Raw genomic sequence first — 72,089 nt, 5'->3', positions numbered from 1 at the left:
CAGAGAAAGGCAGGGAGGTTAACCAGAGGTAGTTCCGGTTGGCTACCCCGCGCAGGGGGAAGGGTTAAGGGGGATAAAAAGAGAAACATAGATAAGGAAGAGACGTTTAGAGCATTAGAGGGGAAAGAAAGCAGGAAAGACGTTAACAGGAAAGACGTTATATGGTACCACCGCTACCGTTACATGCATAGGTAACGGTACAAGGTAGACGCAGAAGTTTTGATGAAGAGAAAGAAAAGCTCAAGGAGATGCAGGCAAAATACTCGACTGAAAATCATGTATATCATACCGGATTAATTCAAGAAGGCTAGGTGAATAGTTGTCACCGCCCCGTATCAAAGTGGATGTCAATAAACCATCATTATCGTAATATCGCGGATGAAGACAACACCTTCTGAGCGAGTGGATACAGTGTGGAAACCATCGGACATATTTTGCTGGCGTGTCGCAGTATCGATCCAGAGCTCAATGAGGACGTAGTGACAATGCACGAGGTACTGGAATTTTAGGAATAGTAAAGGCAAGTTTAATGAATAGGTGGTCGAGAATAGTAAAAGAAAACCGGAGTATTGGTAGCACAAAAGGGAGAGAACATATGCAATAAATTTCGGAGGAATGGAATCTTTTTACGATGAATGATTTGTTAACATGAACCGTGGGTCCCAGCGACTGGAAATGGGCGCAGAAAAAAGACAACAGTGACAAGCTCGTTGGCATCCATGACCACACCACTTGAACGGGGACGCTCATAGTATCCGCCCATCCATAAGATCGCTCGCGGGTCTCAAATCCAAGGAAGTGAAATTTGTATTTCGACTTCTCCCGCAGCAGTCGAAGTGATTGCCGCAACGGAATATAAATAAATATTTTGAAACAACTTAGCTGCCTATGCTGGTTCCCCGTTGCGGTTTAATGCGAAGTTGCGTGTAGTTCTGTTGGAAGTGAGCATGTTGTGGACAACGTAGCGAACGCAATAATTCACAATTTGTCCATTGGAATAGCAGAATGGGCGCAATCGGAAAGAAATACGTAGCCTAGTGAAGTCGCAGATTATTGGAATGTTCATATTTGTGAGTTAGCAGGCATATAATAACGGCGGCTGATGACAGAGGCTTTTAGCTATGACACGCAGTAGAAGAGTTTTCTGCCAGTGACATTTGTGTCTGCATCGACATAAGGCGTCTGCTGCTGTCGATGTTGAAAAAAATTCATATGAGCGTCTGCTGCATTCTTCTGGTCAGGCTTATCGATGCCACGAGCTCGGCTATTTGCGATAACAAGCGCCCTAAGATAAGCGACAGTAGTTGTGGTCATTGTTTTTAGTTGATGCTTCAGCTGGTGATGATAATAATGAGGCAGAGAAGGAAGATTAGGAGGTGGACGGAAAGTTTACCAGGAGGGCGATAATGACGATGACGTCTGTGTCTTCTTCCGTCTGTCAGGAATTGGGGGGAATTTGGGAGGAGTGTTCGCGAACTATGCTTAGATTTCAGAACATCGGCCGTGGCCAGATATTTAGGGAGGATTAACTTTAAAGGGAAGCAGGCGATTATTCTGGCTCATTACTTTATAGGCGTAGTAGGGGGAACAAAAAATCAAAGCCCCTTCCTCAAAGAGAGATGGTGGAACGAGAAGCTTTCCCCAATGCAAACTGAATCAAAGCCCAAATCCAATGACCACGCAACGGGCCTAAGAAATGCTGAGCGACCCGGTGCTCTGCATATGCGATTTGATTGCTTGTTTAGGATTGCATTCTTTGAAAGTTGAAGTTGAATGGAGACACATTTCGTCAAGTTTCATAGCCTTCATTTTACATAGTGTAACCGTTCATTACACGCACAACTTACACATTCACGGGTGACTCTACACTTGCGTTCGCGTACGGCATCCTCTTCTGCCGTGCGCTGCCCCCTTGGCCTACCCGTGGTGACGGCCCAGAATGCATTGCGTGACGAGCGTAATGCAATGCAGATATATACAGTTGGTCCGGGTAGGGGGGCGTTCAACCGTTTTTCTTTAAGAAAGGGGCTTTGATTTCCTTTTAACGCGACAGCGTTAAGGAGCTCGTGTCGCAGAAAAGCCGGTGTCGTCGGCGTTGGTGTCGGCGTCCGCGGCGTTGGCCGTGAGCGATAAATCCCGGCAGGCACTTCATGAATAAAAAACAACTTGCAAGATGGGCTGGGTGGGAATCGAACCAGGGTCTCCGGAGTGTGAGACCGAGGCGCTACCACTCAGCCACGAGTTCGATGCTTTTTTCTTCCAGATGCTAAAACGAGCCCGTGTCCACGCGCACTCGCCGTCTCCGATACGCGGGTAAGCTCGCGAGAGTGGTGGTGTCATGCCTAGGAGACGCAACTTGCGCTTGCAGTGAACTTCGTGCGCATGCGCTATACTCTTGCTGAGGTCATCACTCCCCGCCATTGTCAGGCCCTGACCGGCCGGCCAGTCGACGCTGGCGCGGTATACTGCGGACGTGTCAAGCTGTCATGAGTGAAGCTGTTTAGGCCAGCTTTTTATGCGTTGCATATTGCAATCACTCATCTCAGCCCTTGGACGCGGCCGGGCAGCCACCATTGAGGGTATGAGCCATTGTTCATTGCTGCGCGTCTCATATGTGGGTCTATTCACTTTTAAGTTTGCTATGTTTGTTATTAAGTTGCTTGTATTTTTATGCGTTGCATATTGCAATCACTCAGTTCAGCCCTTGGGCGCGGCCGGGCAGCCACCATTGACCTTCAGCGCTACCACGTGACGTGACGTCACGACAGCCGGAGGAAAAGCTGGGCCCCAACTCGCGCAATATGCAACGCATTCTTGGCTTAACCAAGCTAAGCCTGGCTATTTTTTTTTCTGCAGCTCCGCGGTCTGTATTTCTTGAGGCAGAAATAAAATTATTCCTATTATAAACTGTAGTGTTCTATGCAGATGTATAAGTTGGCTTTCCTATACCCCGCAGTGGTTGCTCAGCGGCTATGGTGTTAGGCTGCTGAGCACGAGGTCGCGGGATCGAATCCCGGCCACGGCGGCCGCCTTTCGATGGGGGCGAAATGCGAAAACACCCATGTACTTAGGTTTAGGTGCACGTTAAAGAATCCCAGGTGGTCGAAATTTGCGGAGTCCCTCACTACGGCGTGCCTCATAATCAGAAAGTGGTTTTGGCACGTAAAACCCCATAATTTAAAGTTGGCTGTCCTGTAGTGCGTTTCCGGTGCCCCCGGACGAGTCAGTGAGACATGGAAAGCTTCGCTTTAAAACGAGTGCACTTCCGAGAGAAGAGCGGGAAAAACAGTTCAAGCGTTACTCGGGAATTAAACGCCAACTTCCATTTGACATTAACGTTCCCGTGCAGGCCATTATAAGCTGAACTCTCGAAGAAGGAGACAAGACCGCAGAGACAGCAATTGCAAATGACTTTCTTCCGGATGGGAAGGAGTAGAAGCCTAGTAGTAGAGGAACGGTAGGACAAGAGAACATTACTGTAATTTATTTCTTATTACGCCTAAAGCCTGCTCGACTAGTGAGCGTTCGAGTAGGCAGCAACGAAGAACAGAATACATCTGACGTGAAGAACAGAATACGTCTCTTTTCAGAAAGACATGTCCTTCTTATTTCGGCTTCCAGTCGAGACACCTATCGTTCCCTTCCAGTTGTAATTGACGACATCCTCGTTGTGCTCTAATGGTTCAGAAGCGCAGTTCAGTGTGCCGTCGACGGCAGTGACAAGCCCGAATTGAAAATTGATGGTACCAAGCGAGCCCATGTCTAACCGAACCTCGGCCGTTTATTTCGAAGGTCCACCGCAGGCTGCTATTGGAAACAATGTGCACGTTTCCTGTAAGAATGGCATCGGTGTCCCGCTGGAATTGTGCCAAGAGGGCACAGTGCTACTGTTACAGCGTATTCCTAAACCTTTTGAATTGGCTCCAAGCACTTGAACTGGCTTTCATTCCAGATGATCCTTCCGCGATACCGAAGGTGTGCTGTTGGATGGTTCCGGAATATCTTTTTTTTTATATATATCTGCTGTATCTGATTTGCCGTCATGCGGAGTCACGGTCGTGTGTCGAAACGATGAGGTACACATCCTGGTTAATTGTTTCTGAGCTTAGAATTACGTCTAGAAAACACTATCCGTGGTTCAACTTTACCAGAAGCGATAAACGGCGGCCATATTAAAGTAAAAGAAAAACGCACACACTCACTCACGCTGGATTTTACATATAAATGTACGTGAAAGCAAAAAGTAAGCCGAGCTATATCATACGAAGCTACTCTTCTGCAATACCTAAAAATCCACTCTTACCGTACAGAGTTTCAGTAGGGGAGGACAACGGCATTGACGAATAATGGATGGCGCCGCCAGTCTGAAGTTTCCACACCTGTGATCATGTGACTTTTAGACTACATCTTATTCAAGGGGAAGAAAAGACTGGAATTCCCACTTTCCTGTTCGGGAGTCCGCAATAGCCCATATACGAGAAAATAAGTTGAAATTCCTGGCGTCTTACTAACGTACGTGCCGGTGCAGAATTTGCGGTATGAAAAAAAAAAAACTTTAACTTTGACCTTCTTTCGCTATTGTACTACTCAAAGCTCTCGCCCCAAAATTAATGAAATGGTTTTTCGAAAGAACACTCCATCAATGCAAGCATATTTACCGTTTCTCTTCAGCGTCCTTTGGTGGGAATCCATTTGAGAGCATGCGAAAAGCGAGAGGAAAAATTTAGTTCAAGGTGATGGTGACAGGGAGTCAGAGGCATTGTGACTTCGAAAGTCGCGCTATGGCATAAAGAGCTGGACTGCCCAACCGAGCCATAGGTTGTCGCAGTGCATCCCGCGCATTTCAACTCGACCGCGGTGAAGGATTGCGGGATCGCTCGTGATACTGCCATAAGCAGGGGGCACAACTATCTGAAACGATGCCTTGGTTGGGCGCAATGCGTTTAAAGCAATGATAGCATGGACAGCTGAAGGCAAAGGGTGGTGCGCGCTGAGGGCTTCATTTACATATAGCGAAGGCAGTTCCCCCCTTCCTTTCTCGTCGCGCGGGAATCTCGAACACGCCCACACTGTTCTTAAGAAGAGATGGCGCCGGGTTATCTCTACGATTCCGTGCTCACGTCTTAAGAAGAACTCGCGATTCTCCAAGGTGGAGGAACGATCTGCTATTTCGGCGTGGTGCAAGCGAAGCGTTCCTCTGATGATCCCGAAATAGCAAACAAATAAACAAACAATAAAGTCCGGCAGCTGTAGCGAAGACATCAATCAGTTCACACAGCGTTGCAGTCAGGAGGAAACACACAAATACACAAACGCACACACGCACTCACGAACACAAGACATGACGCACGTTGCCTGGACGACGCTGGTGACGGTGACGCTAATGATAGTGTGATAATGACAGTCTCCGCTTGCATCCATTCTAGCTGATTCACTTAGGAGATAGAGAGCAAATGATCAATGAAAGGCAGGGAGGTTAACCAGGACTGAGCCCGGTTGGCTACCCTGTGCTGGGGAAATAAAAACTGAGAGGGAAAGATTGCGGAAACGTTAGCCAGGAATGGTGCACTCAGGAGTGCAATGCGCTGCAATGACCGCTGCCCGTGCGGAATTTTATTCCAATTAAGAGAGTACTTACAGGCCGCAGTCAGAATGGAGTAGTCGTACTCTGTTTGGGGTGTGCAACAACCATCGAAAACGCGCTCACCTACGAATCACGCACTTAACTCCGGCAGAGGACTCCCTCTGCGATCACGCGTACCCATAACTACTTGTCGTCCCGCACTCGTAAATCGCATTTAGCGCCGACAACGTTATCTTCGACTGATACTCGCTTACCGCGGGGAAAGACGAGTAGATTTCCCTGCGGGAGCTCCCCCCCCTCTCCCAACTCCTCCTTCGATAAGGCGAAGTTATCGTGCATTCATTCGGCCACGGTGCTGGAGTATTCCCATACTAGCGATGTGCCTGTCCGTTCAATTTTCGTTAGCGGTGTCGCTGCCGAGATCGGCAGAGATACGTCGCTCGTATCCGGTCCTCCGCTCTGCCCGACAAGTTAGGGAAACTAACCCATCCTTCAGAGCTGGCGCTTCCTTGTCCACCTTCGGATTGGGTACAAGCCACCTTGAAAAAAAAAAACTATTTTTTTATCCCTGTCTCTCTTTGCTCAACGTGCACGTGTATTCATACGTCTATATCGCGCCGAACTTCGCGCTGCTGCCTACCCCTATTAATACATCTGGGAGCCATGCCTGTCAAGACGAGCCTCAGGCGGCTGACTGCGTTCCCTTGCTTCTCTGCTTCCGGGCGCTCCCGAGGCAGGGCGCATAATTTACGCGTCTCGCGCGTCCACTGAGTGCTGCCGAGAACTCAGGCCGTTGAGGAAGGGGAAAATCGCGATATAGGGAGTAAAGGAAAGGGGGGGGGGCTTTCGCTAACGGGAAACAGGAAATGACGTTTATCGTCGTCGACACTGCCACTGACTGCCAGCGCTTGTACCACTGCTCGCGGACGTTCCTCCTCCACCCAACCCCCCTCCTCCCCTTTTCCCCTAGAGATTCCCCCACCTCCCTCGCACTCTCCGGAATGTTTAGGTTATCGACCTGTCTCGCCTCGGCTTCTCGAGCACCCCGGCCTCTTTGCGGCTTGCCCATTCTTGCTCTTCCCGTTTTCCTTCTCCGGCGCCGTGTTGTGCTCCAGCCGACGCCTTCCCGTTTTCCCTAAAGACTGAGCGGGACAGTTTGTTCAGCGCTTCCCTTCAAAGGCAAGGAAAATAAGGAAAAAGCTTTTGGCACTGCCTTTCTTTCGCGAGCCTCGGTCTCAGCCGCATTTCCAGCCGTCACTTTCTTAGGGAAAGCGACCTCCTTAAAAGGGGACCGCCGCGTCTTCCATCATCATTTCCTGTCGTCCGGGGGAAAAATGCGAACGCCTGCTTTGTTCACTTGAGCTGGTTTTCTCTCCCTACATATCTCCCCAGAGATATCTCCCTCTCTTTGTAGGCCCCATTTATATCTCGATTTTTTTTTCGCTTTTTGTCACGTTCGCGTGGCACGCATAGCCCATGTCGTGGCTTGTCTGTACTCCCGAACGTGCCTTTTATTGGGGAGGCTATTGTCGGGGGTGTGGGAATGGAAGATGAGGGAATAATGGATGCCTTCAGAGTATATAGTGTAATTTGGTGCATTCTACGTAGCGGTTTGGAAATTGTGCCTAGTGTCGAGTTGTAAAACCTGACAGAACAAGAAATAAAGGAAACGGATAAATCGCTGTTCAACGTTGCCGTTTAAAAATTAAAAAAAAAACACGCACATGCAGCTGGCAACGACTTCTATGTTAGAGGTTCAGTTCATCAGTATTTCAACTGGGCGACATTTACTTATTGCGTCTTCGCATTTCAAGAAACGGGGAAGGTCTCGTCTGCTTTGACAAAGAGAACAAGAGCGGTTTGCAGCAGCTTTGGTAAACAAACCAGAAAGAGAAAAGTATTTAATAGTAGCTGCGAAGGCGCGCTACAAAGGGTACGGCCGCTGGATCGTTGTATTTCTTCCATCTCTTTGTCTGGCTGCAACGAATCGAATAAGAATAATCGACCGTCCTGAGGCGTAATCATTACAGTATTGGGCCTCTGAGCTAGAGGTCCTCTCTTGGAATCCGGCCATGGAACAACATATATATATATATATATATATATATACGAATGAAAAGTAAGGGGGTTAACCGAAGGGCTCGATTTCTACTAATTATATCACACGAAGCCAACAAAGCAAGACGCCATGGACAACATAGGGGAAATTACTTGCACTTACAAATTGAACTAAAGAAATTATGAATTAACGGCGGTGAAAGTGGATGAAGAAAAACTACTTGCCGCCGGTGGGGAATGATACAACGTCCTCGCATTACGCATGCGTTGCTCTTATAACCAATGGGGCGACCGTGGCGAAACTTTTCCATTTTCTTTCTTGGGGAAACCGTAAAAAGAGCATCGCCCGCGTAATGCGAAGACATGGGGATCGTTCCCCAACTGCACGAAGCTGTTTTTTTTTCATCCACTTTCATTGCCATTTATTTATAATTTCTTTAATTAAATTAGTAAGTGCAAGTAATTGCCCCCATGTTGTCATTGTCGTCTTTGTTGGCTGCGTGTGTTATATATACATATATATGTATATATATGTATATATATATATAATGAGAAACCAACAAACACTGACACCAAGTACAACATAGGGGAAATTGCATGTGCTTAATAAATGAAATAAAGTAATGATAAATTAATGGAAATTAAAGTGGATGAAAAAACAACTTGCCGCAGGTGGGAACCGAACCCACAACCTTCGCATGTCGCGTGCGATGCTCTACCAATTGAGCTACCGCGGCGGCGTTTCCCCATCCACTTTTTTGGGTATTTATGTGTACTAGTAGAACCCTGGGAGTGTTAGCCAGCGCCCCCATTCACAGACCTTGGCGGCGGACGTGGAACGTCTTTTTTTGCCGCAGGCGTCACGAGAACGTGATCTTTTCGGGTGAAGGCAACTGGTCAATAAACCCACATATGCTACCTGAAGACATCAATGTTGCCGGATTCGAGACCCTCGTTATGTAATAAACGAGAAGAAAGGGGGTTAACCGAGGGACCCGATAATTATCAGTCATATAATGAGAAGCCAACAAACACTGACACCAAGTAAAACATAGGGGAAATTGCATGTGCTTAATAAATGAAATAAAGTAATGATAAATTAATGGAAATTAAAGTGGATGAAAAAACAACTTGCCGCAGGTGGGAACCGAACCCACAACCTTCGCATGTCGCGTGCGATGCTCTACCAATGAGCTTTAATTTCCATTACTTTAATTTCCATTTCCATTTACTTTAATTTCCATTAATTTATCATTACTTTATTTCATTTATTAAGCACATGCAATTTCCCCTATGTTGTACTTGGTGTCAGTGTTTGTTGGCTTCTCATTATATGACTAATAATTATCGGGTCCCTCGGTTAACCCCCTTTCTTCTCGTTTATGTGTATATATATATATATATATATTTATATTGGGGGGGGTCTAGATATCAAAGTTTTCATGCGACAGAATGGCAGCGTAGGATGCTAGTCATCAACTCGCTCACATCTTCCTTATAGAGCAACAGTTCCGTTCGCCTACTAGACTTTACTCTCAATTACCTTTGCTTCTTTTACGTCAGATGATTACCGCTAGGGCCTAAAAGTGTAATAAGGGAATGCTGGCGGCAGTATTTCCTTGTGATAGGTTTGATTTCTTTTTGTTTGCTTGATCGTATTTAGTTATTATTGTCGACGTCTTGCTTTTCTATTGCTCTCAGAAATCCAATTGTTTCGACGCGATTGCAAATAGCGATATCCGGAGGCAAATTGATGTCCAACTTCGCTTCATGGATTCCAAAGAATCATACTGTGTGATTGTTGCAACGACTGCTTATTCACAACAACATTTGTTTACAGGAGCAGGCTGTGGTATGAAGTTTTCAAGCCAGGCGCAAAAGGACGTGGAACGGACAAACACAGTCCGAGTAAAATAGCTTGTAGTCCCCCTTGTTTCTTCCTTAAATGATGCAAAATAAAGGGAGAGAGTACGTGTGTAATTGGAATTTAAAAACAAAGAAGCTTCCACACCGAGGAAAGAGCAATACCAAAAATCTATTGTCCTTTCTACCACCGCAGAGAAAACAGTCAACGAAATGAAATTTACGGCAAAAGTGCCATAAATGAGAATGTTCGACCTGTTATTGCTGCCGCAAGGGACTATTCTTCGCAATTATAAGTTTCTTACCACCCTTGATGTCAAAGCTAGAATTGGCATCACCGGAGCTCAAACGATAATTGACCGGTGCTTATTCAGCTGCCTTCGCGGAGTGTTTACGACAAATGAATGAATGAATGAATGCATGAATGAATGAATGAATGAATGAATGAATGAATGAATGAATGAATGAATGAATGAATGAATGAATGAATGAACATGAAGGAGCGCTCTTTCCTTCATAGCCCACCACCAGGCAGCACGCGAGTTGTTTCCCTGCTTCGACGTCACACCGAGTACAGTTTCCTCAGTCGAAGATAACCTGGGGCTCTATTCTGGACACGCATGGCGGCTGCACAGCCGCCATTATCCGCCATGTTTAATCTCTTATTGGCTGTGGCGAGCTCACGTGCCTTGAAATTTTTGCCGGGAAACGGAAGTTTTGCGAAATGTCATTTTGCGTTTTCATCAAGATGACGAAACGTGACGTGGAGCTGCAAATTTTATGGACTAATACATTTTTTTGGTCCTTGGCAGATATATTGTGATGTTAGCGCTTCAAAAAGAATGTGAGCGGTAGCGTGCAGAAGCCAGTGCAATGCATCTGCAATTGCGCGAATATGTGGTGGCGATTCAAGATATGCGCCATGCCAGCTTGCTGATTGGCTGAAGGAATATCTTGTGAGGAGCGTCACAGGAAGGGCTGTTTCGTAATCGTCAGTTTGACGATGCATGACGTTGCACTGGGCCGCCATTGCTGAGATTTTCCGCCATAATTTTTGCTGCGACGAGCCGCGCGAATTATGCTAATGAGTAGCCATATGCAATGGCAGCCGAGAGGAATGCGTATCGCCACATTTTCCCCGTCGTTTGGCGCCACGAAAATCTTTTGTTCATAACGCGTGCTCATAGTATTTGCATCGCTCTCGGGTGGTGTTGGCATTTGTGTTTGGGGCCATCGTTTTTTAAAAGAACGCGTTTATACGAAATAATATTGGTTGAATATAGCAAACTTTCAGCAATGTTGTCCACTTTTCACTGCTGCATTTCTATTGTAATCGAGATTAATGCCTTTTCGCACAATCAGACGTTATGACAACGGCCTCTTTCTAATTTATAAAAAGAAATGTACGCAAGGTGGCGCCTTGAAGTTTCCTCCCGCGGTGCGAGTAACTAGCGAAATGAACAAGAGATGGCAGCGCCGGCGCTTGCGTCGCGCTAGTGGTTATCTCTGGCGCCCGCAACGCTATCGGTGATATTCGGCCGTTTCTGAGCCAGCCGAGTCGGGCTGAGTCACTTGCGTTTCACGAAATAGCGATAACGTGGCCTAGAACGTGCGCGCATCACCACTGGTAGGTCGCGTATGTTGTCTCAAGCAAGAAAACAAGGGCATTGGCGCCAACATGCGATGACTCATTGCATTTTCCGGGGACACGCATCCTAGCTATTGAAGCAGACGACGGCTTGTACGCAGCAGACGACGGAAGCGCGAAGCGTTTTCGACGGAACAATCATACGCTTTGAGATAGCTGCTTCATTTTTACTGCGGAGGAAAACTGTTTTGCTTTACCGATAACGCTACATTCAGTGCCTTCATTTCAGTTTCTTAGGCGAAACGTCAAGTTGGCGTCACGTTACGTAAGCAAAACTGGGCCACCGGCGCCATTTTGTTTGCGTCGCGCCTACGTCACGCACCGAAGAAAATGGCGGAATGTCCAGAATAGCGCCCCTGGCTACATGGCGTTTTCGTTTCATCACTTTTTTGTTCTTTCTGGAGCGTGCTTTAAGCAAACAGCGTGCGTAAACCTGCCGACTGTTGTACTTCTCGATTATTCGCGAAAGGAAAGACCGAACAAAACTAAATAAACACAGAAAGAAAGAACAGTAAAAAAAAGCACGCGGGATTCTGTGCGCGCCTTGGAGGTCACGTGCCCTCAGGAATCGCGCAATCGCACAATCATCTTGCGCATGCGCGCGGGCATGCGCAATGCAATTCAACGGTTTTCCAAAGAACGCGTACACGCGCAGTGTCAGCTGGGATTTTCGGGGAAGCCGTTGTGAAAACACAACGTGAAAACAACGTCAAAACACAACACAACCTGTTCCTTTTGAAGCATTTTTAACGAGATAGCGTTAAGGAGCCTGCGTCGCAGAAAATCCGGCGTCGGCGTCCAGCATCAGACGTCGCCTCGTCAAAAGCTATTTCTCGTCAAAATCCGAACCACACATACCCAACAGCTTCTCTAACACCGAAGTTGCTCATACCTTGTCTTTTACAAAGTTGGTCCTCATAATTTTGAGAACGGCAGCTCAGAAACAAATGTAATGGAAAAAAAACACCGACAGAGAATGTCCTTTATGTTATTTCTTCTGAGACTGAACTATTAAAAGTGCGAAACAATAACAGGAGATCGACCTACGCGAATGGCCGCGTTTCTACCAGAAAGCTCGCCTTCGTGCATAGCATTCGGAGATAGCGTTTCCGGGTAAACGTTACGCTTACATACGCTGCAGCTGCCGAGAAGCACGAAAAGCACTAAGGGGCCTTTGAACTTTATCGAGTTCCACCCTTAGAGACAAAGCTTAGGCGTCCCCCAGATTTCTTCTTCTCTATCTCCGTTATCGAAGGAAATAGCGAATAAATAAATACGCTACCACTGTGTTGAAGTCGCACTTCGTTTGAATCAAAACTCAGCTTGAGGAAGTCCCTGATAAAGCCCGGCGCGCCGATGAGTGAGACCACTTGTCCTTTTTTTTTTCCTTTATAAGCCAGCGAGGCTGAAGCGAAGACAACGAGAGAAACACAGCTGCTGGCGCAGCTGTGTTCGAAGAGAAATAAAAAAAACGCGACAAAGTTAAATAGAAGAACAGCGGAACAGAGCGATAAAGAGCTAAAGGGCAAAGTTGGGAAACGATGCCCGGATGAAAAAAAAAGAAAGAAATAGCAAAGGAACCGAAGCCGACGGCAGTAGGAGCACCGGAGACGCAAGCAGCTGGCCGTTTTCGTGGCCTCGATACGTGACTGGAAGCCGGGGCTGAGCAGCGTTCTCTTTCCCATTCACTCTCTCTTCATACTGTTGTCTCTCTCGCGCACTCAAAATGCTGCAGTCAGAATCTCTTTCGCCTCCTTCTTTTGCCTCTTCGCTGTTTGCAACGTTCATCAACACACACACACACACACACACACACACAGATATATATATATATATATACATATATATATATATAAATATATACAGTAGGCAAAGAGGGTTTCTTCAGGCTACCTTTCAAACGTAAAGAACTTGAGTGGTGCTACAAGGTAAACAGAACAAGTATTTAATTTCGACAGTTTCGATCGGTGGACCGATCTTCGTCAGGGTTTACAAAAAAATGGCAGTTCGGCCGTGGTATATATATATATATATATATATATAGAGAGAGAGAGAGAGAGAGAGAGCGCTATGTAAACACTGGGCTGCCGCAAATGCCACACGTTCACTGCTACACGGGTTGCCATCTTCCGGCGTTTACTGCCTCTTCCTCTGTTCTTACGCATCCACTTTGGGCATGACGCTGTGTTCTGACTGTACTACCCGTATAGGAGTAGGTAGGCGGTACATACATACATACATACATACATACATACATACATACATACATACATACATACATACATACATACATACATACATACATACATACATACATTAGTGCTGCGTGGTCTAGTTCAGGAACCGCTTGGCCGCTCTCTATATATGTATCTTTCTACACTCCCTACCAAATCTGTTGCTTGCTTCCTTCTACGCGATGTTCTCTATCTCTCTCTCTCACTCACCCTCTGAATTCGTTATCATCGCATCCAGTCCCTCTATCGCGCGATAGAAAAAAAAAAAGTTTATTCACGCGCGACGGCCTCATTACGCTGTGCTCTCCGGAAGCTGCCTGTCCGTTTTCCCACAGCCTTCGTTGGGTCCTTCCCAGAGGCCTTTATTGTTCTTTTTTCTCCCCGTCTTGCTCGCCGCAGCTGCAGCTACTGCTGCTGTCGACCCGGCCGACCTACGTCATCGCCTCTCGCTACCTAGCCACGCGCTCGGCGACTGCGTTCGACGCCTAGCCCGGGGAGGAGAAGAGGAGGACTCGCTCTTTTTCGTTCGCACACGTCACAGTCACCGTCGGCGTCATCGAGCAGCCGCCAGAGGCTATCGGCGAAGGACCGTAGACGGCGCCAGGGGTTCGATTGTGCGGTTCGTCGTAAGCGTGGTTCCATTTCCTTCCGGTGCTGCCTTCTTACAGCGTTGGAAGAGCAAGCTGCCAATAGGACTGCGGCATACTACAATAGCACCGCGACCTACCACCTCGGCTGTTTTTCTCCGGTAAGTTGTGGACCACGTACGGAGGGGGGCATCGAAGTTGGGCGGGTTTCGATGGGTGCGTCGTGGATTGCGCCGTCGTCACTGGAGATCAGCGTAACGCCGTGCTGTCTTTTCCGCGTCGGTGACATTTTTTTTTTTGTACGCTTCGCTGTCGCCTGAACTATTTCATCGCGAGCAGATAACCACGGCGTTTGGCACGGGTACAGCGTTGGCGGAATTACGCGGGACTTGTGCCTACTTGCAAATTTATTCACATCCCGCAGTATTTAGCGCGAGTTGCGTTATTTTGAGCGATGTCTAATGCTATGTTCACACTACGGTCGTAACGCGCGTAACAGCTCTTTTGGCGTATCGAACGTAACGGCTGTAAAAAACGTTACGGCAGTTAAGCCGGTACCTTTGTTCACATTTACTGCTGCTTAAATTACGGCTTTTACAACAGGCCAATCAAATTTGGAGCTGCAGAGTGGACGTCACCAGCGGTCCAATATGGCTCCTGCCAACATGCGAGCGCTGGCCGAGATCGAAGAAATTCACGCTCAAAACAAACTTATAGTCATGTATTCAATCGCCCAAAGACGACGAAGGCGACGCAGAAGGGTTTGGGTGCGGCAAGTATTTCTCGACAGGGCCGCGGACGGTGATTTTCACAACCTTTTCGCCAAGCTCCGAGTTGGTGACGCTGCGATGTTTCATAACATCATGCGCATGTCGCTCCAGCAGTTCCGCTTCCTTGAAAACCTAATGAGACCACTCATCGAAGTTCGGAGCACGCATCTGCGGCCATCGATTTCCTCGGCGGATAAACCAGATGAACTGAAACAGTCTCGCAAGGCGCACTGCAAAAATTTTCACGAACACAGCCAATCGTGCGCACGGAATGGCGGAATGGCACTTCCCGCGCCCGGAGCTGTCTGCAGACGGGAGGACGGAAGTGTCGTCACCGGTTGTTGAAAGCCGAAAGCTTATCGGTCATTGGCTGTGTCGCAACGGTCGTAACATAACAGTCGTAAATGTTGCCGACCCTTCAACACTCTCACCCATGATTTTTGCGAGAATTGCGCACGTTGGTACCTTTACGTTCGCAGTCTGAACTAGACGCATACGCTTGCTGCGCTTCCGCTTACGTATGTTACGAAAAATCGGCGCCTTACGAACGTAGTCTGAACATAGCATAACTATTATGCGAAGCATATTACGAGAGCTCAACCCAGCTCCTCAGGCGCGGCGGTGTCGCCTTCAATGACCTTTGACCCCATGCCATACCACGTGACACCGTGACGTCACGACAGAGGAAAAACGGAGCTCCGACTCGCGCCGTCGCTCAACTCTCGCAAGATGGGCTGGGTGGGAATCGAACCAGGGTCTCCGGAGTGTGAGACGGAGACGCTACCACTGAGCCATGAGTACGATGCTTCAAAGCGGTACAAAAGCGCCTCTAGTGAATGCGGTGTTGCCTTAGAAACGAGCTGTTTCGAAGGCTCAGGCGTGCGTCGCTTGCTCAGGCGCACATTTCGTCGCCGCGCCGAACGCTGCGCTGCGTTGCTCGACGCTCACCGCGTCCAATGCGGGGCGCGTAGTCGCTGGCGGGTCGACGGGAACGCTGTCGCGTTCCACTCTTGAAGGCGAAGCAGAGTAACGCATGAGTTGTTGCTTCGTCTAGCCGAACTAAATATAGCCAAGCAACAGCAGTTCACCAGGCTAAACAGTGGTTCAACAACTAAAATAAAGGCTAGTATGCTTCGCATCCTGGGCTTAACCTTAGCTAAGCCACAGCCATTTTTTTATTGTCTCCTTTTTTCTTTTTTTTTTCGTATACCTGGAAATGTTCTCTTGTCTTGGTGTTTCTTTTTTTTTTTGCATAGGGCGGGGGGATTTAGCTACTGTATTGGCATAGCGGGCTCTTCAGTAGCTAAACCACTCATACTGCAGCAGTCAATGAACCCGCAAACAAACAAGGAAGTATCTCGGAACGCACCGCGGCCTCTTCCGCCCGCATGTGTGTCAGTACAGTAAGGGTGTAGCGTCCAACGACGCAGGAAACGCGGAGACGCTAAGGTCGCCGCTCCCAGCCGGCGCCTTGGTGCCGGATGCGAAGGAAGATAAAAAAAATGGCTGTGGCTTAGCTAAGGTTAAGCCCAGAATGCGAAGCATACTAGCCTTTATTTTAGTTGTTGAACCACTGTTTAGCCTGGTGAACTGCTGTTGCTTGGCTATATTTGGTTCGTCTAGACGAAGAAACAACTCATGCAGGCGAGCGCACGAGCTGAAACTAGCGGCTATGTAGCTACGCGGCCGCAAGCGAGCGCACGTGTTGAGCCTCCGCTTTTAACGCGATAGCGTTAAGGAGCTCGTGTCGCAGAAAAGCCGGTGTCGTCGGCGTCGGTGTCGGCGTCGGCGGCGTTGACCGTGAGCGATAAATCACGGCAGGCGCTTCATAAATAAAAAGCAACTTCCAAGATTGGCCCGGTGGGAATCGAACCCGGGTCTCCGGAGTGTGAGACGGAGACGCTACCACTCAGCCACGAGTTCGATGCTTTCAAGCGGTGCAAACGCGCCTCTAGTGAATGCGGTGTGGCCTTCGAAACGAGCCGTGGAAAGTTATACTGCGGTGTATATCGGTAATTATGAACATGTAACGTACAGAGGTCACAATTACACGAGTTGCGAAGTGCGTTTCCGCTGCATTTCTTCTGCGCTTTCCGCACACGCAGAGCCATCTTGCGGCAAACACAGAAGACCCCCTCCTCTCAATGTACGGCGCTGCCCCGACAGGAGGCGCGCCGCGCGCGCATTGGGGCCGCTGCCAGGCGCGTCGCGGGACTCCCTCTCCCCTGACGACGCTTCGCCGTGCTCCCGGTTTAGATTACTATCTATCTCTCTGCCCGTGCCGATCACGACGTTTGGCTGGCGTAGATCGTTTCCCCTCCGAGACACCGAGTTCTTTGGTTCGTTCCGTTCGCTCAGGCGCACGTTTCGTTGCCGCGCCGAACGCTGCGTTGCTCGACGCTCACCGCGTGATAGGTGGGCGCTAAGTCCGATGCGGGGCGCATCGTAAGTGATTGCTGTGCCGTAGCGCATTGTCTTATACCCCTTGGCGGGTCGACGGGAACGCTGTCGCGTCCCACTCTTGAAGGCGAAGCTTAAGCGTCCTCCAATTTTTGCAGCTGTTATAACGTCATATGGTAGCTGCGCGGCCGCGCGCGGCGCAGCAAGGAAGAGCGTGGTTGTGCGGCTAGTATGCTTCGCATAATAGAAATGAAAGTTGGATGGCGTGTGCTCGCGGTGCAAGCACGGCACGGGCTAGTCCGTTCCAAAAAGAGCCTGCTCGGCTGGTCCTCTTGTGCTGGCACTCCGCGGCTACCCCTCGATTCGCGACGAGGGTATAGTATGTAGGCTAATGAAGGCGTACAGGGCGGGGGTATTCTGTAAGAGTCCACCTAGTGGACTGTCCGTTTGGGCCGCTGGTAATTGGCTAGGGCCGCTTGTCTCATGCTCGCTCGTATAGCTGCATCCAATCAGCAGTGGTGAAAATGGTCAGTCAACCGACTAGGTGGAGTCTTACAGAATAGCCCCCCCCCCCCCCCCCCCCTCCCAGGAGAAATACGCGAATAGCTTGGGAAATATCTCCAAACATTCCGCAGCTATCTTGGTTGTCTACAAGCAAAGTGGAAAGGTACCTTTCAAGAAAGAGGGTCGGGCAAGCGGGCGGACACGGTCTCTCCAATGCTATTCGCTGCATGCTTAGAAGAGCTCGTCAAGCTTAGAAGAAGGCTGAGGAGTGAGGACCAATGGTGAATATGCGGGCGTCGGTTTGCAGATGACACTGTTCTGCTCAGCAACGATGGGGACGAATTGCAGCGAATGATTGAGGACCTTAACCGAGGAAGTGTAAAAGTGGAGTCGAACATTAGTACGCGAAAGACTCAGGTAATGTTCGATAGCCTGCAAGGAAACAGGAATTTCGGTTCGCCAGTAAGCCTCTAGAGTCAGTGAAGGAGTATCTTTATCAGGAGTACCCTGATCGCGAGAAGGAAACTTGCGGAAGAATCAACGCGGGTTGGAGTACATACCGCAGCTACACACCAAATCCTCATTGGGAGCTCACCATTGTCGTTGAAACGGAAAGTGTACAACCATTGCATTCTACCAGCGCTGACATATGGGTATCGAAAAATCTTGCGCGCGGAGGCACGAGGAGAAGCAGAGGAAAAAAAAAAAAACAAGGCCTGATTGCGCGTGGAGGCATGAGGAGAAGCAGACAAAAAAAAATACAAGGCCTGATATCTCCGCGCAAACTTTTTCAGTATGCATTTCAGCCAACTTTCCCAACTATCTGCTTCCCTAACATATGGGGCAGCAACTTCTATGTTCAGAAGGAAGCTCGAGAACAAGTTGAGGACCACGCAAAGAGCGACAGAACAAAAAATTTGAGGCGCAACACCAGGAGACTGGAAGAGGGCGGTACCGATCACAGAGCAAACGGGGACGGCTGATATTCTGGTAGACATCAAGAGAAAAATATAATGGACCTGTGCAGGTCGCGTAATGCGTATAGGGCAGGTAACTGACGGACTACTAGCTGCAGAATGGGAGCCAAAGGAAAGGAAACTCAGGCGAGGCAGGAAACGAGGCGGGTAGATGAAATGAGCAAGTCTGCAGGCGCAAGTTGGAATCAGCTAGCGTAACACAAGGGCAATTGGAGATCGCAGGGAGAGGCTTTCGTCCTGCAAGGGACATTTAAAAAAGACGACTACGACAACGACGATGATGATAATGATGAATATGACGATGATGATAATGTGATGGCGTGTGTTGCAACTTGTCTAGGACTACATGTGGACTTCATTCACTCACTTCAGCTCGCATCGCTCTGGCTTTAACGAACCTGTGACGCTCGTTCATTTCTTACAGTGTCATGATTGTTATCATTATTACTACTTTGTGAAAGGGCGTAGCAGCCATTGACTAAGGTGGCTGAATCTCAAGTTTATTTTTGTTTTAACAAAAAAAAAAGATTAAAAGGTCTTCGGGATGCGAACCTATCGTGAGGAGCGAGGCTGGCGTTCCGTTTTCTGGAGTAGCGAAGTTTACTGAGCTCCGCATCTGAGTTGGGACCTGACGTTGCGTGTTGCTTACGTGGTGGGATTTTATGGACGAGCGGTTAAATACTGCAATGTGTACCCCGAATTTCTGTAGCAGCGCGGAAGGAGTTGAGATATTGACGGAGCTACACCTCGCGCCCTTCTAGCCGAAATTTTCGCTAGTATAAAATTTCACAAATTCCATTAAAATTATTCGTATTCGTTTATTTCCCATAGAACGTAGATTAGTGGAGTAGCCGAGGTAACTTTTACTTCAGTTTTCTTCGCTACAACCGATTTGTGACGGAAAGAAGTGAATAGGCAGCGTGACAGCGCGGCAACCCTGTGTTGCATCTTGGCCTTACCTGGAGGTACAGCAGAACTGTCGGGGGCGCCGCAGTTTTCCACGGGGATACTAAATACTATTGTTATGTTGCAAAAGTGGGAAATCATCGAGCTAGTAGCGGAAACTGTGGTCAAAGTGGGGGATTTCTTTTTTTCGAACTTAGTATGACATCTTGTGGGCCAATAGCTGAGACAAAGTCAGCAGCGCCGCAAAGCTGCTGCACACCCTGCTAACCACACCAGTGGTCCTGCTAAAGTGGTGGGTGGACACCAGAACAGGTGTTTTCAGCGCAGTGAAGAGTTATTTCTACTTCAGCGCAATCGGCGTTTTAATAACCCACAACAACAGCTGCCTGTGTCAGAGAGAGAGAGAGAGAGAGAGGAAGGAAGGTATCGTGTAGAGGGCGCGACTAATTCAAGTCTAGCGTAAACGATCCTTTATGCGCGTAAGTGGGTACGTTCGCGATCGAGTGATAGCACTCTCTAGCAGAATGGGAAAGGAGACTAACGTTGGCCTAACGTTAGCGAAAGAGAGAGAGAGAGAGAGAGAGAGAGAGAGAGAGAGAGAGAGAGGGAGAAAGCAAGGACAGGAAAGGCAGGGAGGTCAACCAGAAGAGTATCCGGTTTGCTACCCTACACTAGGGGTGGGGGAAAGGGGAATAGAAAGAAGAAGAAAGGGAGAGAGTAAGCACAGAGTACGTGTGGGAGGGACACTATGCACAGGGACACTATAAACGGTCTCTTAAACCGGTGTACCTCAAGTATTACGTTAGCGAAATCAACGAGATCCAATATATGGTCACTGCGTGGCCAACGTGCAACCCATGTATCCGGAAGTAATCAATGGAACAGTGTTTCCGGCTTGTTGGTTCAACTGGCTGGCGCAGTGGGAAAGCAGGGCACCGCTTATGTTCGTCCTGTGTGCGTCCGCATTGTTTCAGCACTATGGGCCCATGGCTAATGTAGGGTCATTGCGCCGTCCATATTTGTGGACTGCACAAGTACGGAGGCCTTAATGCTCCTGTAAGGTTATTCTGCAGCCCTGTTTGACGAAAAAGAACAGACCGTGAATTGATTTGTGGTGGTTAGGCATCGTTTTTTACACATTTGTTGCCGGTCAGGCTTAAGCAGGTGTTGTGAGGCAAGCCTTCGCTTAGCCGTACTCGTTCTGTGACCAGAAACTGACCAGCTCACGCGGGGGATACTAGAAGCTCTAGAGATTAAGAACAGAAGTAATATTTTTGTCAGTTGTCCGTTGGTTGCATTATCAAAAAAAAAAAGTAGAGCAGTTTTTTGTCGCGATAGCAGCCTGTGTCAGTTAAGATTGCCCGAGTTGATCTGATGGTGTGACTTTGTTATTTTTATTTTATTTTACTTTTGTGCAATGATATACGCTTCGATTCACGAGCAATAAACCCCCAGCTGTTAGCTAGCGCTGTATACCGGCCGTCCTTTCTTGTCTACGTCCGTGTGTGCTTTGCGTTGATGTGCACATGTTGCCATATCAACTAGCCCAGCAGTTTTGTCATTTCACGGACTATGTAACGGACGGCTACGCACGACCACCGACGGCTAACGTACGGTCGTTGTGTCTTTACTGCACAATATAACGCGCGCGCAGTTAGCGCTCAGTCACATGACCTTCTTGCGTGGGCAGGAAACAGAGTGACGCGCAAGACAACAGACGCGCAAACCACGACATTTATAGATAGTTTGCACAGACGTCATCGCGGCAGCCATCTTTAGGTACTAGCAGGTCGAGAAGGAGTGCAATCAAGCAACGTGACAGCATGGCAGCCCGATGAGCCCATCTTATGACGAACGACCAAGCTATAACAGTGGGTGAAAAACGGTCACCGTCAATAAGCAAAACAGCGCGCGCGCGGTAATACGATGTACTGACGTCATCGTGGCCGCCATCTTTGGGTACTACCGCAGTGAGAGGTGCGTCCGTGACGTCACATGAAAACTGTGTATTCGTATACAGCGTCGCAGGCTTTTTCCTGATCGAGTAAACGAGCAGGTTACATGTGGTTAACACTTTCTTCATTTCTTTCTTGTTCATGCGCCGAGCTTAATATAACTATACGCTCGGAAGGTCGCCACTTGCGATGTCTGAGGCAGTGGCTCAATTTGTACGGCCGCGGCATCTTGCTGACAGGAAGGTTGACTTGCGAATTGTGCGATCGCCTTTGAGTGTTGTATCGTGTAGTATCGCGGTACTGCGTGAATTTCCTTAATTTTTTTTTCTCCTCTTCTTCTTCTTTCTCCTTTTACTCCCTTTACCCCTTTCCCCAGCACAGGGTAGCCAGCCAGTACTTACACTGGCTAACCTCCCTGTCTTTCCTCCTCTTTGTCTCTCTCTCTCTCTCTTGGCGCTGGCGCTCAAAGCAAGCAAGTGCGTGCCTTATACCTCCATCTGGTTTCTCTGCAGCCCTGCTCGTTGAACAAGAACGGACCGTGGATTGTTGTCTGCTGGTTGGATATCGTTTTTTATGCAGTCGTTACCGATGAGGTGGAAACGTGTGCATTGATCGCCGAGGGTACTCATCGAAGCGTACGTCTGCGTTCTGCGTACTCGCTTGCTCTAACATGCTAGTTATAACATGCAATTTACCGGAAAACGCTTATTTCATCACAGCGTTTAGCTGGCAGTTATGTAGTTATTAAGAAAATACCTCTTGCCCGCCGGTGGGCCACAGCTTAGCGAAAGCTGAGCGAGCGTAACATTTTGGTCTGCCTGCGAAATATTGAAATATGCCGAAGCTGAAGAAGATCATATGAAGAGCAACAAAAGACGATTGCGAGATCTAAGGAGGATGGGGAAGTTGGGAACAGTGACATGAATCTTGTCTCATCTAGTTATTATGCGCGCGCTTATTATAAGGGTAGCTATTGGACTAGCGATAAAACGTTGTCCAGACATTATATATATGTATATATATATGTATGGCCCTGAGAGAACTGCCAGTACACCACGGTTGACTGTTGTAGGAAACAAAATAAATATTCTGTCGCAGACGGCATTTGAGATCTGACAAGCTTGTACGAATTTTCTTACGTATGTGTGTGTTTTTCGACCGCGTCGGTTGAACGCGTTTATTTTTTTCCTCACGAAAATCAAGAAACGTGAGAATTTGGACGCTCAGTTGTTACAAATGAGATGTTCGCTTCGGGAGTGCAGATTACTGTGCGCACTGTTATTCGTTCTTTGACGCAAAAGTTCACAACGACTGTGCGAATCTCAGCTACAGACGAAATCCTTTATTTTGTCGCATTCCTCACAGAGCTATTAAATTTGTAACGAACGTCATTGTCATTGTGCGGGTCAGTAAGTTTGCGAGCAGATGTTTCACGACATTGGATATCCGACTGAGAGCTCAGACTTCACTTTACTTTGATGGCTATTGACTACGATTCATTACGGTTCATCATGACATTTCTCTATATTCGCTACTGCGTCGGAAACGTTTACTTTGTAGCTGCTATTTTGGAATCACCGGCTCCCTGGAAGCGAATTTCTGGCAAGTTGTGACAGCTAATAGGCGCGACGAAATCGTTACCCTGCTAGGTTTGGGTCTGGGTTTCGTTTATCGATGGCGCCACGTCCACATGGGCCCCGATCGGCCACGAGTCCGGACGACATCAGATGGGACGCTTAGTTGCTTCCGAAACAGGAGAAATTTTGAAGGAGAACCAAAGGAATGTAAAAAGCAACATGTTATACTATAATCTTATGAAGGAAATCGCCTCGAGACAAAGAGAAGTCACTGAACGAGAGAGCGAATTTGCCGATGACGTTGTCCAAGACGGCAGGCTCCCAGAGAAGGGAAGGGCAGCAGAAAGAGGCTTCACTGTAGCTGGCACTGCTGGCTTCTGAAGTGCGAAGCAGCGCGGACAGGGTGATGACTGAGAGGGTGAAAACAATACAAGCACGTCTCTTTCCCTGTCGGTCTTAGTCTTGTCGTGCTGTGTCGCATCCCATCAAAGACACGTGCGGCATGAACAAAAAGAAAAAGAAGAAACTCTAAATTCTCGAAACCATGCTTTTCAGATTTTTTTTCTTCTTAAGGATTAATAAAGGGCGACAGAACAAGGAAATATGATCCATGGTCTCATGTCCTCCGCAGACCGGGAACAGGGGGGAGTGAGCCAGACCAGTCGTGTATAACGATAAAATCTATCTCAGGCACGTGCGGTTAATCAGAACATACTGATCTTCATCACTCCCTGCATTTGACAGGTCGGAAAACTGGCGCTTAACAATAGACCTCCCACATACAACATTAGTAAAGCGCCGCGCACAGAAAGAAAGAAAGCCAATATCCCGAGAATCGAAAGATAATGAATGAATAGAATTTATCGATAGGAAACACAGAGAGGTCGACCTGAGCTAGTGCGCTCTAGTCTGCTGCTCTGCACTGGGGAAGAGGGAAGGGGAGTGAAAGTATTGGGATGGATGATGATGATAAGAGAAATGGTGAGTGCTTATGTACATGAGACAGTTGCCTCGCTAGAGCCGCTACTGTAACGTGGCACAAACGACTCGGGCGAGCGAACGTTGTTGCTCGGCGGCTGTTGGAGGAGCCATTCCCTTCGGCGCCGCGTACGAGCTGGACGAAACGCGATGAGCTCCCGCCGTTTCCGTTGGGAACCGGGTTTGGCGTCACTGCGACGCCCTCTCGACAGGTGGCAAAGCGGCATTGCTTCATTGCGGCTGCGCTGAAAGTGGGTCGTTAGGAATGCGATGGCTTCCGCTGCCTGCCTCTGTAGGAGCCGATGTGCTACACGAAACAATCTTACACTGAAAGAGTAATTTACACAGGTCGGGGGCGTGTCTGGACACTCCCCCCCCCCCCCCCCCCCCCGCCGCCCGAACGTCAATCATCTTATTCTCGCTTGCGTTTAGTTTCTTACTGAGAAATCTGAGAAACCGGAGGAGAAATCAGAGACTTCACGACGACTTACCTACGCTTAGATTTCGGCGACACTTTCATGAATGTTGAGGCATTGTTAGGGCCACGATGCTGACAAAAGAAGTTCTCCATATGGCTTTCTCTTCGGTCGTACATAAAGCGTTGCTCAAAAACTGGCTGCTAATTTACCCAATGGCTGTCATTGTATTGTCATTGCACCGTTGTATCTCAAAATCCAAACAAATAAGAAAAAAGCGAAAAAAGAAACAAAGGCTGTTTAACCTTTCCCATAATTCTACTCTGTAACTGCTCTTGAGAGACTGAGGCAGGCAGTCCCTTAGGTATTGCATTTCTCCGTCTTCTGCAACAAACAATAACAGTTCGTACGTCGCATGTTGCATGTCTTATGTATCATGTTCCCCTTGTGGAGAATCAAGAATACCTTGTGAATCCATTCTGGGCACGTACCGTACCCAACACCACATTTATCTCCCCATTTCTCTTTGACGCTTCGACGGGATTGGACAAGCGGCTGTGAGAGTGACGTCGCGTACCATGCCAGATTGATGGACTCCAACGGACGATGTGTGTGTGCTGTGCTATGTGCTCTCTCTCCCTCTCCCCCTTCCCCATCTTTAATCTCCCCCATCCCTCTCCCATGTGTAGGGTAGCAAACCTGTTAAGCCAAACTGGTTAACCTCCCTACCTTTCCTTCTCCACTTTTTCCTTCCTTCCTTCCTTCGCAGGTGCGCCTAACTCTCCGCGAGGCCGCCTGTGACAAGGAGCCCGCCTAATCCGGCAGCTGCCGACCCCGTCGTCGTCCTCCCCGTCGCTGGTAATCGGGCTCACCGGCGGCCCGGTATCGCCATGCCGAGCACGGGCCAGGTACCGTCGCTATCGGCGCTGCAGCCCCCGCACGAAGACGCGCACAGCCACCACCACCACCACCCGGCCAAGGACCAGTACCGGGTCGTGGTACTCGGAGCGGCCCGAGTGGGCAAGACGGCCATCGTGCACCAGTTCCTGTACGACGAGTTCCCCGTCGACTACTTCGCCACCGTCGAAGAGGTGAGCGCTCCGGGTGGCCTCTCTCCCTCTCTCCTCGCCTGCTCTCTCACGAGCACTCGCAGTGTGCGATAGACGGATGTGGATGGATGTTATGAATTTCAGTAAAAATTCATTTGGGCCTAGTTGGTAGATAATTCTGAACTTAACGTTACAGAGCAAACACCTCAGAAGAAGCACAAAAGGAAGGCAGGACACACACTGGCGCTGAGTGTGTGTCAGCGCCAGTGTGTGTCGTGTCTTCCTTTTGTGGTTCGTCTTAGGTGTTTGCGCTGTGACGTTAAGTTCAGAATGGATGTTATGAGTATTCCCCATTCCCTTGGTAAATTGGGGAGGGGGGAATGGGGGATTATCCGACTAAGTAAGTTATGAATGAGTTAACGTTCGGAGTGTCAAAGTGGCAAAACAAAGTACGTGAACTACGGCAAGCCGGTAACGTGGTTGAGTTCATACACGGTGGTCTGCCGTATATGCAGAGTTTGCATACGGTGGACAAACTGACGGCGGATCTGCTCAGGACCGCCGTGAGTTGCACTTCACCCTTCGCTGAGAGAGGGCGTGTGTCGAACGAGCTGCTAAACAACAGCTTGCAACGTGGTGAACGCGGTTTCAATCGTGGAACCAGGGCCTCGTAGAGGCGCGACGTATTGCTTGCGCATTTCACTCGCCTTTATCGCCACATACACACCAAAACGCACGCACGCGCGCACGCAATGCTTGTAACTGCAAAGCTCCCAACAAAACCTGGATTTAGTAGAGTGTTTTAGTTGAGCGTGTTTACGCTCCGCTAAGCAGCTTAGCGGAGTGGAAGCGCGAGTGCGCATGCGCCGTCCGCTCAGCCGTAAGGGCCGATTTACGCTCAAACCGCCCATGGCCGCACGCCGCACCGCAAGCGAGCGGTTCGCCAGTAATGGCCGACGTGACGTCACGAGAGGCGGTCGTGAACTTTCGCCTCCGTGCGGCGGCCGCATAAACATGGCGCTGGTTCGAAGCGAAGCGGAACGCGAGGCCTAGACCGCTAGGCTGCCGCGGCAGTTTGTTTTTTTGTGTGGTTTATTGTGATCACTGCAAGAGCTATTCAGCACCTGCAAAGCTATTTGTCTAACACAACAAGCAGCTGTACTCTTCCTGACCTCTTCAGTCCGTGCGATCGCCAGAGGAAACAGACGGATGTGTGTTGTGTTTACGCGAGGATCGGAAGGAATGAAGCCGCCGATTTCGTGTGTTTTAGGCCGTTTTTTGCACGTGCATTACAAACGTGAAGGCCATCGCTCACACCTGCATTCTGAGCATGACACTAGTTCGGTACGCGGCAAAATGAAAAGATTGCGATCGCCCTCCTCAGCATATGGTGTTCGTAGGTGTGTGTGCGCGCTTCATCGATACGAAGATTGCAAGTTTGTGCAGTACTGGCTTGTGTTTCAGAAGCGATGGCACGATGTGTAGCGATGAGCTTCATTATCGCCTCATCGCAGTCATTTGTAATGTGCTGTTTGTGTCTACCTTCGTTTGAGCTGTTTTGCGGGCTGCGATGCGCATTGGTGACCGCGAACACGTACAGAACGTTCGAGCGCTAGGGTTCTTACTTTTACGAAGCGTAAGTGTACTGTGATATGTACGTGCAATGTGTCGCAGTGGTGCTAGGTGTATAAGTGTTCGTATTATGCAATATGCACATGTTCTCAAGTGAACAGTGCATAAGCTTTGCGGGCGAGTTTTGGTTCCGGCCCTTTCTGCCTCGTTCACGTATCTTGTGTGTTTTTCAGAAGTTATTTCTGTGCTACGAAGGTGTTTGTAATCGGTGAGGGCAATATAAGGAACAGCTTAAAAGTTACATGAGTACATGCGCGCTGTCGTGAAATGTGGACGCGCGTGTGCACTGTTCTCATGAACGCAAATTTCGGGCACTCTTCATTTTTGTCATGTGGACATTAGTGTAAACAGCGGAAATCCTGAGGCGTATTTCTAGATTAAGCAAAGTATACATTCTTATACTGAGAGATGTGAGCGCCTTGCACGTGCAAGAAATTCAGCTGCTTGTTTCTTGTTAGTGTCTGAGTACACACTGTTAGTGCCAACACCAGTGACACAGCATGATAAGCATATAATGTGTGAAAACTAGATACTTCATTTTGATTCTTGACAATTTGCATTTTTTGATAGCAAGCCATATGCATGTAACAAAGCATGAAGATTACAACACAACTGGTATGGTCAATATATAATTCGAGGATTGTAGCAGAAGAACTTAAAGAATGCGGACACAGAAGGAACGACTATAGTCGGATACAACTTTAGAAAAAATGGGAGGCCCCGCCCAGATGACCAAAGCGCGATGTCCGATTGCCTCCGTGACTAAAATAATTCCACTAAAAAAATTGTGCTCCTGAAACGCGCAGTTTTAGGTATAAATAAAGACTTCTGTATTTTGATAACTGGTTTAGTAGAGCTCTCATGTGCTACAGCACATGGCGGATCGCGACCGAAAAATAACCCCTTGCCATCCACAACGCTGCCCGTCGTCTGCTCTTTAGCTTCATTGCAAGTGACAAAAGTAGAAAGAGCAGCTTTGGCTTTTGCGCTTCTTTACATGTACACGGCACATTTACTACTCTTGTTCTGAGCTTGAAATGAATCAGTTGCTATTGAACAAGTACTTATATAAAGCAATGCATTTATCGCAACCATTACAAACTCAAGATGCTCCGTGTCAGCGAAAGCACAGTGTTCAAGGTGAAGGTCAAAGCTTCGCATATTTCGGGTGGCAAACTGTTGATGCCCTCGCGAAAGCACCCACAAAATGCGGAGAAAAGAAGACGCAGCACAAAGTATGACACGTTGTGTGCACCGAGGTCGTGTGCAGAATTTATTTCGCCGCAACGAGATACCGACGGTCGAGAAGATCACTAACGAGTTCGCGAAGCGTATATGGTGTTATGTTTTTGCCCTGGGATTTGTCTGACGGAAGGCCAGTGCTATGGTGTGCAACATTCATCCCCGCATGGTCCCTGCTTCGGGTACACGACTACGTGCACGGCTCGGGTTTCCCGCAACTGCACGGCGTCCACGACGGAAGCGGCCACCGGATCACGGACTGCTATTCGGCCCCTCCCCGTGCCGGCAGCAATGCAACCCCCTCCCGCCTTTGTTCGGCAGCGCCCGCACCACGAACAACTCCCACTGTGTTTGGGACGGTTTCCAAAGGAGGGCTGTGTTTCGACCCTGTGCCTTACAGTTGGTTCCCTTTGTCCTATGCGGGCCATAAAACTTCCCTGGCGCACCATTCTGATTGACCGCCAGATCGGCCTGACGCCACAGCGCGGTTTGAGAAAGTGCCGGCCACCGAGAGCGGCGTTAGGACCACGGAGGCTACCCAGACCCTCTCTCTCTCTTGACCTTGTTTCGTCCTTAGGGACTGTCTGGGGAATCTGTGGACTGAGGGGTGTTATTTAAGCAGCTTGCAGCTGCTCTGTTGGTCTCTCTCCTGATAACGACGACAACATGTAAACATTGTATAAAGAATTCTTCACCGAGAAAGCTCTCCTCATCTCTGACTCTGCGTGAAGTGGGGTCCAGACCTCCTGCCAGCCTCACACACCTCGACACACGCAACAATGGATCTCCCATCACTGAAGCGGTGTACTGTGCGTCGCCTGCTTGTCGAGATCTAATTCAAGCACGAGAAGAGGAGCCGCAATTCGCTGCTGATCGACTGGGATGACATTGCTGAATGGCGGAATCTCTACCTTCGTGACGTGGAGCGCTATGGGCAGAAGGCCGAAAGATCTTTTTCCTGGATGAGACATGGGTGACGGCGGTACACACTGGGTCGATCGTGTGGACAGACATCGTGGTGCAGAAGCGTGGACACCTATACGCTCGAGCAAATGGCCCGTCGACGGGTCTACAAGAACCTTCTGGAAAAGGCCTGTGCCTGATTGTGACGCACATTGGCAGCGAGGATGGCTTCGTCGACGGCAGCTTAGATATATTCCGAGGCCATAAAAACAAGCGACTACCACGAAGAAATGGACAGCAATCACTTCGAGGGATGGTTTAATGACGTTTTGCAGAAGTTGCCTGCTGGTAGCGTCATTGTTTTGGGCAATGCACCTTACCATTCCCGACGAGAAGAGAAATAGCCGACAACAGCTTGGAAGAAAGAAAAAATACAGGAGTGACTCAAAAGCAAGAACAACACCCACAGCGAAAGGGTGGTTAAAAAGCAGCTGCTTGAGTTGGTAGCATCTGTAAAGCCACGCTTCCTGAGCTACATCGTAGACAATGCAGCTGAAAGAGCCGGCTGCATTGTACTCAGGCTCCCACTGTACCACTGCGAATTAAATCCTATCGAGCTCGTGTGGGCAAAGGTAAAAAATGGCATAGCTGCGGACAACAGAGACGTCAAGCTATACACGGTCTAATACGTCTTGAGGGAAAAAATTAAGCACATAATGGTGGAAGACTGGAGGAAGAAACTTCACCATGTCATGGACCTGGAGGCAAATGCAGGCTTGATACGTCTGGAAGTGACCACATCCAACCCATCATCCAACTGGGTGAAGATGACAGTGAAGAAAGCGACTCCGACTGCGAGCTGTCCGGCATTGAGCCACTGGATGAAGCATAACAGCTTCTTATTAACGAAAGAACAGCCCTTATTAAGGCTACCAAAATATTGTCGGTGGGTTCGCAGCAGCTAAGCATTCTCCCGTGACCTCTCAAATAAATAAGCAGTTCATTTGATGACATATTCCTTTTATTGGAAGCCCAATTCTGAAAAAGCAACGGCCTGCACAGATCGTGCTCAATATAAGTATTGCCACGGAAACGTGCTGAAATGCTGGAAAATCAGAATGCAAATACACTTGTTAACCCTGAATAACTGTGCGGCCCAAAATGCTCATTCGGGCAGCCACTGTCCAGCTTCACACGAAAAAGCAGTAGTCAACGTGAAAGTGACAGCCACACCAATGCGCACACCAAAGTACATTTGCTTTGCGTGCAGTTTCGCTGGCCCTACTCTTATTTCCAGCCTGTTGAGATGAATAATGCCAATGTCAGAAGGCCCAAAATACTCTATTGGGCAGCCACCTACGAGCATTATGGGCCCTGTGATGAGATAACAGTCGTCAGGGCATGCTTGAAAGGCACCTTTAGCATCTGCACTTCAAAGCGCAGCCATGTCGTAGCCATTGTAGGTGAAACAGTAGCAATCAACGCGAAATTGTCCGCCACTTTTAGCCGTTTGCATGCAAAAGCACACTCATGTGGTCGCATTCTTTATCTTGGTTATATGGCTCAGACAAGTAATGTGGACAAGAGAACAATTATCAAACATCATTAGCTTAGTTAGGCCCCTAATACTCATTATGGTAACTATTAATATTAGTAGTCGAGGGCACGCTTGAAAGGCACCATTAGCAGTTTGCACGTCAAAGCACAGTCAAGCTGTCGCCACTGTTAGTGAAACGGCAGCAATCAACGCGAAAATGACAGCCACTGTTGGCAGCTTGCATGCAAACACGCATTAATGTGGTGGTATTGTTTATTTTGGCTACCTGGCCCAGGCAAGTAATGCGAATAAGAGAACAATTATCAAACATCATTATCTTAGTTAGGCCCCTAATACTCATTATGGTAACTATTAATATTAGTAGTCGAGGGCACGCTTGAAAGGCACCATTAGCAGTTTGCACGTCAAAGCACAGTCAAGCTGTCGCCACTGTTGGTGCAACGGCAGCAATCAACGCGAAAATGACAGCCACTGTTGGCAGCTTGCATGCAAACACACGTTAATGTGGTGGCATTCCTTATTTTGGTTGTCTGGCCCAGGCAAGTAATGCGAATAAGAGAACAATTATCAAACATCATTAGCTTAGTTAGGCCCAAAATACTCAGTCATGTAGCTATTAATAGCAGTAGTTGAGGGCACGCTTGAAAGGCACCATTTGCAGTCTGCACATCAAATCACAGTCATGCCGCAGCCATTGTTGTATTTGTTTATCTGACCGGGCAAGTAACACCAATGTTAGCACAATTATTCACCCTAAATAGCTCTGCTAGCATTGTTTGTACTAAAAAATGCTGAGTGAAGTTGAATGTGTTTTATTGAGGTAATTATTTAATTCACAAGCCATCGGCACAGCGATGGACAGCCACGTTCAGACAATGACATATATGAAGTAATAAATGGTGAAAGTTGCAAAAGCTCTCAGTGCACTGCTTTGCCGGGCTCCATTCACTGGAAGATGTCTTTGCAACGATGAAAGCATCAGACAGGAAATGATACCCCACTGCACAATGTTATTCATGTCGAATATTTTTACCATCATATGTGATGGGCAGCGAAACCGTCTGTTTACTAAGACTGAATGCATGAAAAATGCAACAGCATAGCAAGGTGTTGTTTTGCAATATGCAGCCTTTCATGTGCACTTCTGGCGAGCTGCCACATGCACTGATGCATAAACATGAACAGAAGTAAGAGGCAAAGTTACTGTGCAACCCACATGACGCTTTTAAGAAAATGTATCTCTAAACCTTTCTGTTTTCATAGGCGATCAAAATTTGTTTTGAGCAAGTTGGTTAATCACATTGCAGCAACAACACAAGAAGCAAGGACAGAAAACACAGCGAGTAGGCAGATTGAGAAGACAAGGTAGACCAGTGAGACAGGTTTTAATGAGATGGAAGAGGCCAGCCCTACAGTGTGCAGGAGTTAGTGCTTTGAATGAGATTGGTTAATGAAAATGTGTAAAGACTTTGCGAAAAAAAAACTAGCAAAAACAAATGCTAATATAAAATAAAAGGACAGAAATAAGATTAAGCGCAAACACGCATGGTAGCAGGCACCTATTCACGCACAAACGCGAAAGCTAAGAAAAACTCAAATTTAAAGAAATGTGGGAAATTTTAAAAAATTGACAAACGCAAGAAAACATGCACACATTTACGAACAGACGCGGGTAGAGGTATTATAGGAGTGGGTTCACAAGCTGCTGTGCCTACCTTCTCATACCTTTTTTTTACCGCTCTCTTAACACTGTCTTGGGAATTTTTAATCGCAACATATCACGAGAATCGAAAAGCAGCGCGAAGCTATTTTGTGGGAAACCATATCGAGCGCTGGCAACGCAACTTGTGCGTGACTGTGCCACAGCATGCATTCTACAGCTTGCGTGCACGGTGAGCACTGGTGGAAAGCAATCAATCGACGGTGCTACACAATGCTCGAACACCACCGTTAGACGCTCGGCTATCTCACTGCTGACAATGATCGTTCATGCTAAGTTGATGGCGAGAAATCTTTGCGTTGGAGGCTTCTTTTGCAAATATTTTCTGTTGAGACGCTCGTAAGTTTGTTTCATGCGTGCACATTTTTCTCATTTCTCCTGAGAATGGTTTTGCTCCATCGCTTCACCCCGTCCGACGAGAAACACAGACACTACATGAACACGCACGCTGCTGACAGTAGGCACCAGACTTTGGCAAACTTTTCTTGTCGTAACTCATAATTTCATGAAGTACAAGTCCTTAAAAGGAACGACGATAGGTTAACTCAGGAGATTCTTGAGGCATTCGAGATAAGTAAAACAGGAGCGTAATGTGTAAGCACACTGTCATTGGCCTTGACAAGAAAGGAAGTCACCTTTTTGAGACAGCCTCAGATGTATAAGAGAAGAGATATGGCGATGAAATCAATAATAGTGGGAATTTCAATCAAGAAATCAGTTGACAGTGCAGCTGCGTACTCGTCTAGTCGTTCCTTCTGTGTCCATGTTCCTTAAGTTCTACTGCTACAATCCTCGAAGAATAACCAAGTAGCCCAGTTAAACACCCTTTTGTCAATATATGATATTCTGTTGGCAGCTGGAACATCTAGTGTGTATGTAAGTGTTGAAACCATTATTTTAAGCTGTTGATATTGCATAAGGATGTGTGAATATTTGCAACTTTGTAATTATGCATCAAATAGTGTCCTGTTCGATTCGGTGGTCACTTTTTGTAACAGTGAATATTTTTTTCATACGTATCGGGCATTTCAAAATGCCAACTGCACCCACATAAACACTAAATTGCAGAAAAGTAAGGTAAATTTTCACCATGACAGGCGTGCTATAGCCATAAAACATGAGAACTTGCGTAGAGGAGCAGGCTAGGTCACTCAGGCAGCCACACTTTACAGGCTCTACAGTGATCATTTATTCATTTATTCATTTATTAATTTGTTATTTCAAGATGTTCACTAATATTTATTGAATATGATGTTTACCTATGCACTGTAGTCTTTTTTTATTACTATTGTTCTGTCCATGTTCTGTTGCTGCCGGTTTTTATGTACGGGGGTGTGCCCCTCTGTCAAGCCAGTCATAGGCTTTTTGGGTGCACCCCTAACATCCCTGATGTTGAAATAAAGGTATTTGTATTTATCCTCTGAAGAGCCCTGTGCATGCGAATAAAGTACTTGTTTGCTCGTAGGCTCAGTTTGTGTTTTTCAAATACAATACTTAGTAAGGTACTATACTATTACAGAAACTTGCTAGCTTCAAAAATACAGGGATATAAACATCAGTTTATGTTAATTGTGATAATGGCTATTCATTTTTAGAAAAGTATTCGATCCAATTTGCTTCTTGCACTGTACTATTCGGTCCTGAAAATCCTTATTTGCTCACCTCTAATATTGCATTATTTTTGTGCTGTCTTTCACATGTGCACTGCAAACAAGACTCGCATAGATGTGCACTCAGAGCATATTACATATAATTAAAGAAAATTTCCCAGTGGGCTAGTTGGTTCGACATAACGCTGTTGAGCAAAGTGACGAAGGGACAGGACTTAAGAGAGAAAAACAATGCACGACACCCGAGTGCAAACTAACAACTGTTTTATTTTTCGGAAAATGAGACCTTCATATAGCCTAGTCGCATGTTCAGGGATGTTCTTCCCAGTCTAACCACGCCATCTATTATCATTCATTAAGCTAATCTCTTTGCTGAGTGATATAGATGGCACATGGGGTCATCTTGATGTTGTAGGCTTCCATGACTTCTTTTTCTTTGGTTACTACATTTCAGCAAGATCCCCATCCTGTGGGAGATACGGCATGAAGCGCAATGTATGGCCAGGTCTCTGGGTGCTTGTGTCAGACTGCAGTTGTATAGATGGTTGCGCAGTCAATCATTTACGCACCTGCCTGTTTGGTGCATGTAATCAGCCCCACTTGTCAAAGATATCTTGTAGACCATGTCTATCGTGCATTCAGTCAATCCTTTAACGTGGTTTATAGTGCATGCATTCAGGGTATTCCTTTCGCTGGTCATTCCATTTACTTTTGAGCACATTTCCTTTAGCTTTTGTCTTGCTGTGAGGACCACTCGTTCGCTCGGTTAAACTGAGCGAACGACTTCAGCAAAAGATGAGAGCAAAGGCAGCATGCAGTGGGAGATTAAAAAATCTGCAAGTGAGAAGAGGCATGAGGAGGAAAGTGGATAAGAAGGTGCAGCATAACCATGAGGCAGATAAAGGAGGAGTGTATGGCAAAATTGTGCGAATAAAAGCGAAGTGCAGTGACGGTAGCTACGAGATGGTGCCAGAGTAGCACGCAATGTCTGGGAGGGTTGTTGGCGATGGCTTCTGTGAACCACGCCCATGCATCACCCATGCGCTGGCTCACGCGATCTCCAGATTGGCAAGGCAGTGGCGCCACACTTCGCTCCGTTTGCAACATGCCACACGAGACCGATTGTCATTGCCAGTGAAATGACAACACATGTAGAGCTGGACTAAAATTTCGTATTAGGGAGTATCGTAATTGTCTGTGATTTTTTTCTGTCAATTGCGTATGCTCTGCAGTAATAAACATTGCAGAAACATCGCCGGTCGCTTATGCTCTTATGCCTCTCAATATAGGTATTGTATCAAAGCAGATTCCTTGCTTTGTACACGTTTGTTTCCAGAGCTGTCTCTGCACATTTTACACTTTATGAAGAGGCGATACTAGGAAACAGCTTATAAGTTATATCATTGCTCCACGCATTGCAATTATTCATTTTGTGCTAGGTGTCGTGCTGTAATGTAAGCTACGCAAATGCTCTTTATGCAATCTTTTGCACATGTGGCGACACAGCAAAACACCTTCTCTGCCACTGCCCAACTGTTGCATATCTGTACACGTGTACATGTGTGATAGTGTTTCCCTTTCTGTCATGCGGGCCATATTGCGATCACACCACCCTTGCTCACTATGTGTATATAATCGTTGGCCGCCATAACCAGAAGCTTTGTTTACATGCATGCGACAGCAGAGCTTTGCTTCACCTGTACACTTTCCCTCCATTTACCTCGCAGCCACCTTAATAAACAGCAAGTATGAACGCTCTCATAAATGTTCACTTGCGGCACAGCATCTGCTCGGCATCTACTTGCTGGAATGAAAGCAGTTTAGGAAATAATCTAAAGCTCTATTTTACTGACTGCAACATTTATCATGGGTGCGAAGAGGGTGTTGCGACAGAAAGCCTGTGGTGCAAATTCAAGGAAATGTACTAGGATGCTGATCAAAAGTTTTATAGGTGTATAGTGCAAAACCACATTTACATACAGGAATGACATGACACTGGTCATAACTTAAAGCAACGGTTCATGGGGCCCACATATATGGGCACATAAACGTGATTCTCAATGCAAGTTTGACTTGATGTGATAGTCACTTTTCAGATAGAAGTGACATGATGACATACTGGTAATCAATGCCTGTTATTTCTTTGTTCCCACAATGATCAGTTGTATAATACTTGTTCTCAGATACAATAACACATCTCTGAATCATAGATATCACATCCCATCTGCCCTATGCAACTTTGCCTCATGAAATAGGAAACTCGTTGATATAATCAGTTACGGATTATGCCAAAGTGTTATGCTGTTTCTTGCAGCTTTGTCTTTCATGAGTATTTGTGTAATGTGAAAAATAGTAGCCTGATGTTCTAAATGTTACGTATGCTATATGACAATACTATTCTTTTTCCCTGATCAGAGGAGTATTTTGTGTCAATATATAAATTGGAAGCTTTTTAACAACGAATATGTGACAAGTACTTGCATGTGAACAAGCGTATGCAGCCTTCCAAAGACAAGCACGGTAACGAATGTATCTTTTAGCCGTATTGGCACAAAACTTTCCCATAGGCTTTTTTTTGCCTAAAGCCAACCACCCATCTCGATCTAGCAGATTTATCTTTTATGAGACAAGTCTGTGCTGTTTTCCTTGCAACAAGTTCTTTTACATGTGTCTGCAAAACATTGGCCCTTCATTATGTTTGTTTTTTCTACAACTTTCATGTTTTTTTGGAAACAATTTATTTTGCATTTTTGGAAGCTCTTCATACAGCAGCCATTATTTCTTGGAAAGCTTCTTTGCAACGAGGCTCTAAAGTTGTTGATACACCATTCAAGTATTTTTTTTTATATAACATTAGTAGCCTTGCATTTAAAACTTATCCTTTGTCCCCAATAGTTAGCTCTAGTTCGCACTAGTTGGTTAAGATGTAGTAACTAAATATATGGAAATAAATATTGCTACTACAAGTACTCACGTCGTCGTGTCACTATTCAATATTAGACATTTACTATTTTTGGTCAATTTCTGTTTGAAAAAAATTAACATTCGCCCACCTCACAATGCTCGAAGATGCGCCCAAGCCATATTTGTGATGTAAAAAGGAGGTGAGGCGTGCAGACAGGACACAAGAGTAGAGAAGTGGACTTCTCTACTCTTGTTTCCTGTCTGCACGCCTCACTTCTTTTTTGCATAATGAATCCTTACCGACTAGCTCAGCTTTGTCGTTCTAAGCCATATTTGTGCTTTCTGAAGTCTTACTTTGCTTTAATAATAGTGGCAAAAAGCAGCTTTTCAGAGAGAACTTGATTTTGTTGTTCTGTGTTTTCTGTTCTTCTGCCATAAGTATAGTGAACTGATAACTATATCGCATACACACAGCCTCTCAATGGAACAGACATTTATTTGATACACATGAATTTGCACCCTGTTCATCTAGATTTCCAAATTATGCTGATTGTGGCCAGCCTCTAGTACGTACAGAAGCATGTCTATGATGTGGTCTGAGGGTACATGTGCAGTGCTACTGTGAAGCTAGTTATAGTTTTCACAGCAATGCACCAAGTAAGGTTGTTGCTTAATTGTTATAAAGAAAGACAGCATCAGCTAGGCTGTAAGGGCGACAAAAATGATTTGTGCAATTCACCAAACATAGAAACAGATATTAATACGACTATAATGCCATGTGCTAGTTAGTATATCAAGTGAATAAGAGAGTGATGTAAGGGCTGTTTGGTTAATCTGGTTTATTTGTCGGGTTAAAACACAGGCTGTGAAGGTAACTTCAACATGTCGAGGTTGTCAACATGTCTAATTATTTACGAAATTGGTGAGGTGGCAGTGAGACTCCCTGGGAAAGCAATACCTCAGTTGTACTAATGGTATGGCTTGATTATATAATTTCATCATTGCTTGTTTAGAAATATGATGGTGGGTTAGAACCTATGAAATGGCACAACAGCAAGGCTGAACATCCATCCCAACTTCTCAGAGGCTTAAAGAATGATAAACAGTTATGCTTTAGAGCATATTTTGGTAACAAATATATGCCATCTTCATTTCAGTGGAATGGAAAGAGGTGATTGAGCACAGCCATGCTATTGTAGCATGCATGAAGGAATACAGGAGAGCCTGGGGGCTAGTATATGTTAATAGAGTGAACAAGTAGCTGTGACTGGCAAGATTATTTTACTCCACAGAGGATGCTGCAGTAAGGTTCATGCAACTGTAAGCAATACGAGAATGAGTGAAAGATTACTTGTAATATATAGATTTGTATGGCAGATGAGAATGTGCACCCAATTTGCCACTACGCATTTTTTCTATTTTATGTTCAGCACAGAGTGAGTCACTATGGCTTCTTAACTGGAGATTTCTGCGTTCCATTTCACAGTGTTTATGGGGCTGCCTGCATTCATTTGACTACTTATGAAGTGATTGGATAATAGAACATGCCCACATTACAGATTTACATAGAACATAATATGAATTCATCATAAAGCTCCACCCAAAAAACTGTCTGTCGGTTATGAAAGCAAAACATGGCAACAAACATTCCCTTACTTTCTTGTGCTGCTGCACACATGCTGCTAATTAACTAATGTCTACAATGCAGACATTCTGTTCTTTCATTAGTTGTAGGTGCAAGTTGCTCTGACACAATCAACATGCATTCATTGCCTACAAGCTACTGCATATTATTATTGGTGTTACAGCAGGCATGGCAAATGTTCTCCCCTACTTGTGTCTTGTGCACCATATGAGCCAGCATTTCATTTCATTGTCATGTACCTGTTTAAGCTGTTACTGATTCAGAAAGGCAAATATAAAACGACTTACTACGTCAACCATTTCGCATGCAAGATCAGTGCACTCATTGCAAAGCTTATTAGAGAGGTTTAGATCAGGGGGATGCAATCGTTGAGGCTCGAAGTACTAGGGGGCCTCAATGCTTGCGTCCCCTTACTCTAGATCTCTATATTCGCTTGATAATCTTGCTTTGCTTTGAGGTGAAGTACACATACTGTGCACCTGTTTGTTAGCCTACGCACTTCTCTTTCTTTTTAATGTGGCTGTGCATTAGCTAGCTAGGTTGTCACTACATGAATGAGATTAGGGCCATGCCCAACGCTATCAAATAACATTACTTTGCTATAGCTCACCGACTGTGCAAGCTTCTGTTTTATCTAGGGAAAAAAATAAAAAGAGAATGCATGCAAAAATGATGTTGACAGCAGCAAACGGTCTCAAGGCAATCATCCTTGATTGTCGCCATTGCTGAGAGAGCAAGCATGCTTGTATTCACTTTGACCACAGGCTGTACATTGTTTAAATGCTGATAGAGGTATGGATAAATAGTGAATGGGCAGCAGGTTGGCCACTCAGGCCTTTATGCATGGGCATTGCTGCCTTGTGTGCCCTGTAAACCTCTGTCATCTCTTAAGGCATGAATGACATAACACTACTTCTATTGGCAGGGACATTTTTAGCACCAACAAGAAATGTAAACATTAGGTGAATTCACGCCTATATGGGGTGTCTTTTCAGCAATATTAATTAATATTTGTTTTCATGCAAGCATTCTTCTGTTGAAAACATATCTGACAAGCATCTCTGGCTGAAGAAGCAAACTGTGATATGTACATATCACTTTTATGTATGTCATAATTGTAATCAATTGCTCAAGACGTACTGATGGCTAGTTGTTTAGTCATGACTTAACATGGCAGTGCAATTTGAAATAATGACGTAACATAGAATGAACAAATGCTAGCTCTGTGCGCTCCTGTACGTTCATTCGGTGTTACATCATTGTTCAGAAGTGCGATGCCATATTACATCATGTAAGCAATTGTAGGCTCACTATTAACTTGACAGCTACTAAAGAGACCTCAGCAGCAAAGTGAAACTAAATCAACAAGCCACTGTTGATGATTCACATGCGTGCTCGGTGACGAAGTGGCTTGTCAATCAACACAGCTGTATTCCATGATAATAGAACCATCTGTATAGGAGTATGTTAATAGATAATGCTGCGGCGCTTCAGCGTGCTACGCTGTTGCTGTGACAGATCCCTTGCTCATTGGCTTAGATACACCTGTGTGTTCGTGTATGCGCGTTCTTCCAAGCTGTTGCGTACAGGGTCTGGCCCCATCCGTGAAAGGAATGCACATTGGTTGGTGGCAGAAAACAGACCGAGTTTATTTTCTACAAGAGACGCAGATGAGAGCCGCATGTGTTTGACGGGGCAAACTCTGGGTCCCTGTCTAGTGGCCGAGACGCTGGGGGTGATGGAGAATCCTTGGAACTCGACTCGGGGCGGGGTCGCTTCCTGTTTCGTCTGCACTGGTGCCTTGTCCAGCCGAGGAGTGGTGGTGCATCGCTTGTACACATTTTCCTCCCTTCTCAGATGGAGTCGCCGTGGTAATCCTGAGGGTGTCGTTCCCACTGCAGGCATGGCTCTGCAGTTGTGTTTGGCACGGTCTCAGGGGCAGTGCCAATCTCTGGTTTGGTCACCGATGATTGCGAAGGCTTCAGCATTCCTGAGAGAGTGGCCTCTGATGACGTGGAGTTATCTGCTTTTATCCCAAGCATAAATGGGAGTGGGACACTGCTTGCGGTTAGTGTACAGCCCTTATCCTGTGTCACCAAATCTTCTGTTGGGTATCTCAAAACACCGGGCTTGATGTGGTCGCATTGTCGTCGCACTAACCTGTTGGGGCCTTTAATGAGCCATGATCTGTGGCCTAGCTTTTCCAAAACCGTTCCCTCTGTCCAGATCGAATTCCCTCCAAAGTTTCGAAAGAAAACTGCTTGTCCGACAGCGAGTACTCTCGACTTTGTATCCCTGTTGCAGTTGGTATGGATTTTGTTCGCTTTTGCTTGCTTTTGCTTTTGCCCAAACCCAAGTGCAGCTGGCATTTCACCCTTTGATGTGCAGATGGGGGTGTGTTGCTCTAGAAAAAGTGGGCCAGCCTACACACGAATGTTCCGTCCTTGTTTTTGGCTAATGCTCATTTTGTTTCGAAAGCCATCCTTTCTGCTTGGCCATTTGTTGTAGGATGGTACGGTGTGCTTGTTACATGGGTCACCCCATTCTTCTTTAGGAAGCTCTCAACTTCTACTGAAACGAAGGATGGCCCGTTATCAGTCACAAGCTTTTTTGGGAGCCCAAAAGCTGCAAAAAGGTTCCAGAGTTCCTCAATCAATGTGGCAGACTGTGTAATTATGCATGGAGCACACTTCCAACAATTTACTGTATGTGTCCACAACAATTAGCCAGCATTCTGCCTTCTATGGGACCAACGAAGTCTGCATGAGCTGTGTCCCAAGGCGTTCTGGTGCGTTCCTATTTGGGCACTGGTGCACTGGCTGGTGCCCTTTGGTGTTGACAACAAGTTGCACAGTTTCTAGTGAGCCGTTCGATATCTGCGTCAAATGCATGCCTAACAAAAGTACCTTCGTGCACATGCCTTCATGACCACAATTATATGGTGGTTTGCAGGTGCGAGTTGAAGAAGGTAGTTTCTCGCCTTTGTTTTGGAGTTACCATCCAGGAGCCTCTAACAAGGCACCCTTCCTGCGCTGAAAGCTCAGTCTCCAGTTTCCGGCACGATGAAAACTGCTCTTTTGGCAGTTTATGAACTTCACCGTTTGAAACAGCCTCCAGCACTTGGGACAGGACTCATTCGAGTCATTCGTGCTTGTTGATGCGGTGAAAGCTCGAAGCTGAGCATGGTAGCCAACATGAGCACGTCTCTTGGGGGATAAGGTTCAACTTGTGCCGGTAGTGGAAGTCAGCTTAGAGTGTCCGCATTTTGGTGCAGTAGGCCAGGCCTGTACAGCAACTTGTAATCGTACTTTGCTAGTTTAAGGCACCATCGCGTAATCCTTGGTGAAAAGACCCGGGGTGCTTGCTTTGTTTCACTCACGATTCCAATCAATGCCTGGCGATCTGTTATGGTCACATGCCGGCCAGCTATGTACTTATGAAAATGACTGATGCTGTAGATTACTGCTGCACTTTCTTTGTTGAGCTGGAAGTAGCTCTTTTTGGCACTTCCCAGTGTTCATGAACTGAATGCAATGGGCGCCTCTCGGCAAATAGCATCTTCCCGAGCGAGGACGGCATCAAAGCCGTACGGCGATGCGTCCACAGACAAAAGAAGGGGCTTCGTCCCGTCGTAGTGAGTACTGTAGATGCACGAATCATCTCCTTAAGTGCCTCGAAATTGACTTGATGCTTGCTCTTCCATTTCCAGGGCGTGTTTTTCTCTAGGAGCCTATACAATTCCACTACGATCATTGCTCTGTTCTCCAAAATGCAGTCGTCAAATGCATTCGTCGTAATTTCTAGTGCTGGCTCTCCAACGTGGTTGATCCCCTTCACCTGAATTTGAAGTGCCAAAAACCAATCTCTTCCTAGGAGGTTGCACCCAGTGCCCTTCATAACCAACAATGGCAGCAGATAGTCCTTTGATCTCAACATCACATGAAATTGTGCGGAGCCCAGGATGTGTAATTGTTTACCTGACCATGAGCACAAATCGAGCGGCTCGCATAAAAGCCACGGAGTGTTTTTCTTCCGCCTTCTGTAGTCCGTGTCCTCGCTTATCAGGGAGCATGCCGTACCTGTGTCCACCTCAAACTGGACTGGCTTTCCCTCCACTATCAAGTCCACAAGGAACTTGGGGCAGTGTGTACTATCTGTGTGCAGCTTGCAGCAGGATTTGCTGACAGGTGGTGGTTTGACACTGTGTGCCCGTAGCTGCTAGTTGTCGGAGCGTGGTTCCGTGTTTTTCTTTTTCTTTGAGATGCAGGCATGCTCGACATGACCTTCCTTGGAGCAGAAACGGCACTCGGCTGTCTTGAATTTGCATGTTTCAGGGTCGTGCAAGCCGTACGTCGCATCGATAACAATGTCGCGCTGATGTATGCTTGCCCCCTGGCTTGATTTGCGACGTCCTATTAATTTCCCCCGAGTTTGCCACTCCTTTGATATCTCGCTGATGCCTTGACGCACTTTCCGCTGACAAGGTAAGTCCACAGTGCATTGAAATGTCAAGCTTTTTCTGCGAACAGTCTCGGCGAAAGATTTTCGTCCCAGACGCCGAGGACGAACCTGTCGCAGCATCACATCTTGGGACGGCATAGTTGGATTCGCCGCAGAAGCGGTCGTTTGGGTGTCAGGTGACGTCGTCGATACTGTAGCCGAAGGCAGCGCTCCGAAGTTGCAGTCGGCTGTCAAGGTTCCAAGGGCCGCAGCGTAGCTGCTGATCGACTCGTCTGGCCGTTGGTCGGGTCTTTGAAACACGTACCGGCTCTAACGCGCGGATGTCCTGGTGTCGAAGTGCCGCCTAAGAAGTGTCACTAAATCATTTAAGTTGACTTCTGCCGGATATCTTCGGCGCTATCAGCGCGCACACGGTGTTCGAAAGTGTCGGCTCCACAAAGCGTGAGAAGTGCCCGCTTCTTCGCTGACGTCGCTCGCCACGAAGTAAAAGTCGAGGCGCTGGACCCACGATTCCCATGATTTGCCCGAGAAAGGCTCGACAGCGTCGTGCATTCGTCCTGCAGCCATGGCCTTAACTTCGAAAACTTATAGATCCGCTTCGCAACTCCTGCCTCATCGCCAGTGTTACGTACGGGGTCTGGCCCCATCCGTGAAAGGAGTGCGCATCGGTTGGTGGCAGAAAACAGACTGCGTTTATTTTCTTCAAAAGACGCAGGCGAGAGCTGCATTTGTTCGAGGGGTCAAACTCTCGGTCCCTGTCCAGTAGCCGAGACGCTGAGGGCGACGGAGGATTCTCAGAACTCCACTCGGGATGGGGTCGCTTCCCGTTTCTCCGCGCTGGTGCTTCGTCCAGCCGAGGAGCGATGGTGCGTCGCTTGTCCACAACACAAGCTTTCGCTAGCACAGCTATAAAAAGTGCGCCAGCGCGCCGTACACAACCGAGCACATAGTGACGTATGTTGTCCCAACATTACGCGGTAGCAGTAAACAAATAACAAAAAGGCGGCACAGGTAAGACGACTGCACAGTGTTCCAAAGGTGGGTCACCACGTCAATGCCACACATGCAGCAATGAATGTGACAGTGCAGGAGTCGCGTTCTCACCATGATGCGGAAACTTCAACTTACATCGACAAAAATATGCTAGTGTCGTCTGCTGTTGGCGATAGTTGCCGACTTTGAACAGTGTTGCTCTGCGCACTGCCGAATGTTTGCCAGCTTTCAACAGACGTCGCGTCCCCAAACCTAAGTGCGGATGCAGGCGCATTCGAACCGCTCGAGCTAAATAATATAAAAATAACTAATACTACAGCAAACGCAATATCTTGGCACGATGCGAAATATTGCTGGTCGCCAGCACTCGAGGCTGCCAACTCGCTGATGCATGTTGCCAGTTGCTGGTTACCTATTTCGACAACCAGAGGGCGCATGCGAACCGCAACGCATCATGCGGTTTCAGCGTAAATGCAATTTTGTGACCGATCGCGACGACCGCCCGTTTTTCACGATCCGCATGCATGCGGTGCGGCGTGCGGCGATGGGCGGTTTGAGCGTAAATCGGCCCTAAGCGGGCTAGCGGAGCGAGGAACACGGTCCGCAGGGCCGATTTACGCTCGAGCCGCCCATCGCCGCAAGCCGCACCGCACGCGTGCGGTCGCGCAAAAGAGTGCACGTATCAAACACTTGTGCATAAATTTCGGTTTACAATGTGTAAGATATACACTGTGCACACAGTGTAAAGGGTAATTTATGCAGAAGTGCTGGATACATGCAATTTTTCGCGTGACCGCAAGCTTGTGGTGCGGCTTGCGGCGATGGACGGCTCGAGCGTAAATCGGCCCTAAGAAGCTGCCTGAGCGGAGCGTGCTGCGCAGCGGTTTGGCTGGCGTTGGCGTCAGAAAGGATTGGATTGGATGCTGAAAGCAAGCGCGCTGGCAATCACGTGGCGTTCAACAAGACGGCGCTTTATTTTTCATTTGTTAAAATGGACCGGTAACGCATTACAAATGCACGTCTAGATACTTCATGGAGACATAAGGTATATATATATATATATATATATATATATATATATATATATATATATATATATATATATATATATATATATATATATATATATATATTGTATTGTATAATTTTGTAAACCCTGACGAAGATCGGTCCACCGATCGAAACTGTCGAAATTAAATACTTGTTCTGTTTACCTTGTAGCACCACTCAAGTTCTTTACGTTTGAAAGGTAGCCTGAAGAAACCCTCTTTGCCTACTATATATATATATATATATATATATATATATATATATATATATATATATATATATATATATATATATATATATATATATATATATATATATATATATATATATATATATATACGTTTCACTGTATAAGAGTGATCAATAGGTGTTTTTATTCTCTTTCATTACCCTGAATTTGGCCAGGGGGCGCTGCAACTACGAAAGGTCCGTTCCGCTACGCCAAACGTATAACTAAAACGTGAAAATTGCCCGCCGCTCCGCTGTGGCCTAGCGGGGCAGCTCGGAGCGGAGCGTACCGTAAGGACGCTCAACTAAAACGCTCTAGTATTTTCTTTCCAGGTAACTCTCTTCGGGACTTCGTTATCTCTTACCCTTATCCTCTCCGCGTCCCTGCTTCTGATGGCTAGAATTATTTGCTTTCGCGAAATGCCGGGTTTCCGCCGTCACCTAACGCGGCCAGGCTTCCTTGATTGCGTTATCAAGTGAAGGCGAATGTGTTATGACAGGCACGTTCGCTGGCGGTTCGTGAAGGGAGTCACAGGCGGAACGCATTTCAAACGTGATTCGGTAACGATAAGTGAGTTAGTATAGCACGACCCGCAGCATACGCACCCGACTCCGCGTCCAGATACTCGCGTAAATAATAAAGGCAAGGCCACCGCCTCTCTTCCTTGCCCCTTTAGTGTGCTCCCTTTTTGATTGTCGGCGAGGTGCTGGCGAGGTGCATCATGAGTGCCACGCTCCGACTGTAACATTTTATGTCGCTAGTACCGTGCACCACGCAAGTGCGCGTCCGTGCGCTCGTATGTAACATCCATGTGCGTCGGTGCGTGCGAGCGAGCGAGCGAACCTGCGTGTGCGCATCTGCGTGTTGTGTGCACGCAACTGCCTGGCGCAAGTCCGTAGCGAACGTCCCAGCTGTTACCAACAAATTAAGGAGCTCAGTCAGCCCACAAATATGATATCGAGTCCACCAGTCGTTCTCAGACGGCCCTTGCTTCGATAAACCCGCTTCTGGGTAGCGCAAAAGAAGAGGCGCTTATCTTGGAGATGCCTTGCCGACGGAAAGGCAAAAGCACAGATGCAGTAACAAGTTCGCAGAGCACGTATTTCGATCCCTCGAGTATTCCACAAGCTTCTGCTACGCACGCTCGCGTGTCTTCGTTTTCGACATCGCGAAAAAACGCCGGCCCCATCGCGCGCTCCAAATTCATCCCGCTCAAGTTCATCGAGCATTTAAGAAAGCTAAAACGCACTCAGACTGCTTCGCCAGCGCTGAACACATGGTTTCGGTAAAGTGCTCCTACGGCTTTTATACGACACTCTCTTGCCGATGTCGTTCGCTTTCTTCTCGACGTTTACCGTCTCAGCGCGTTCTCGACTCGAGGCTATACGACGAATGTCGTCGTCGTAGCGTGTTCCCGCCGGATCCTTTATCGCCGTTTTTTCGCGAGTATACGATCGCGTCACGTGCCGTCGCAGGAAGGCAAACGCAACGCAGAAGAGGACTGGATAGCTGCGTGAAAACTGGGTCACCGGTTTGCTTGTCGTGTTTGTGTGGCAGAGCGTGAGTTGCGTCGTGCGATAGAGCCCGCGCGTGGTACCTGCTGCGCATCGGGGCCTGTCCCGATAAAACGTGCTGACGTTTTACAGCGAAGCTGTACATGGCTAGCCGATTCGTCCGTCCGTCTGTCGGTCACAAAAAAAAATGAAGTTATGGGGGTTTTACGTGCCGAAACCACTTTCTGATTATGAGGCACGCCGTAGTGGAGGACTTCGGAAATTTCGACCACCCGGGGCTCTTTAACGTGCACCTAAATCTAAGCACACGGGTGTTTTCGCATTCCGTCCCCATCGGAATGCGGCCGCCGCGGCCTCGTCTGTCGGTCACCTGTACGCCGAAAACACCTCCGGCGCAACCCCATGCTCGGGAGCGAAAGAGAGAGAGAGAAAGAGAGGCGCGCGAGTAGCCAACAACACCTACATAGCACAAGGCCTGTTTACTCCGATCCATGACGTCACGCTACCTGACCCGAAATTTCCATTGCCGAGGCTGGTGCGATGAAAGCGGTGACGTGAAAATCACTGTTGCCTACACGGGAGCATCCCCATTAGATTCTATGGGAGCCGGCCCAGGTAGTATCACGTCATGAACGGGAGTGAAAAGACCTTGTGCTATCTAGGTGGTCTTGGATCAGCTGCGCAGTAGTGACGTCGTTGCTCTCCCTCGCTCGCGCAGCACCTTCTCTCCGGCTACGAAATAGGTAGGCCACGCGTCACACGTGCTCCTGAGGAGCAGGCAGCCTTCGATCAGCAACGCCGCGAGCAGAGCCGTGATCGAGTTCGTCTACGCCGTGTCAACGCTGCTGCCCGGGCACAAGAACAGGCTCGTGCAGCCGAGCGAGAGCAACAACTCCGTACCGATGATCCAGCAGCCTACCAAGTGGTCGTTTAATGAACCGTCGGGATTGACCCAGTGATAGACTACGGGGCCGCCCGTTTCAGCTTCGCCGGTTATACATCTGTACGGAGTGCTTAAGCTGTGATTTTTTTGTCTCCTGGCGATTCCCTCCGCCGGAATTGGCCGTTCTAGGCGAGACAAAAAGTTACCTGCCCGCTTTTTATTTCTCCGCCTAACGTTTAGCCCACGACTAACGAAAGTGTTGAACTCCATTTTAGGTGTTCTTCTCCAGGCCTTTCTCGGTTTAAAGGTGACAGACGAGTGAAGATGAAAGGACAGTGCTGAATGGGTGGGGGGGGGGGTGGGGGGAATGACTGCGAAGAACAGCGAGTAGCCTGTCACATGATTCTGGTACGCCTCGATCGTGGTGTGCTTTCATCACATTGCTATGGTTCGCGGGAAACGGACGGCAGTAAAGCGACACCTGGGTGTCTCTGTTGGGAACACGTTTGTTTCTGTTACAGCCGTGCTACAGAGTAGGTGTAGGCGTACGGGTGCGTGATGTTGGGTGCACACACGGGCGCACAGACATGTAGGTGCAGTCTGTCCACACAAGGTACAGGACTAGTGGACCAGTATTGTTCCAGTGGTCAAGCACTGTCGACCACTGGAACCATACTGTCGACCAGTGTGCGATGCAGTGGATGACGTTCTGCGCACTAACAGTGAGATTTAGTGCACGGACAGAGTGAACCATACTGCATGTTGCAGCTTATGCGTACGCTAGGGTCAGCGATGCACAATCATGGTCAGATCATTTCCGCACAGTGCTGTATGGACTTGGTTAAAACACGTTGGCGGGCTAGTTGGTTTGGATCCATGATAGAGTGTGCAAGCGCGACTGAATAGGACGTAGAAAGAAACAGACGCACAGAGACAGCGCTGTCTTGTCCGGTCTTAATGAAGACAGTAAATTAGTTCTTCAGTGCCGTCTTCTGCTTCGTTTGGATGCGCAGGGCCTGGACAATTTCTGTCTGCATGAAAATGTCCCCGCTTCCAAATTTGCCATTAGACAACTGGCCCCGAGGCACTAATAAAGATTTATTTACGAAAGCTTGCTGAAGGTAGTAGCGGTAAACTATGTGCACCTCGCCTAAGAACTTGTCTGCAAAAAGTTACGCACGCTGCTCTCATTACGTTTCTATAAAAGAATGTCTGGATTGACTAAAAAAAAAGAACAGACTGTATATTGCCTTGAGGAGTGGACAATGTCTTAGATGATGAATGCGAGTGCGTTTGTGTGACATAAAGCTTGTCGGTAAATGCGTTCGCCTCTGTTAGCGACGTTGTCGAGACAAAGAAAGAACAGCCAGCGTACAAGAAAAAGCCCCACGAATAGCGGCCACCATCCTTAATATGAGAAAAAAACACAAGACTTCTGTTAATTAGATACAAGACTACGCCGCGAATAAGCGTACGGCCCGTTTTTTTTTTTGCTGTTGCTCGCGGCACCCTTTTTCTAGAGCTTTTATATTTGTTGCGCTTAGCTTTCGATGCCAAGGCAGCGAAGCAGTCGTACAGACTTGTTCATATTCATGAACCTCTTGTGGGCTTCTGTGCAACTCGCCGAACGCAAGCAAAAAATTTCAATCTTGTGTCACGTCGGAAAATATTCGGGACAAGAATATCGAGGGGAACGGTCGAAATTCTCGTCGCATTGATTATTCACGACGAAAGACTTAAGACCATTCGGCCAGTAGAATAAAGCTTAAGGAGCTATGCAGGCGAACACAAAATGAAGTCGATCGAGTCTGTTCAAGAGACCCAACGAAGTAAGCATAGAAATAACAGCGGGAAAGACATTGCTAGGCAATGTCTTAGTGCCACGCATTGTAGTATAGAATCTGTAAGCGTTCGAAAAAACGCGGAATAAGATGTTAGCGTAAACCGAGCAATCTTCCAGCCGTGGCAGCAGTTGACGGAAGCCACCGTACTCTTCTGTTTTTCCTTCGCTGGCACTGACAGTAGTTTCTCTCAGTGCACTTCCGTTACCCCGAGCAGTTTAAAATTTATGCAATATAGATCGCTCTTTGAACTCGCGGGACTAAGGGAACTGGTAATATCTAAACTTAGGCTCGTTTCATTTGCCCAGTCTACACTAACGAAGCTTACTTTCACAAGCGCCACATGAACAAATAAATCATTTTCACTCCGTGTGCTACTTCGTAATTTACATCATGGGCGTTTGCAGGCCGTAAGGCGTGGAGTTACGTAATAAATGACCCAAGGTGGCTAGAAGTACACAGACTTCAAATACAACTTCACTCAGCATCTGTCCCTCCCGCCAGGGGAGGTTCGAGCTAGCAAGTTCTGCGGAGTGGAATGAACTGTTAACGACCCATACGAAGAAGGTAGCTACGCTTATTATATATATATATTGTTGCGCCCACAAAAGGCGTTACTTTGAAGCCGGGTAGAGTTAGAAGCGATGGCCTAGATCAGCTAAGCGCCTGTCGAGATGCAGCCAACCAGCCACACGTCGTCTTCCTCGTTCACCACTCTTCGGTGCCCCCGCATACTGTTTGTTGAGGCGTGAACCCACTATGCACCTAAGAGCGTAACATTTCCCTCCGCGCAGACGAAGCCCGCCGGGCAAGTCAAACAGGCTGTCGAGAAATAAAGGGCTTTAAACGGGCGACATGCGAAAGTTCAGTCTTGGCTGACCGTCGGCCATTTGATGTGAGACGTGCTATGCGGTAGGTTAATTCGCTGATGCGCTCCGTAATAACATAGGGTCCAACATAGTGGGCCAGCAGTTTTTCACATAGTCCACGTTTCCTGGTTGGTTTCCAGAGCAACACTAAATCACCAGGGTCATATATCACGTGTCGGCGTCGGCGGTCGCAGCGTGCCTTCGAGCGGTCTTGTGAAACAAGGGTGCGTAAAGAAGCAAGTCGTCGGGCTTCTTCAGCAAGATAGACTGTCTCTGATAGACAAAGATTATCGTGGCTCGAAAACGGGAAGATAGTGTCAAGTGTATAACGAGGCGGACGAGCGTAAAGAAGAAAGAAGGGACTGTAGCCCGTAACTTCATGCTTTGAGGTGTTAAATGCGTACGTAATGAAAGGTAGCACGCTGTCCCAGTTCTTATGATCTGACTCGACATACATGGGCAGCATGTTAGTAAGAGTTCTGTTCGTGCGTTCCGTAAGGCCATTTGTTTGGGGATGATACGGGGTGGAATGTCGAAACCTTGAAGCACATAGACGAAGCATCTCTTCGACCACGTCTGCAGTGAACTGCCGCCCACGATCGCTGATGATGACTCTGGGAGGTCCATGTCGGAGAATGACAAAACGCAGCAGAAAAATACACACTTCGGTTGCAGTAGCCGATGGTATTGCAGCTGTCTCACAGTAGCGTGTCAAGTGATCGGCACACACGATAATCCAGCGATTCCCATCGGATGAACGCGGAAAAGGACCGAGGAGGTCGATGCCAACTTGCTCAAAGGGAGTGCTGGGGGGTGGCACTGGATGGAGTTGACCAGGAGGAGCACTCGTCGGACGCTTATAACGTTGACACTCGCTGCAGCTGGACACATACTGGGCGGTCGTCTGGCGCATTTTAGGCCAGTAGAACCTTTCTTGAAGGCGGTAGAGAGTTCGCGCAGAACCCAAATGTCCAGATGTTGGATCGTCATGCATAGCGCGCAAGACGGAGACACGGAGACTCTCCGGGACCACCAGAAGATATCGTGGGCCTGTAGTAGAATAATTCTTTTTGTAAAGAACCCCATCACGAACACAGAAACGAGAGGATGGTGCTGATTGCCTTGCAGTAATAAGCAGTGGTTTTAAAGTTCTGTCTTTTTGTTACTCGACCTTGAAGGTATTGATATCAGGAAATCCCGGCTCCAGTGACCCAATATAGCAGTCAAAGTTGTCCGCGTCGCAGTCCGTCGTTGGAAGCGGCATGCGCGAGAGGCAGTCAGCGTCGGCGTGTCGGCGGCCGCTTTTATAAGAAACGGTAAAGTTATATTCCTGTAAACGGAGTGTCCAACGCACAAGCCGGCCCGACGGATCACGGAGATTAACCAGCCAGCAGAGAGAATGATGGTCTGTCACCACAGTGAAGGGGCGCCCGTACAGGTACGACCGGAAGCGCTGTACTGCGAAAATAACTGCCAGACATTCCTGCTCTGTAACGGTGTAGTTACGCTCGGGCTTACTTAAAGAACGACTCGCATAGGCGACGACGTGTTCTTTGGTGTCGACGCGTTGAATAAGGACAGCGCCGATGCCAATACCGCTAGCGTCCGTATGAACTTCTGTGGGAGCCGCATGGTCGAAGTGTCGGAGAATGGGGTGAGACGTCAGACGAGACTTCAGCTCACGAAAACTAGCTTCACATTCAGGAGTCCATTAAAAGGGAACGCCCTTCTGGAGGAGGCATGTCAGCGGATACGCGATGTTGGCAAATCCACGAATAAACCGGCGGAAGTACGAGCAAAGCCCTAGGAAACTGCGTAGCTCTTTTACATGGCGAGGTTGCTTGAAGGCTTCCACCGTAGCAGTCTTCGCTGGATCAGGTCGTATACCGTCCTTATCCACTAGGTGTCCCAGAACGAGTGTTTGGCGCTCTCCAAAATGGCACTTCTTCGAGTTGAGGACCAAACCCGCTTTGTCCAAGCAGTCTAGCACAAGATCGAGACGTGCGTTGTGCTCACTGAACGTGCGCCCGAAAATCACTACATCATCTAGATAGCACATGCATACTTCCCACTTCAAACCACGCAGGATGTTGTCCATGAAGCGCTCGAAAGTTGCAGGTGCATTACAGAGCCCGAACGGCATCACATTAAATTCAAAAAGGCCATCGGGTGTTACAAATGCCGTTTTCTCCTTGTCTGCCTCGTGCATAGGAATCTGCCATTACCCCGACCTCAAGTCAACCGACGAAAAGTAAGACGCTGATGAGAGGCAGTCGATAGCATCATCAATACGCGGAAGAGGATATACGTCCTTTTTAATGATGGTGTTGAGGCGGCGGTAGTCAACACAAAATCGCCATGAACCATCTTTCTTTCTAACCAGGATCACTGGCGCTGCCCACGGACTACAGGATTCTTGGATTACATTCTTATTTAGCATTTCGTGGACTTGGTCATTGATCACCTTGCGTTCAGATGGTGAGACTCTGTATGGTTTCTGTCGCAGCGGTTGGGCAGATCCCGTATCTATGCGATGGTGTATACGAGAAGGAGGAAACAATGGTGGTCCCTCTTGCTGGAAGAAGTCAAACAGTCGGGCATGTTTTCGCAGAATATTCGCCACTTCGTGACGCTGCTTCGTGCTGAGCGACTTGTTTACCATAGTCAGAAATGACGAGTGCGCCGCAGGGCAGACATTAGCGAAATGGTGCTCATCCGCAGAATCAAGGGCCTCTGTAAGAATGGCGAGCGATAGCACGTGATCTTCATGGTAGGCGGCAAGTTTCAGACCCTGTGGTAGTATTGCAGGTTCACTGGAACAGTTTACGGCCCATAAGTTGGTGCGTCCCTGAACGACTGACAGCGTGCAATACGGTATCAGTACATTCCCCTTGATGCAACTCAGGTGAACGGGCTCCACGGTAGCGTCAAACGTTCCGTCGGTGGTGGGGAAACAGGCGACTGAAACACACGTTGCGGATAACGGAGGCACAACGGTATCCCGGGATACACAAAGCACACTTTCACGATACGGTGGGCCTTCCATAAACGCAGCAGAAAAGCTCGTACCTCCACTGATTTCACCCGTTTTGCAGTCGACGGTGGCACCACACAGTTTCAAAAAATCAAGGCCCAGGATTACGTCATGCGTAGAATGAGGTAGAACAGCGAACTCCGCGTTAAATATTTGACCTCCCAAGGTTACGTCTACATTACACACGCCCACAGGATACAACAACTCCCCACTCACTCCGCGAAACGTATCGGCACGGTCCCAGCGAAACATCACCTTTCGTACTAGGAGGCTTTTAAACGCAAGATTCATCACTGAAACGGTTGCTCCCGTGTCCACTAAGGCCATGGATGAAACCCCGTCAATTAACACAAACACCTTATTCTTGAACATACAAATGGTTGGAGGTATCTCTGTCGATATCGAAGATTGTCCAGCGACCTCACCTCCAACGGCCGCGCTGGCTAGTTTTCCGGAGGTGGCGACGGGTATCGACGCGGCGGAGAGGGCGACCGGCTTACACGAGGAGCGGGTGGTGGTGTCAAGCTGCGATCGGATGCTGGAGAACGGTTCCGTAGCGGCTCCGGGTGCTGGTGAGGCAAGCTTCCTAAATATGTGTGCGAGGGCGAATATGTTTCGCCCAGAGGACCGCGGTACCGCCTAGACATCGTCGATCGGTCGAACCTCGGTGGTTGGCGGTGATTGCAGTACCTGGCAATGTGACCCAAGTCGCCACAGCTATAGCACACAGGTAAACGACGATCGATGAACTGCCCTTCGAAGCGCTCAGCCGTGGGGGGTCGTGTAGCAGAGCGGAGCGGCTGAGCCTGCTGCACAGGAGGAACGGTCGGTCTGTGTGCAAACCTGCTGGGGCGAGGGCGTTCTGCTGGTCGGTGTTCGGGCGTAAATGTGTCCTCACGTGACCATTGAGCACCTCTGTGGTTGACGTCTGTGACACATACCGCCGGTTGCCAGGAAGCGCAGGGTGCGGCAGGCGCCATGTGTTGCGGGTAATAAGCGTCAGGTTGTCGTGTGACGTCGCGCGCAAGTTCCTGGTGCCGCAGCAGTTCTTCACGCACGATCTGCCGTATAGTAGACGAAAGATCGGCAGACGGACTCTCATCGACGCTGGCAATGGTTGTCACATTCGCCAGGCGTCCAAACTTTGGCACAATGCGACGTGTTCTCAACGTCTCAAACGTACGGCAATGACGCACGACATCTGAGACGGAATCAACGTGTTCCCGACTTATGAGGAAATTGTATACATCTTCGGCAATTCCTTTGAGTAGATGTCCGACTCGGTCTTCCTCGGACATCTGCGGATTGACGATTTTGCACAGCTTGAGGATTTCCTCTATGTATATAGTGCATGTTTCTCCAGGAGCTTGAGCTCTTTGAGCAAGTGTTCTCTCGGCGCGTTTCTGTTTGGTGTGGGTGTCGCCAAAACACTTCTTAATTTCCTCGACAAAGTGCTCCCACGTTGTTAGGGAGTCTTCGTGGTTTTCATACCACATCAGCGCTGTCTCACTCAGAAAGAGCGCGACATATTCAAGCTGAGTGACAGAATCCCAACGGTTGTAGCGGCTCACCCTTGCGTAGTGCATCAGCCACTCGTCGACGTCTTCGCCCACTTTTCCCGCGAACGAGCGTGGTTCCATGTAGTGCCGCAAAGGTCCAACTGGCGCTGACCTTTGAGAAGGTGAAACTAGAGCTGGCATTTGTCCACCTCCGTCCTGAGCCATAGGGAAGGTCGTTGGCAAGAGACCGGCAAGACGACGGCTCCGGCGAAGTTCTGGATGTTGCGACTCCGTGGTACGTCCTGTCGTACCCCGCACCTCCACCACTCTGTTGCGCCCACAAAAGGCGTTACTTTGAAGCCGGGTAGAGTTAGAAGCGATGGCCTAGATCAGCTGAGCGCCTGTCGAGATGCAGCCAGCCAGCCACACGTCGTCTTCCTCGTTCACCACTCTTCGGTGCCCCCGCATACTGTTTGTTGAGGCGTGAACCCACTATGCACCTAAGAGCGTAACAATATATATATATATATATATATATATATATATATATATATATATATATATATATATATATATATATATATATATATATATATATGTCGTCATCGGCGTTGCCATGTCGCTACGCATTCATCTTTGGGCATACCGTGTTTACGCGCACCATGTATGAAAGATAGATTGCTATACTGAGTAATCGCCAGAGCTGCTTAAGCCAGGTGTTTCAACGCTGACGAAATGATTCCTCAGGCTCTTGAGAATGGCAGGCGACAAACAAATGTCGCGAAATACACGGCATTCTTGGCGTACGGCCTTCATGTATGTCAATATCCCCTCAGATTTTGTAATATTGAAAAGTGCAAAACGACACCAGTGCTCAAACCTGAAAGCGGTGTAATTTTTCTGGCGCCCATTTTAACTGGCAGTGCAGTGGCGCCCGTGCGATGCCATTACAGGCCCGCAAACGGCGCGTAAAAATTTTTAAGCGTTAAAACTTGTAAGCGTTAAGGCTTTTACGCATTACATATTTTAAGCGTTAAAGCGCTTAAGCGTTAAGGCTCCTAAGCGTTAAATATTTTAAGCGTTAAAGAGTTTAAGCGTTACAACTTTTAAGAGTTAAAGCTTTTGAGGGTGTCAACAGTCCTGCCGCACCCGTGTTTGTCGCGTCCGCGTTAGTTGGGCCACACAGTAGTTAGAACACCGTCGGAAGAGTTCAAGCAAGTCACTTCAAACAGTACAAGTCTATTTCTCTTCGTGGCACAGTTTGAACATCGCAAAGAACGGACGCCTAGAAAGAAGTTGTTTTTCGCAGCTTGAGAAACCGCCCTGCGCCCTGAGGTCACACATCGTTCGGACAGATGCGTTGTACACACACACAAAACGGAGAGCAGCGACACCAACGATCGTTTAAGATAACAATCTAAAGTTCGCCGGGAACCCACTCGCTTTCATAGGTCGAAAAGGAAAGCAAATGGAATGCTTTCGTAAACAGACGCTTCTACTGAAACGTACTGGTATCAAAGAGTACAGATTTTTCAGCTAGTTGGTTCGTTGCAATAATTGAGGTCATAGCGCTGGATTCACACTGACGAGAAAGAGGACAGGACGTGCGCTATCTATCGACTAATTTTATTTCATAAGAGCATGAAACTTATACTGCCAAAAAATCGTTTTGTCAGTATAAGGGTCATGCTCTTCTGAATGAAATCAGTTGATAGATAGAGCGCGTCATGTCTGCCCTCTTATCCCTGTGAATCCAGCGCTATAAACTCCATTAATGCTAGTTTCAACAGGCCAATAATATTAGAATATTGTATATAAACAAATTAAAGACATTGACAACACTGACCAGCCAAAACCGGTCAGATAAATAATAACTGAACATTTTCAAACCTGTGAAGCCTTCCTTCGATTAACTTTGCTGTCACCGTCAGTGATCCACCCTTCGGGCCAAGCTGCCACTTTTTTATTTATTTTAGCTTCTATTGCTTTGCACACCCTTTGGTATTTTTTATCTTTGCACCGGGACATAAGTGATTATACACACAAACTGAGGCCGATTTTGGCAGTAGGGCTTGATGGTTGTGGGGCTTGCTGGTTGAGCCCATGGAACCAAGAATTGTAGTCCGGTGCATTTCCCGGAATTATCACCCATAGTTTGCAAGTAGCCTCGCCTCCTTTGTTCCATTCGCAACATCAGAATGCCCTGACGCAGGCTTGGCAAAATCAGTCTGCTTGGCAAAATATTTGATGATACATGATCTGTGGGCAATAGCCTTGATTTTTTTTTTCGGAAACATTATTCCCATGAAACAATGTACCATACTTCTTCTTTCACGATAGCCCTGGTTCTCTTCTCTTTGCGAATGAAATAACAAGAAAGCGACGAGGTTTTAGTTGGTTATATTTGATCACATAACACTTGTTTCGGTTCTTTCCCAAATAAAAAAAAACAAAGAAAACATTGATCCCGGGGCACAGTCTGCCTCACCTTGAACGAGCAAATGGGCGCGTGAAAAGAAAGAAATTCGTTTTATGTGGTGTTCTGCTTAATGAATGAATAATTAAAACAGTCCGGCCTTAGGCTTGGTGATATCCGAATAACAAACGAATCTGTTTGAACGGGCTTCTATAAGATACCGGTCAAGGCCACACGACGGTTACTGTGGACGATCGATTACCACCTAGAAAAACACGTTCAAACAATGTTTACCTTGTCTGTTACATTGCCTTTTGCGCTTTGGTATCTGGAAACAGGAGGGGACAACGCCTCTGTAATCGGCAGTCGCGCAAAGGCACCGTCGAATGCCTCCCATGCAAGGCTTGTTAGCCGAGCTTTTCCTTAGCTTTTCTCAAGCGAACGATCGAGTTTATTTTTTTTCTTTACTTAACAAATAAGAAGAGTCTTATAAAGCGCGAAATCGTGTCTAATGAAGTGAGTTTAGTTCGTCGATTGCTTCTTCCTATTGTTGAAAACGGCAATGAAGAAGAACAAGCGCAAGGAGACAGAATGTAGAACAGGAAACAAAGAGGGAAGCTAATTGGATATCGCTCCCCCAATTAGGGAAGACCGAACGTTCACACCTTTTTTCCCAGAGTCGGCGAGACTGAAGAACTAGTTGACGACGTTAGGACGAACTGAACAATATCAAGCGGTTCTTTCTGTGCAATGAAGCAATGAATTAAGCGGGAACTGAAATCAAGGGTACGTAGTAAACGGAGAAATAAAAGAGGCGGCTAATTAGATACCTTAGGAATCGGGAAAGCTTGAAAGATGACGCGTTCACCCTGATCCAGTCCACCAGATTGACGAATACGTAGGAACGTCGTCGCGACAGAATGGGCATGGGCACGGTTCCAGTCGAATGATCCGCCGATCGAGGCAGAGGAGCGCCGCAAGGGATAGAGGGAAGAGCAGAGAGAGAAATAAAGAAATGTGGAAACGAGAGACGAGGTGTCGATAGCTGCAGGGTTCGCCTTCGCCGATGCGACTGCCGCCCAGCTGCAGGGTGTCAACGACGGTGCTTCGGCGAAGCAACCGAGGAGGCGTTGATTGCGGCAAGTCCCGACGGTGCCGGCTTCCCGAATAATAGTCCCGAATAATAGTCCCGAATAATAGCCGCGGGCTTCCTGCGTTGTTCCCGCTATCGGGCGAAAGTGATTGCGACAAGTGATTGCGCAAGAACCGGCTCCGTAAGTACGGACGACTCGGCAGCGTCGTTACGCGTTGGCTTGAAAGAAAGTTTCTCGACGCGCGCATCTTTCAATGGTCCGGTTTGTGAGGTGCGGCACTCCCTTTGAGCCCTTCATTTGCATCCCAAGGGTTTAATTATCATTTCATTCGTATACGGCAGCACGGCACACGGAACACGGAGAAAACAAATCCACAGGACGAGCGCTGACTTCCAACTGAAACTTTAATGCAAACCCATGCAATATATAAACGTACAGTCATGTGCAACATGACTTATAACTGAGATTTTTTAGCGCACGAAAAGGGACGCGAAACAGTGGCAAGACGCGGACACAGCGCTGTGTCCGCGTCTTGCCACTGTCTCGCATCCCTTTTCGTGCGCTAAAAAAATGGGTGTGGCTTAGCTAAGGTTAAGCCCAGGATGCGAAGCATACTAGCCTTTACTTTAACGCGACAGCGTTATGGAGCTCGTGTCGCAGAAAAGCCGGTGTCGTCAGCGTCGGCTCAGGCGTGCGGCGCTTGCTCAGGCGCACATTTCGTTGTCGCGCCGAACGCTGCGTTGCTCGACGCTCACCGCGTCCGATGCGGGGCGCGTAGTCGCTGCTCCGTAGCAAAGCCACCTAGAAACAGTCTCTGTAGCACGCCGCAACCTTCGCTTCTCATTCCAACGAGCAGCTCTGTCTCCAGGAGGCATCTCACCTCGTGAGTGTCTAGCAGAGGCAAGCGCAGCTGCTTATATAGCGCCACGACGCCGCGAGCGACGGCGCGAGTTGGAGCCCCGTTTCTCCTCTGTCGTGACGTCACGGTGTCACGTGGTCAGCCTTGAAGGCGACGCCGCGAGCGACGGCGCCAGTTGGAGCGCCGTTTCTCCTCTGTCGTGACGTCACGGTGTCACGTGGTATTGAAGGCGACACCGCCGCGCCTGAGGAACTGGGTTGAGCTCTAGGAATATGCTTCGCATAAAAATCTCAGGTATGGAATACCAACACGCCCTAACCTACGCTCTTTCGTGACTTACAACACCCTTGGTCGCTGTCGAAGGGGCTCCAAGGCTGCGAGGTGGCTCTTACATACGCAATAGCGGTTTAAAAAATTGGAGGACGCTTAAGCTTCGCCTTCAAGAGTGGAACGCGACAGCGTTATCGCACCCCGTTCGCACCGCCTACTCAAACGCGCTACGCCAGGCAAACGTCGCGATCGGCACAGATAGCCGGGCCCCGACGCGCCATGAAGGCGGACGCAATCATGGGGCGAGTGGCGCGCCACGTGTTGGGGCAGCACCGTACATTGCGAGGAGGGGGTCTTCTATGTTTGCCGCAAGAAGGCTCTGCGTGTGCGTAGAGCGCAGAAGAAATGTAGCGGAAACGTACTTTGCTACTCGTGAAACTGCGACTTCTGTAAGTTACATGGTCATAATTACCGATATACACCGCAGTATAACTTTCTACGGCACGACTCTAAGGCAACACCGCATTCAGTAGAGGCGATTTTGTCCAGTTTTGAAGGAACGAAGTCGTGGCTGAGTGGTAACGTCTCCGTCTCACACTCCGGAGACCCTGGTTTGATTCCCACCAGCCCATCTTGCAAGATGTTTTTTATTTATGAATAGCCTTCTGGGATTTATTGCTCATGGCCAACGCCGCTGACGCCGACACCGACGACACCGGCTTTTCTGCGACACGAGCTCCTTAACGCTGTCGCGTTATTAAATGCCACTAATCGAAGCCGTGTTTAGGTCTGGAACTCACCCTGCGTCTGCGCAGCCGTACAGTCTTGGAGCCCCTTCGACCACGGGCACCGGGGTTGCAGGTCAAATTGGACGTGACTGTAGATCGTAAACATTACGCTGCAATTGTAAATCGCCATTAACGTTCAGTTAGAAGGCAGCGCTCGTCCTGTGGTTTTTTTCTGTGCTTCATCTGTGGCGCTGTCACTCACCAACGAATACATACCGGCTAACCTGCTCAAGTTCACGTTTCCTTTCTTGTGCGTGTCCCAAATTTAGCAATGTTACAACTTTCTTCCATATTACAGGTTTCCGCAGGACTGATTGCTCAAGTTATCACTGCTTCTAGATAATTCATGGTGCTTGGAATGAAAAGTAACCTGTCTGAAAGAAAGGACGTTCGAGCCAAACTTGACTGCTTTTTTTGTTTTTGTTTTGTTTTCTTCTTTCTCGCTCACGCAGTTCCACACGGGCGAATACGAGCTGAACGGGGCCTCCCTCACGCTGGACATCGTGGACACGAGCGGCAGCTACCCGTTCCCGGCCATGAGGCGGCTGGCCATCACCACGGCCGACGCGTTCGTGCTCGTCTACGCCGTCGACGACCCGGAGTCGTTCGAAGAGGCGCGCCGCATCCACGACCAGATCGTCCAGCTCCACTCAGCCAAGGCGCCCGTGGTCGTGGTGGGCAACAAGTGCGACCTGCCCGCCGAGATGCGCCGCGTCAGGCGAGAGGTGGCCGAGACCATCATCTCCATCGACTGGGAGCACGGCTTCGTCGAGTCCTCGGCCAAGGAGAACGTCAACGTGTTCGCCATCTTCAAGGAACTCCTGGTCCAGGCCAAGATCCCGTACGACCTGAACCCGGCCTCCGCGAACAAGAGGCGTCGCTCGCTGCCCGTCTACCCGACCAGCCCGACCATCAAGGACAAGACGCTGCTCAAGAGGAACAGCTGCGCCGTTTCATAGCTGCGCGGAGGTCGTCGCTAGTGTTTTCTTTTCTATTTTTCGCAGAGACACTTCTTGTGGACTCGCGCCTGCCTCCAGTGCCAGTTACTGTGACGTTTCGCCGCCGATGCCGTTGTGCTAAACCCGGCAGATGAATTTTGCAGTGGAACGAAGTGTCCGCACCTGTGGGATCAAGGTGAAGGCTTTGCCTGCTTCGAATGCCAGCGAAATACTGCTCGGACTCGGGAGACTGTGAAACTGCCAGTATGACGTTCTAGTGAAACGTCGAACAAATCAGAAGATTGTGTGTCATAGAAGATGCAGTAACAGCTGCGCCCCTTGCAATACAACAGTCTCCCAAGGATGGCCAATGCAGTGGCGTGAATATTCAGCTAATAACAACGTCGTTGGTTGGAATCCGCAGCCTATGGAAATCAGCAGGGAAAAAGAGAAGACAGGCTTTGCGAAGAATGGCGTCTCTGCTTCATCATAACGGCTGGTGCTTGCAGTTGTTTAGGGATTATACTTGTACATAAGGCCCTTTCAAGAAGTGTATTATTTAGCAGCTTGAGAACCTGATGAGATATTTCCACTACGATAAGACTAACATGAACTATGTAGTGGTTCCAGCAAGTCACTGTCCAAGTCTATGCCATCTACAAGGTTTGACGACGCTAACGTTTCAGAACGGGGATTCAGGAGGCAATCGCAGGCGGGAAGAATTCATTTCATTCCGAGGAAATTCGCTGTGATCGACTTTCACTCGCGAAAGCAGACGCCACAAGTTTCTTGTGATCGCAGTGTAGGAAGCTCAGGTAGGCAAAAAACATGCATCCTACCACGAGCATGACCCAGCAGATAGAGCCATGGCTGTCACGCAACCCAGCCATGGGATCCAGCATCGGCTTCTCATGAACACCGAGTGTGTGTGTGTACCCCCTGTGGTCTCTTGCGCCAGGAACAATCCAACCTAGGTGACAATCATAGTGCACCTGTGCTGAAGATCATGAACTGTGCAGCTGTGTTTGAGCAGCAGAACAAATGCGTGATCACTGCTGTCCGGTCAGCTGATGTTGCCTACCAAGACTGTTAACACCTCGTCGCTGTGAATTTCCGACATTGCTCATTTTGCCAGAACACCTTGATTGCGACTAGCAGATAGTCCGTCGCAGGCATAATAAAGCTTGCCAGTGCACGTAAGGAATCAAGTAGCGTATTTCCGAGGGACAGCTATCTGCTCGCGTAGCAACCATCAGTGTTTAGACCTGCTGCAACGCCGGAGCTAGGTACCCATGCCATGCCCGAAACTGATATAGCGTGGCAGTAAACGTAAGGCAATGAAAGGCCAATCGGAAGTTGTAATTTTGACGCAGAGTCGGTTTACCAGCACAACGCATGGCTTTTTTTTTGAGCTCGCAGTTGTAACGAGTCGCAGAGAGCAAGAAAGCAGTGTAGGAACATTGGCTTTGGAAAGGACATTCAACCACGCGTGTTAACTTAGAATATCGATACGAATGTATGACCGGAAAGACAGCAAAATGTCGTAATGTACGAAGTTTCCCTTCCCGTATGTAGACTAGCGTTCCACGTTGTGAAACCACATCTCTGTATTATCATTATTTTTTTTTTCTAGCACACACTTCGGTACTCGGCCAAGCTATATACATACCTTGCTGCAATGCCAATAGCGCAAGCTGCCACCTCACAAAGGTACAATTTATTGTGCTTATTCTTATAAAGAAGTACGATAACCTGCCACTCTCTAGCGTGGAGGAGAGTTTTCGCAATCAACCTAAAATGTTAAAATTCCGCCTCCAGAGCCAGGACTTTAATCCACAACTTTATGCGCGACAACAAAATGTCACAGCCGCTGAGAGACACCGTAGCGGGCTAATAATTAAACGTCAAGACAATGAAATTAAGTGGAATATAATCTCATGTTTCAAAATCGTGTTTGCAAGGTAATTTGCTTTGCTGGGAATTGCACGTTTAGCGTGATATCAGTCTGTATGAGTATAAGCGACTAGATTTAAAATGGCGTTTAGAACGAAAGAACAGACCCCTAACGTACCTAACAGCACAGGGCTATTTTGGACACAATCAACAGGACACTAAAGAGAACGAGGACAGATAAAGAGAACGCGAACATTGACACGGTCGGTACGACAATATAGACATGTCACGTGGTAGCTTCCCAGTTGAGCGAACTGCACTGAAAGAAGGTACAACCTTAAATAATTATGCTTGAGCGTTGACTAATGAATGAGACTGGGGCGTGGCTCGAGCTTTAGCTGTGACTGGGGTGGCCAGCCAGCTAAGCAAAAAATCCACATGTTGCTTTCCGCATTGCGGCGTAAATCTATGAGGCCATGTTTGTGCCAATGGTGTTGCATACAAACTCATGAAAAAGAAAGCTCTCTGATGGAACTCGCGCGTTTGTGACGGCTAAATAATCGCTATCTATCAGAGTATCGTTGCGGCGTTCTTGGCACTTGCTTTTCTTTTTGCAACCGTTTGATTTTGATGTGTATTTGACTGTCCATAAGGGCCATTTTTAAGCTGTTTCATAAATATTATCAGTAGGACATCAGTGTGAAATGTGCAGACGAGAACGTTCACCACACCAACCGCAAATATTTCAATAGAAATTGGCATTGTCTCTATTCACTTGAGATCATAGGCGACACTAAGTGTATGAGGAGTCTGATAATTAGTGCGTAATTATTGAGGTTATGTTTTTTGCAGTGATCATCGTGAAACGCAGCGCACACCTAAGCACAAATGCCCATTTACCCAACTTGTCTTCAAAGAGGTTCTTAAAGCGCTCCACGTATTCCGTGGCACATACCTACTGACCTAAGTTGGCGTCAAAGAACGTAGTTAACGAGCAGTACACACGCTGTGTCACGTGCCTAATGACCCAAGTTGGCCTCAAAGAGGGTCGGTCATTGTAGAGCGGCACATACCCAGTGGAACACATCCAGTAACTCAAGACGAAGTCAGATGGATTCGTTAAAGAGCACCCAATATGCAGTGCCACGTACCAGGTGATCCAAATTCGTTCAAAGACTGGTTTTGAATCCGGTTCTCTCAACATAGCAACTCTACCCATTTGAACAAGGACTACGTAGTGGCCCAAAGCTGGCGGGAAAGAGGTTAGCCGCGGATAGACGTACAGGCGCGGCAACTGCTAGCGGGAACACGAGAGCCCGGGCAGCGCTCCACGGAGCGCCACCCCCGGCGCCTCGGGAAGTCTTGGCAGACGATTCGCTGCAGCAGAGGGCTCCCCGGAATTTTCGCCTATCGATATGATTCCGCCTGTGCCGCAACACTACATGAGGCGCCGGTGGTGGGGCACTCGGTGCAGCGATACCATGGGCTTCGTGTTCCCACTAGCAGTGTCCGCGTCTGTACATACCGCAAACTGGGGGAAGTTCCCAAATCATGCTAATAGGATTAAAAGGAGTTACCACATCTCTAAACAGTTTTATGTTGCGAACTGAAATACATGCCAACGCTAGTGAAAAGTAACAGCAGGATGAGTGGTGATCTTAAGTTACTGCACACTGGGCCTATATTCCAGAGATGACGTGGCAACCAGTATAGGGACATTTCTGGGCCTACCGATCAAGCGGTCTTGTCAAACGGTGAAATTCGTGGAGATATGACAAAAGATGAGGCTGAAGACCACTACTCGTAATTTCTTCGGTCGCAGGAATGGTCTCTCCGTTCGAAGTAGGATGACATGTTTTCCGTAGTGCCGTCAGCTGCGGTGTTGCCAGAAGTCGTCGATGAGTTTGTCAATCACATATGGCGCCAAATACCATTGCGAACACCTCGTCTGCTGGCTAACCTACCTTGCCCGGTGAGCACGACGGAGGCCTAATCGCGTGAAAGGAAAGGCTTTCAAATAATAAAGGAATTATTCACGAATGGAGGCGCATGCGGCAATTTCAAGGCATGATAATGAAGATAAAAGAACGAGAAATGCCAAATAGGAGAGATCGCTCGACGACACTTAATAATTAATGGAAAATGGCAGTGGAATGATGTCGCAGACTAGTGCGACAAGAAATTTTAAGCGTAGTAACGGAAATAATGTTTAACGATCGGATAAGGCCTTAATGGAAGCAGGATAGACAAAGGTGCACTTCGGAAAGTGTTACAAACTGGCGCATAATTTTGGAAGAGCCTGCTAGTACCGTGATTATTTTTTCTGTTAGGATGTGACATTGCGAAGAACCAAATTTAGGGCTGATTTCCGCCACCGAAACAGCTCAACTTTGCCTCACGCTTTGCGAAATAACAACGTGAACTGGCTCTCGACAAGGCTGGCTTGCAAAGACTGGCAATATGCTGTCATACATCCTTTCGGACTGTTTCCCTAAGGCCCCTGAGGGGCGACACAATGAGAAAATTAAAGGTTTAAGTCGCGGAGTCGTTTTGAAGTGTTATCGGCGCGGCGAGTTTAAGGAAAAGGCGAAAGTTTTTACTTAATGTCGGTTGTCATATATGCATGATGAAAAGTTGTTGCTGGCCTACCATTATCTTGGTTCTCTCAAGATGCTTTCAACAGACGTTTTATTATTCCGAATCAGCTCTCTCCGAAAGAACAAAGGAACGATAGATAAATCAAGGAATTGTGTAGCGTTCTTAAAGAAAAGTACAACGATCCCTTTAAAGCAATAGAAGAGAAACACTTGCATTTATATTTAGGTATTTTTTTTGTTCCTAATGGTGACATGAATTCTTGGTGCAAGCTTTCATAGCGTTACTAACACACGGGTTGTTGACCACGTGGAACGGAGGTGCATTACTGCCTTATTATGGTGGCGACCAACACAACTGCCAGATATCCCGTGCAAATTTACAGTTGTCCTACCACAGACTAGTCAACAGGCCTCAGGATTTTTCGCCACGCAGCCGCGCTTTTAACTCATGTTGTCGTCAGAGGGCTTCAGAACAAAGGCATTTACGGATGCAGTAGTTGTTGTGCTAAACATAAAATCTGAAGGTATTTCATCTAATAATGGCAATCGATATCAACGTATTGTCCGTTAGGCCATTAGTTCTGCTTACTTTTACAGATGTCGCGTCGATGCATAGTGCTACTGTTGCATGTTGTGGGGATAGGCTAGACGTTTTTAAGTATGCCACATCTGTGATTTACTGGTTTCAAGATGATCGTTAGGTGTCAACAAGCTTGAATCTACTTTCTTTTTTTGGTGTCGTGAAGTCACAGTGCTATACCTGCTCATGTTTCTCTGGTGTTCAAGTTTTGCGTAAGAATGACCCTGTCCTTGACTAGAATAAAATGACGAAACACGCTGCTTCCATGTGTAAATAAAAGCTGTTGGACTCTAAACAAGTGGGGTTGTTTTTTCTCAAACAAGAACTATGTTGAGACTTCTCAATATCTGGCTACAATAGACCAAAAAGGGTTATTATTGACATGAGCCTCATAAAAAAGAAGAATTTACTTAGCTAAAAGGGCAAGCCTAGGCAAGTCGCTCCACCAGAAGTCTAGAGAACGTCTATGCTTACATTTACCAGGGGTGTTGTGATAGAACAAAAAAAAAAATGCACGTAGCAAAGTGAGCACACTGTGGTTTTATTCAGCTAAATAGGACACGTTGACAAGCCACGGAAGCTTTCCATGTTTAATAGCAATTGCAATAAACCTGCACATATTTATATGGTCCAAAAACCTATTTCATGTAAACAACAAAGAATGACTCCTTATGAAAATTGGGTTATTTGGTAGAAAATGAGTGATGAAATACTAATTTGCTGCCAGCATTTTCCCACAGTTAAGATCACCATATATATTTTTTCGCTCGCCTGCTTTTTCCTCCCTTCAAGAAACGTCTCATTTCTGCCCGAATACATTGAATGTACTGATTGCGATAGCAAATATAAGGCAGATTATACGTAGTAAGGCTAGTACTATTTTACAAGCTGTGTAAAGTTCTGTGCGCATTCGCTCACTGACTAAATTAACAAGCAAAGTGTCACGCGCGCACAGGCAAACGCGAACACATCTCACTGGCGCAGTGACGGCGACGTGATGAAGGGAGGCAAAGCGCAGAGCCAATTGCCCTTCGTACAGTCTCTCCCTTTAACACGAACATGGCGGGTGAGAACAGGGCGCGCACGAAGCCATCAGCGATCTCGGGGTCGCCTGGCCTTCGAACCCACCGCAGATTGCCTCCAAGACGGGTCGTGCGCGGAGGCACCCGGAGTAGGAGAGGGAACATGTGCCACCTAAAGCCCCTTAAACTTCGTAAAGTAGTGCCACTCTCCTGCTCCGCCTTCACTCCTCCTCGTTTCTCCTCCCTTTCGTGCTCCCTCCTCGACCGTGGCGCCGCCTACATTGCTCGAGCGTAGCAACGACGCCAACATGCGCTCCTCGCCACTCCGTAGACGCTTCTCGAGCAAAAATGGCGCTGAAAGACGGCGCGAGGGCCCACGTGATGCTGTTAGGCCAATAGCGATGCGGCGTCGGCCTCGGCCAGAGCACGCGAGGAGTAGGCGGCATTCTTCAAAGCGTGGCACTACTTTGCGTAGCTTAAGGGGCTTTAGTGCCACCGTGTCCCCCTCCCCCACCTTCTAAGGCCCGCACTCCTCTCGCCTTCCCGCACGCTTCTCGCGCGTGAAAAGGCGCCTTCGCATTAGCCTACCTTTCTTCACAGCTCACCCTCGCAAGCTTTCCGTCGCACCTACAGCAACGGCGAGTGGCCGTGATCCTATCGCACTCGAACTTGATACGGAACCCCACGCCGACGCGGACGACGACGGCGACGGCGGCGGAAATTCGTCTTGTGTGTCCACCATGTAATTCGCATTAATAAAGGCACTCAGCCACCATGAGAAACTATAAAAAATACTTAATGGTTATAGAGAGATTTGTTAGAGGGGACGGGTGCAGGGGGCGTGAAAGATGAATCACCATAATGTAATGAGTTGAATTTTTCATGTTTAAATAGTAATTGCGATAGCGATAGTACAGCAGTAGTTACGAACAGTCATTATTTGTGTCGCTCATATCCTCTAGACCCAGGTAAGTGTGTGTAACTTTTATATTCGAAGATAAAAAAAATATATTGAGAATTTCAAATTTAATTATTGAATCACACAGCAAGGGCTATTTCATTTGTATTCTAAGTTATTTGTCTTGGAGGGTTTGGCACCATGGTGCGGAGCCTGAAGCTATCCAACCGATCGCGTCAGTGCACTGCAGTTTGCTTGTAGTAGGATAGGTGGCGCGCCCAGCGCATACATGCCGGAGGATCACGGCGTGCGCGTCATGACGAAAAAGAAAGAAAAGAAGTTTGATGGTTGGTTACGAGTGGGTGCTGTTGTGTTTGCCTCACTCCACCGATGCGCCAGAGCTGTACCACCACTTAGGCGGTACAGCTCGTAAGGGTGTCAGGAAGTGCGATGCCCGTAACCTCATGTCAACGCTTTCTTCAAGAAATCGCATCGCGTTTGCTTGCACATAGTATGCGGACACTACTCAAGGGTGAAATCGGTTGCACGAACTTGCCTCTGCCAAGGCCCGGTGTCACTGAGATTCAAGAATGGCTGACAGACGAGATGGACGAAACAATGTGGCGAGAAAAGTGACTCTGCCGACCGCCAGGAGGGGCCTGTCACCACCCCGTGCGCGGCATGACTTCGAGAGTCCCAGCAAACAGTCGCAATGAATTCTCCAGCTTGAGGCTTTCGTAGAGTTTCGCTTTCTGGTTTCACTAAGCTATACTGACGAGATAAGAGCCAGAGCTTTCCTCTATACTATGAGCTCACAAGAAGCCAGGCTCATCCTTGGCGCGGGCTAGACCTAGAAGCATCAGAATGAGCATGCTTCGATGTTGCGAAGAAAAGTTCAAGACATACTTGGTTCACATGCCTAACGAATTGTACGAAAGTGCCGAGTTTTCCCACCCAACGCAAGAAGCGCAGCAAGCAGTGGACAGCTTCGTGGCGGCAGTGCGTGAACTTGTAAAGATTTGCAATTATAAATCTAAAGACTCTGAGAACCGTTTGGCTTGATCGTTTTGTCGTCGACCTCAGAGTTCCCGCGTTATCAGACAAGCTGTGCTCTATCACAAAACCTACGCTGGAAGATGCCGTTCTACGAGCTTGAATTCGTGAAGACGTTCTTACGGCGGGGGCTGCGGTATTACAAGGGGGCCAGTGGACATTCTGATCCGTGTGAAACGAAAGACAGCGCTTCGCAGCCAGAGCAGCCAAGTTCCACCAGCGTGAGCAACCCCGGCTACGTACACATACAAAAATGGGGTGAGTAGTAAGCCTCCAGCTAAAGAACCCTGTGTCACGTCCGGCAAAGACAAGTCGCCGAGACTGTGGTCGCTAACCGCATCCGTGACACGACTGTCCGGCTCGTCAAGCGAAATGCGGCATTTCCAAATGGAAAGGACACTTCGACGTTGTTTGCGAAAGGAAACTCAACGTCAACGTCCGTAGATCAGTTCCCCACGTCAACAAACCGGAGCACAGAGGCTGTCAAGTCGGTTTGGGTTGCAGTGAACGGACGCGAAGGGCCTTTTGAAGTTTAAACCGAATGAGCCATCACGGCCGTCTCTCAAGTGTTTCCGGGCGCACGAAAGAAAGTGCACTTGACGCGCCGGACCAGACAACACACGTCTACCCGCCGTGGTTGCTCAGTGGCTATGGTGCTGGGCTGCTGAGCACGAGGTCGCGGGATCGAATCCCGGCCACGGCGGCCGCATTTCGATGGGGGCGAAATGCGAAAACACCCGTGTACTTGGATTTAGGTGCACGTTAAAGAGCCCCAGGTGTGTAGAAATTTCCGGAGTCCTCCACTACGGCGCGCCTCATAATCAGAAAGTGGTTTTGGCACGTAAAACCCCATAATTTTTAACACACGTCTGGATTTCGGGGTTGTGTTCCCGGCAGACGTGTACACGTTGCAGTAAAAAGGATTGTTACCGAATAAAATTAGAATTACGTATTACAAAAATGTCATTGATTATAGTTACCAAGTGCTGCCCCGGGAAGGTAACTGAGCAATTACTATAATGTATTCCAATACTTTTACGTTACTTTACTCCCTATTCGTTAAAATTGCACAAATACAGTAAATAAAGCGAGCTGGCCTGGCTCTTTCAATGAATCCTCCACAACCATTAACACGTCATTTATCTTCACTGAGAATTGCTTTTCAAACTTTCCTTCGATAATTTTCCCTCGTTTTCTTTCGAAGAGGTCTGAATGCAAAGCTGAAAAGTCACTCACCATTAACGCTGGAGAGGAGTTGTGCTGTAATGTACGAACACCTTGTTCACAAGACTGTGGGTACTGAATGCTGCGATGGTCCGACCTGGTTCCTGTGTGAAGGGATCGGCTCCATTTTTGCTGGGGCTAGGGGAAGGCGCTCCGGATAGGGCCAGTGAATATTAAAGAAAAATTGGAAAAAATCGCCCATAGCTAATTCTCTGACATCGGCGACCAAAGCGACCACCGCGATATGCCCTACAAACTCGTGTAAGGACCTCACCCCCAACTTGGGTGCAGAAAATGAGAAATAAATAAACATAAAAATTCCATCGGAGAAGCAATTGCGTTTGGCGTTTCGATGCCGCACGCTCCTTAAGGAAGGAAGGAAGGAAAAAGTGGAGAAGGAAAGGTAGGGAGGTTAACCAGTTTAGCTTAACCGGTTTGCTACCCTACACATGGGAGAGGGATGGGGGAGATTAAAGATGGGGAAGGGGGAGAGGGACAGAGAGCACATAGCACAGCACACACACATCGTCCGTTGGAGTCCAGCAATCTGGCATGGTACGTGACATCACTCTCACAGCCGCTTGTCCAATCCCGTCTCTTTCAAAAACCGAAGTAGTCCCTTTGTCGCCTTCACCTGCGATGCCTTCTGTCGGCGGCATGTGAAAATCGTGTCGAGGGACAATGGTCTACTGCCAAGGTTCGCTAGAACAGATGCCAGGTACTGTCGTTGAACATCATATTCAGGACAGTCGCACAGAATATGTTCCAGCGTCTGCTCGCAAAGACAGGCATTACAGAGAGCGTTGTCGGCCATTCCAATGCGGAAGGAGTAAATACTGCGCGCCCCTACTAGATGGCGAGAGCTGCGCTCCGACCTCTGATGCAATGGTGCATTCGAGGACCCGGGGCATACACTAGTTGCCGGTCGCGGCGGCAATATTTCGACCGACATGTTCGGCCCTCTGTAAAGGCCGCACCTCGTCAAAATTGTGAGAGAAAAAAAAGTGCCGCCCTTAAGCGAATCTGTTCCTGTATAGATGGTGTCTAATCTAACGTTAGCCGAGCTGCTCAACGAAAAAATAAAAATTAAAAAAAAACACACGATGCAAGATGCAAATATAACACCTACGGCATTCGGTCGTCAGAAGTGAGAAACACGGTAGGTTTCGCAAAGTTTGCAAGTAAGAAGAGCTTCCGTGCGTTTAAGCAGCCCACACAATTGCGCGACCTGGAAATTGTCCAGACCTGTGCCTCCATCCCCCACCTGGGAGAGGCTAGGGCTTTGTCTACAGTGCCACAGCCTGGTCAGTCGTGGAAACGCAAGAAAGTCTTACTGCGTGTTGCTCTTTCGCGTTTTCTACTGT

The 72,089-nt window shown here is 47.9% G+C and overlaps 1 protein-coding gene across 2 annotated transcripts; it reads left to right on the top strand.

The window, feature by feature from the left end:
- Window positions 1-13,855: 13,855 nt before the first annotated feature.
- On the top strand, window positions 13,856-62,662 carry LOC139048823 (GTP-binding protein Rhes-like). 2 transcript variants are annotated; one of them, XM_070523664.1, is made up of 4 exons: window positions 13,856-14,135; window positions 21,999-22,121; window positions 25,227-25,548; window positions 60,973-62,662. In XM_070523664.1, exons 3-4 carry the CDS (start codon window positions 25,348-25,350, stop codon window positions 61,477-61,479), a joined length of 708 nt encoding a protein of 235 aa, XP_070379765.1. In that variant the 5' UTR covers window positions 13,856-14,135; window positions 21,999-22,121; window positions 25,227-25,347; the 3' UTR covers window positions 61,480-62,662. The 2 variants fall into 2 exon arrangements, with proteins under 2 accessions (XP_070379765.1, XP_070379764.1); XM_070523663.1 differs by lacking the exon at window positions 21,999-22,121 and having other exon boundaries at window positions 13,857-14,135.
- The last annotated feature ends 9,427 nt before the right edge of the window (window positions 62,663-72,089 follow it).

The sequence above is a fragment of the Dermacentor albipictus genome, chromosome 8 (assembly GCF_038994185.2).
Source record: "Dermacentor albipictus isolate Rhodes 1998 colony chromosome 8, USDA_Dalb.pri_finalv2, whole genome shotgun sequence".
Taxonomy (NCBI): Eukaryota; Metazoa; Arthropoda; class Arachnida; order Ixodida; family Ixodidae; genus Dermacentor; species Dermacentor albipictus.
The sequence above is the reverse complement of the archived record's forward strand: the minus strand, read 5'-3'. Positions and strand labels throughout refer to the sequence as shown.

Coding starts and splice junctions, on each gene's coding strand:
- LOC139048823 (XM_070523664.1), top strand. CDS start 25,348: ATGCCGAGCACGGGCCAGGTACCGTCGCTATCGGCGCTGCAGCCCCCG. Junction 25,549..60,972: donor ACTTCGCCACCGTCGAAGAG/GTGAGCGCTCCG, acceptor TCGCTCACGCAG/TTCCACACGGGCGAATACGA.